We start from the raw sequence: 72,089 nt of genomic DNA, 5'->3' as shown, positions 1-72,089 counted from the left end.
CCAGATAATTAGAATAATTAATCAGTGGAAAGACTTGCTGCCAGAAGTTGTGAATGCTCCAACACTGGATGTTTTAAAGAAGAGATTGGACAACCATTTGTCTGAAATGGTGTAGGGTGTCCTACCTCAGTAGTGGGTTGGATTAGAAGACCTCCAACGTCCCTTCCAACTCTGTTATTCTATTCTGTTCTGCAAGCTTAAGCTCTCTACAAGAGTCTGAGCTATTAATGGTCAAGGGAAAGTAGGGGGAGTTAAGAAGGAATTCATATTGGGCTAGGCTTAGATCTCTTTTGAACACACAGGGGCTCATTACTAATGGCACATTTAGCCCCTTCCTTGGGCTCGGCCTGGTCATTTCCAGAAAAACTACACTTAACACCTTGGAATAATCTTCCATGTCACAGAAAATATCTCCGTAAACTGGCTTCAGCTAACTCCGTGGGCCCAGCAGTAAAACTCTTTTGAGCAAAGACTCGTACATGACTATTTTATGAACACAACTTGGTAGTTATTCCAATTTCTCAGAAGTTGTCCCATTCTAATCTAAGTCCCCAAGAAATCTTCTTCAAATCTTCTCCAAATGTTTCAGTGTACGCCTGGTGCTGTTCTTTATATGGGAGCAAGACTAAAATTGAATCCATCATATGGATTTACATCTTCATATCTTGGCTATGTCTTGTTATTTTTTCCAGTAGGTTTAGCCCCGTATATATTAGCCAACTCCTTTATCTGGCAACACAGAAAAGAATTGGAAGAGGAGCCATCATTGTGGCTTCCTTCCTCATGCACCAATGACAATGGGGTATGACTTGGCCAGGAAGAATCTGAAACAATGAATATTTCCAGCATCAACTAACCGCAGCCTAATTCCTACTAATGACTTCTTAGGTAACCAAGTTATGAGCCATAGGTTTCCTGGACATCTTATTCTGAGCACCAAATTAAAATTCCAAATGATTCTGGTATTTGAATGCTATTAATGCCCTTCAAACGTATTGGAAGATGGACTTTTCCCAATCATAGCTATTCAACCCATAGTGGGCAGACAGTGAATGTTACATTCCCCCTCTCATACCGAGGACCATCTAGCATGGGGTCAAGAAGAATGGCCTTCACTATGGTGGTCCCCTCTCTGTGAAACATCTTCCCTGTGGACATAAGATTGGCCCCTACTTTGACCCTCCTTCATAAGGCCCTGAAGATTTGATTTTGACAATGGGCTTGGGGATCCCAGAGTGGGATGGAGCCCATCAAATGGCTCATATGATGGTCATTATCAGGAGGTGAGGGGTTATTGTTTTTTTATTGTTTTGGGTTTTTTTGTTTGAAGTTTTTTATTTTGTTTTATATATATGTATCAATGCGTGAGCAGTGTGGCACCTGGGCATCATGCATTTTCATATAAATAAAACTAATAGAATTAATCATAGTTATTACCTTCAACCAACATATATTTCTAATAATAATACACATTCATATTAAGTTATAGTCTGTCATTACTTAATTATTCCGTGTTTTCTCTTCTTGTTGCTTTTATTTTATTATGTAAAAGTCTATACACAAATATCCCCCCCTCTCTTATTTCTCTCTCTTATTCTAACTTTTAATCAGGTCACCCCTTTTATTAAAAGACATTTTCTTTCTGTCCTATCTAACTTCTAATCATATCACCTACCTAAAAAGGAAAGGAAAGAGTGAGAAAAAGAAAAGCAAATCAGAACACCAAAAAAGAGAAATCTTCTATCCATTGTCTCTTGCCCGCTTCAATACTTTAATTGCTATGCTTTTTTTTGACTTGCCTCCCATATTCCTCTCTTGGATCTTGATCTCTGTCTGCATCTACTTCTTGGATATTCAATCTAAGTATTTCCCCCATTTCTACCCTCTTCCCCTGCCTAGTTTCCAAAATTTCTAGCCAAGCTCCTATCTTCCTTTCAAAAGTATCTTCCTGTATTTCCAATTCTCTTTTCAGCTCTCTTCAAATATTTTCCCCCTGGTTTAATTCGTCAATCACTGTTATTTTCATTATTAGTAGTAGTATTTTTATTGTGCTTGTATCCTTGCAAGCCACCGGGAGATAGGCAGCCACATCAATTTGAATGAATGAATGAATGAATGAATGAATGAATGAATGAATGAATGAATGTATAAATGAATGAATGAATGAATGAACGAACTGCAGCTTTAAAAGGGAGATTCCAAAAACTCTCATATAACCTTTGTTACTGTAATTCGGGAGTCATTGAAACACAGCCTGTGGGCTTTTTTTTTTTTTACTATTAATCCAATTAAGAACTGTGGCATAAATTGATCACATTTTCATTAGCTCAGTAGCTAAGTTGATCAAAGTAACGCACTCTCTTCTAATGTCACCAGGTTTTGCATAACAGACAGTAAGAATCAACAGGACCTCGCGAAGAGCACTAAGGCTTGATTAAACTTAGTTGCTCTAGTAATAAGAGTTATCTGTTAACCGTCCCATTTATAAGTTTTTAGTTAAATTTACAGATTGTTTAAAACCTCAGTATTCAAAGAGTTTTATCTAAACTCAAAAGTCTCCTGGGCTGCCTATGTTCAGCGACTCTCTTCTTTATTTGCCTTATTTCATCCCCTAGCTTATATTATTTCAGTTACTGTAAATCTTTCATATTTAATGTCAATGGTTTAAGTTGCCACTGTCCATCTCTGCGCATTCTAATATAGCCGTGATGGCCAACCTATGGCATGTGTGCCACATGTGGCATTTAGAACTCTTTCTGTTGGCACGCATGCCGTCGCCCCAGGTCAGTTCTCCACGGTGTTTCTTTCGTGAGCTTCTGTTTCCCTGCAAACGATGAAACACAGGCTCACGAAAGAAAAAGATCTTAACTCTTGCCACACTGCTGGTGTTGGGATGCCCCACCTCTCACCGGTCAGCTGGTGTTCGGGTCTCTGCCGCGTATGTATGCATGTCGCACATGTGCATGTTTGCACATGACTGTGCATGCACACCAATGTCAGCACATACATGTGTTTGCACGCACACACACCTTTCAGTTTGGGCACTCAGTGCCTAAAAGGTTCACCATCACTGTAATATAGGGTCCCCTGCTTGGGCGGGAGGTAGGACTAGATAACCTACAAGGTCGCTTCCAATTCTGTTAACCTGTAACTTGCAATTGAATATAATTAAATGGAAGGGGGAAATAAGAAATTAGTGGCAGTGTTGCAAAAATCAGCATTGGGGTGGGGGTTATCTCGCTGACCTTATGTAACATTCGGCTCCCCATCAGAAATGAGTGAGTTGGTCTTTTTGTCCTTCCCTTCCTAACCTTTCATCCTCCTAGGACTTATTTACAACAGAGCTACTGACTTCCATAAAGCTAGGATAACTTAAAAGGAGACGATTAAGGCCAGGCAGTTTTCCTTAGATGATGAAGGATTACTGTCGTCCAGCTTTTAAAATGCCAAATATTCTTCCCTGCTTATCCTGGAGGCAAAGCCGGTACTGAAGTGTGTTTCAGATTAGTGCCTTTCAGGTTAATGAAGACAACTTTAAACATCTTCAATAGATAGCAAAGGGCATGACCCTGCTGTACAAAGGAAGAAAGGGAAAAAAATGGAAGGAAAGAATCTTTCAGAAGTGAAGAAGTGGGGCCTCTCTAGTTTCCCCTGGAGCAATTTATTTGGAGAAAATGAAACGAAGCAAGTTTAAGCCTCCAAGTGCCAAAGATACCACAAAATCATGACCCAGATTGCCCATCTGTGCTATAAATGAGTATTAGTAGTTAAATGAAAAAGGTCCTGGCTATTTTTTTATTTACTTTTATTTACATCCCGCCTTCTATTTAAATAATAGAACAGAACAGAACAGAATAGAATAGAATTCTTTATTGGCCAAGTGTGATTGGACACACAAGGAATTTGTTTTTAGTGCATAAGCTCTCATTGTACATAAAAAAATAAATTCATCAAGAACAATAAGAACAACACTTAGCGATAGTCATAGGATACTAAATAAACAATCAAATCATACTAGGGAACTAAATAAAACAATATAAATTGTAAAGATGCAAGCAACAAGGTTATAGTTATAAGTGGGAGGGGATAGGTAATAGGAAGGATTCGGAGATTAATAGTAATACAGTCTTAGTAAATAGTTTGACGGTGTTGTGGGAATTAGTTATTTAGCAGAGTGATGGCATTCGGGGGGAAACTGTACGACACTCAATGAGACTCCAGGGTAGCTGATAATGATTTAAAATATTTATTTACTTACTTATTACATTTATATTGGTTGACCCATCCTTCCATCCTTCCGAGGTGGGTACAATGAGGACCCAAATTGTTGGGGGAAATATGCTGACTCCGTAAATCACTTAGAGAGGGGTATAAAGCAATGTGAAGTGGTATATAAGTCTAAGTGCTATTGCTATTGCTATATGTCATCCAGTGACGTGCGGTGAGGTTTATGACTGGTGAGGCACTGACACAGTGCTGGGTTTCAAATATTTTTAGATTTGTGGACTTCAACTCCCAGAATTCCACAGCCAGGCATGCTCAGTTCCAATTTAAAGCGACAGCATTTGTTTTTCTCCTTTGCTCCTTCTTTCTTTTTCTTTTTCTTCTCCTTCCCCTCCTTCCTCCCTCTCTCCCTTCCTCCCCCTCTCTCAAACACACACACACACACACACACACACACACACACACACACAGAAGTTGGATTGGACTATCTCTCCTACCCCTTCCCTCTCTCACTCACTCTGAAACAAACCTACACACACACAAAAGTTGGATTGGATATCTTTTCCAGTGGCTTGAAAGCAGCTCCTCTGCCATCCCCCCTCCACCCATTCCCCTGCTGCCTTTCCCAAACACCTCCACCATTGCAAATGCAGCCTGCTGTCTGGGTGGGAAATGCCTGGAACACAATAAAGCCCACCCACCACCTCCTGCTGGCAGGCTGGGGTGAGAGAGAGGCAGAGAAGCCGGAGGGGAGCCGATCCGAGCCTTCCAAAAGAAAGAGGCTGGGGGGAAGTGTGTGTACTACAGCATGGCTCTTTGCCTGGCTTCCTGCCTCCTCCTGTGGGCTCCTCAGTGCTTGCTTGTGCTCTCCCTCCCCAAGTGTAGTTTGATTGCAGGTGGAGCCACTTGGCCTTTTCAAACTTGTAATCAGTGAAGCTGGGCTAGATTTTTATATAGTTTTATCCAGCTGTGTGTGTGTGAGAGAGAAATGAATGGGGGCCTGGGGAGGAAGTCACTACACTTGGGGAGGGAGAGCACCAGTGAGGTTAAGCAGAGTCATCCACGGTGAGGCAGCAAGTAGCTCAGCTTTTTCCTTTTCCTTTTTTTTTTTCATGATGAGAGTGGTGAGGCTGTGCCTCACTTGCCTCACCTGACTGCACATCACTGATGTCATCCATCTCACCAATAAGGCCACTCTGGACCACTTACAAATGATAAAAAGATAAAGATAAAAACAGCTAAAATAAAAAAGAGTTATATAAAAATTAGGACCAAAGAGACAGGTAGCATGGTGTGTGTGTGTGTGTGTGTGTGTGTGTGTGTGTGTGTGGTCTTCTTCTTCTTCCCCTGTCAATCTCCTCCAGCAAAGAGTGTCCCCATCAGGCCCGCAAGCCAAAGGTCAAAGCCTGGTTGTGAAGTCCTTCCGGAAGGCCCAAAGGGTGGGATCAGATCTCGCCTCTGGTGGTAGGATGTTCCACAGGGCAGGGGCCACAGCAGGAAAAGCTTTTCTGAACCCCACCAGCTGAAATTCCTTAACAGATGGAGTCAGCAACGTGCTCAGCTGGAACAAATGGGGCCGGCTAATCCCATTGGGGTGAGGCGGCACCTCACATACCTGGACCTATAGCTGTCCTGTGACTGGAAAACCATTGATTTGCATAATTATAATGTATTTTAAGACCGGCTGCTAGAGATCAGCCTTGTTTGAAATCACTTCAGAAACACACATCAGTGTCAGGTTCTTGGCTTGAGGCAACTAGTCTACAATGTCCAAATGTTGACGAACAGCACAATTTTGGAGATTCAGTCCAATTTTTTTTTCCTCATGTAGTCTCAGACTCTGGACTGTTTTCCAGTCTAGTAAGATGGGAGGGATCCCGTTCATCTCCAAGGGGTTACTCCCAACTTAAGATGTTATTACTAAGGATGTATCCTGACATTTAACTTGCAAATAACCTTTATATTAGATTTTTTTTTAAAAAAAATCATACACAGTCCAGCTGGGACAACCGCACTTTCACATCCATCATGCTTTTTGCCTTCCCTCCCGGGCTGATCTCACAACTGAGGGGCCCTAAATTGTCATTCTTGATCTTCCCAATGCACAAGGCAAACATTTAGTTCTTTCTCCTAGCCCAGCTATAATAGTAGCACAAAAAACAACAGACACCATCCCACACACACACGCACACACTTCGCAAATCAAGTGGGACTCTTAAATCACATTAAGCGTTTTGGGAAGATTCAGAGCTCAGCTGATTTACCTAAGTTAACCTTTCCTGTTGTTGAATTCGTAAAACAACACAAACAACTGTTTGGCTCCAGTTTTACATTCTTCCTCTCTCCCACCCCATTATCAAGACACCATTTGGCTAATGGTGAGGGAGAGAAACAAAGGCATTTTTCATGGTGGACATACAGTAGCATTTTCTCTCACAGAAAATGGCTACTCCTCACTTCTTAATACATTTGTACTTCACAGTTTGGCCTTTTTTAACTTAAAAACTTAATAGGAAAAAAGAGTGTGTGAAACATCTAACTTGAATAGGAGATTGTATAATAATGGGGTTGTGTTGGCTTTGAAACCAGATAATAGGGCTGCAGACATTGGTTTGATATTCAGCAGGTTCTGACCAGTTCTGGAAAACCGGTAGCTGAAATTTTGAGTAGTTCGGAGAATCGGTAAATACCACCTCTGAATGGCCCCACCCAGGGGTGGGTTGCTGCCGGCGTTGCTGCTGGTTTGGTGCCTCAAACATTTTGTGCAGAAAACTGAAAAGCATGTGCACAACTGAAAAACAAGATGGCAGCCCCCGTAGGAGAACCGGTTTGGGGATGTGGCAGGCATGGGGCACTGCCGGTTCCAGTGACCCAGGCTGCCAAATTACTACCAGTTTGGCCAAACTGGTCCAAACTGGTCCAAACTGGTAGGAACCCACCTCTGGCCCCACCCCCATCTATTCTCTGCCTCCCAAGTCCCAGCTGATTAGGAGGAAATGGGGATCTTGCAGTAATCTTCCCCTGGATGGTGGAGGGAATGTGTGAAGTCCCCAGAATTACGACCGGTGCCAGGCAAGAATGTCTGGTCTGTTCTTATTGGCTGTGATGTGCCTGCTTGCAGGCATGAGAATTGCAGCCTCCGGATTGGCTGCCAGGCTGCCAGCATTCATATAAATAGCTGTAAGGCATTTCCTGACAGTTGTTGTTGTTACATGTGCTAGCAAGTTAATAAAGCATTCTATTGGAGCTGAGGCGTCTGTCTTATATTAGCTTAACCAGAATAAAGCACTGGCGACGAGGATGGTGACTTTCTCGACTGCGCGCATGTTCACTGAATTCTGCCCTGAATGGGAATCGTGGGAAGCCTTTCTTGAGCACTTTGAGTGTTTCCTTCAAGTGCGAGATTTTGTGGAACTGTCACCTGACAGAAAGAGGGGCTTCTTTCTAAGCTCGTGCCAACCAGAAATGTTCGCTACGGCTCACATTCTAGTCGCGCCTACCCCTATCCATGCTGTTCAATGGGACATTCTATTGACCAAGCTAAAAGGGCACTATGTCCCCGTGCTGTCCCACTTTGCTCAGAGACACGCTTTCTGCCAATGCACGTGGAGAGACGATCAGTCAGTCAACCAGTATGTCGCGTCTCTGAGGGCATCAGCTGAACTTTCCCTCAACCTGGCCATAGACGAAGCTCAGGCATCTGAAATGGTGGAGCGTACCACATCTCTCCTCCAGAAATATCAGCAAAACAACGCCTCATTTTCCAAACCTTCCTCCATCATCAAAATGGGGACGATGACCTAGACTCTGAGGGAGGTGATGAAATCAGTCGCCTCAGGGCGGTGGGACAGAGGCCCAATTACCCCAGCGCAGTGGGGAAGAACTGCCTCAGCTGTGGGGGAAAACACCTCAGTTCGCAATGTAAATATAAATCCGTGGTGTGCTGCTGCTGTAGGAAAAAGGGACAATTAGCCTCCATGTACATGGTGCCTCTACCATGTCCACCCCCCTCAGCGGACAAGACCGGGGCTCACCGCCGTGACAGAGTCTACAAGGGCCGCAATGACTGTTTTACTGTCTCCGATAGGGAAAGTGCCTTTGACGAGTGGTCTGTCAGCTCAGCCACGATCAATCACTGGGCCGAGTGAAAATTCACCTCACTGTCGCGATTGAAGGACAAGACTGTAGGATGGATTTGGACACCGGATCCGCCAAGTCCATCATCTCCTGGGACACGCTCCAGAGGATCATGCCTTCCTTTAAATGGTACCAGCTGCCTGCCTGCCCTTGCCGCCTGAAAGATTATCAGGGCAACCCAATCCCAATTATTGGCTATGGGCACTTTGCAATGCAGTACAGCCAGTTCAAGGGTCGTCTTCCCTTAAACGTGGTGGCTAAGCCCTTAGCCTCCCTTTGAGGGCTTGATTGGTTTCAAGCTTTAGGCTTGTCTATCGAGGGAATCCACTCTAATAACCCAGGGAATGAGTTTGATGACTTAATGCAAGATTTCGCAATGTATTCGACAGCTCTTTAGGTGAATATAAAGGCACCCCTATTTCCCCTATCTATCAGACTACGCGTGCGCGGTCTGGGAGAAAGGAGTGTCAAGTCCTCGGTGTTACGACCGGCACCAGGCAAGAATGTCCAGGTCTGTTCTTATTGGCTGCGAATTGCAGCCTCCGGATTGGCTGTCAGCCTGACAGCATTCATATAAATAACTGTCAGGCGTTCCCTGTCAGTTGTTGTTACGTGTGTTAGCAAGTTAATAAAGCATTCTATTGGAGCTGAGGCGTCTGTCTTATATTAGTATCCTTCCCCTGCCACGCCCACCAAGTCACGCCCCCCAAGCCTTAACCACAGAACCAGTAGTAAAAAAAATTGAATCCCACCACTGGTTTGATAACTAGACGGAAGCTGTCAGCCTCTGTATCGCTATTGCTTTTGGCTGCCATTGAAACGGGGGGTGGGGTGGGGGGAAGCATGGCATTTGGGAAGGGAAGTTTTAAGTACAGGAGGGAGTTTTGTTCTCACCATCTACTGTGCATGCTGGAGATAGTGGACGAGCCCACCAAAGCCAAGTGTCCTGCATACTAACCTGATGATGTTTTTTGAAGATGGATCCCACATGACACCTGAGGGATTTTCACATTGGACAAGGGATGGGGTTACCAGGGGGAGAGGGTTGGGTTATACATTGATATCAATGATTACGCACGCTTTTGCCTCAGATCTTGCTTTGCTTAGCTGCTATCTATTCATAACCAGTAAAAGTACTCTTAATTCTGAAAACATGGAGTTAAGTGTTTTCTTTCATGGTTACTGATGGAGGCTGCCATGACAGAAGCAAATGAATAATCACTTCTTCTTGCCAACTGAGCTTTGAAGCTCAGGTCTGTAACTCTACCAGATAAAGATGTTGAGGAAAGAAACTGGTGGACTCGATGTCAGAAATCTGATTCTAGATATATTTATGGAGATTCTCAGTCATCCGGGACATGATTGTCCCAAAGGTGCTTTTTTCGGGAGGCAATTGGATGTTCTTGTTTTTCTTTGAAGATGTTTCTCTTCTCATCAATGGAAGCTTCTTGGATGAGAAACGAAATGTCTTCAAAGAAAAACAAGGAAGTCCAGTTGCCTCCTGAAAAAAACACCTTTGGCTCAACCATGACCTGGATGACCGAGAATCTCCATAGACATTTAGCTATGCTCTTTGGGATGACCATCCTTTGAATGCCGCAGGAGTATGAATGGATTTCCAGAATAATTGCAGACTACGGGAACCATTTGCCCTTCAGTTTGAGATGCAGACAGCACAGATTCATCCACCCAACACCCTGCACCTGTCTTCAACAGTGAAGGGACATAGGGCAGAAAACATCTGGCAGCCAAGTAGGCTCCACACACATTTGCACTACTCCGGTGATCCTGAGGACACAGACAAAACCTCCAAGTGGCCTCAACGACCCTCTAAAAGAATGCAAATGACCAGCTGTCTCAAAGGAATATAAATCCTTCTATTCCCCACCATCCAGTCAGAGCTGAAGAAGCTTCTTGGATGAGAAGAGAAATGTCTTCAAAGAAAAACAAAAAGGTTTAGTTGCCTCCTGAAAAGAGAACCTTTGGGCCTGATTCCAGATACATATTCCATATATATTCAGCCACTTTTACTTCTCTCTTTTGATGGGATGGGCTCCATAGGCAAAGCAAATTCATTTCCCAAAGAGAAACGTTACGAATGGTGTCTGAAAAGCAAACAAGAGAGCCAGTTTGGTTTAAAGATTAAGGCATGAAGCTAGAAACTAAGAGACTGTGAGTTCTAGTCCTGCCTTAGGCACGAAGCCAACTGGGTAACATTGGGTCAATCCTGCTCTTTCAGCCCTAGGAAGAAGAAAATCAGGACAAACCACTTCAGAAATCTTGCCAATAAAACTGCAGGGATTAATTCTCGCCAGGAATCAACACTGCAGGCAAATTCTGCCCACAGCCTGGAGTTTGATCCTGACACGACTCAAGGTTGACTCAGCCTTCCATTCTTTTGAGGTTGGTAAAATGAGGCCCCAGATTGTTGTGGTCAAAATGCTGATCTTGTAAACTGTCCAGAGAGTGTTGCAAAGCCCCATGGGGCTGTCTATAAGCCTACATGCTATTGCTATTTTTGTCTCTAACTAGATCATTTTCCCTATCATTAAACTTTTTTTCTGTAGACCACATTTCCTTCTCTGAGTACAGGTTTTTTCCCATTTTTACTGGACAAAAGCAGTCACAAATTCTGTTTTTCATCTCTGAGACTCGGAAAAAACAAGTCCTTTCAAGTCTGGCCATCTGAGCCCATGAACAGTTTCAGAACAATACAAATGAGAGTTTCACAATTGGCCAAATATTCTACAAATGTGACTATTGTTAGATATTTACATAAACTGTTGTAGTCTCCACTCAGGTCCGCCACTAGGGCGGGAACAAGGGGTTGTTCTGATTGGACGGGAGATCTGCCAGCTCCCCATAAAAGGGGAGCTGCACGACCCCGTATTCAGCTGGATCACTACTACCTAACTAATAAAGAACTGTTATGTCACTATCGTCTGGAGTCTGTCCTCTCGTTGCCCGAATCTAACAACTATAACATTCTATTTCAAGCAAATAGAACTTACAGATTGTCAGTGATAGCAGCTAAAAATTAACTCTAGTTAGACAGCTAAGATAAATTCTGAGATAAAAACATCTTCTCAGTATTTACAAAATTTGTCAAATATTATTCTTAATCGGTTCCTGGCAAGCTTTATAATTCACAGTACCCAAAGAAGAAACTTTACATGTTGCTGAAGATCCCTAATTTATCAGCATCACTAGCAAATGTACCTGATCACTGAGCTTTGTCATCCTTGTCAATGGAGACATAAAAGTGTTGTTATACAGATTTCTCTGTAGTACACACTAAAGATATGTCCATCATAGTTCCTCTCTCAATCCAGCAAAGGCACCAATACTCTATGTATGGCAGGGCTCTCCAACCACTAGGCCAAATGACCGACTCCAGTCCATGGCATGTCACGCAAACAAATGAAGTCCCATTTATGGGATGCAGGCAATGAAACCAGCATTCCCATGGGATGGGATGGGATGGGATGGGATGGGATAGAATAGAGTGGAGTAGAATAGAATAGAATGGAATGGAATGGAATAGAATAGAATGGAATGGAATGGAATGGAATGGAATGGAATGGAATGGAATGGAATGGAATAGAATAGAATAGAATAGAATAGAATAGAATAGAATAGAATAGAATAGAATAGAATAGAATAGAATAGAATAGAATACAGATGGAAGGGAAATTGAATGCCAATGGCAAGCTGTTCCACTGATTAATTGTTCTCACTGTCAGGAAATTTCTCCTTAGTTCTAGTGCTTGTCTCCTTGATTAGTTTCCACCAATTGCTTCTTGTCCTGCCCTCAGTTGCTTTGGATAACAGCTTGACTCCCTCTTCTTTGTGGCAACCCCTGAGATATTGGAACACTGCTATCATGTCACCCCTAGTCCTTCTTTTATTAAACTAGACATACCCAATTCCTGCAATTCCAATTTTGGTCTCTAGTCCCCTAATCATTTCTCCTTAATTCTAAATTGCTTCTCTCCTGGATTAGTTTCCACATTGCTTCTTGTCCTGCCTTCAGGTGTAGTGATTTGCTTAACAATCCTGGCAAAAAAAGCCCATAAAGTTAGGTAGGATTCACTTAACAAACACCTTGTTTACCAGTGGAAATTCTGTCCCAATTGTGGCCATAAGTTGAGGACTACCTCAACTTACTACCTGTAACAAAAATAAAAGTTATTAAAACACCCATTACCATTATAGTACATTGAAGCTCTTTTAATATAAAACAGTTGTATTTTAAGGGTGGAGGGAAGGGAAGGCAACAAGTGAGTCAGGAAACACATAATACCTTAAATATGCGTAACCATTTTTAAAAGAAAAAAGAAAAAACGAGAGCACACTCTTAAAACTCCCCACAAGATCCAAGTAGGTCATTCTGAATCACTGATCCCTTCCCCTGCCCAAATATTTATGATTTATGGCTTATTGCAAAGTGAGAATCCAGCCAGTTGTGAATCATTCATATCATTAATAAAATGGTGGTGAATAAGAAAACTGGAGCTTAGGATGAGTCACTTTACTGCCAAAAAGACGCTTGAAAAAAAAACAACCACCACACCATTATTTCTTCTCTGTCCCCAAAAGTACTGAGCTCTTTCCAGGTTAACACACAATTTTTCTGTGTTTTATCTCCATCTGGTAACTTTACTTGTAAAATTTTTAGCTCACCCATTGGAGACAGAGCAGATTAAAAACAGGATTGCCAGCACTGAGGTTTTTTTAAAGTCCAGATCTGGGGGTTTGATCTCTTGTCTGGACTTCTAGGTTTTTTTATTTCAAAATCTTCAGCTTTTCTATATGCATGACGTTATATTGTATGTGTTTAAAAAAAACAATTTAGTTTAAGGCTCGTTTGTTATCTCGGTTTTTGCATAGAATCTGGGTTGATTTAAGTATCAAGTGTTTAAGTGGAAACTAATCAAGGAGAGAAGCAACTTAGAACTAAGGAGAAATTTCCGGACAGTTAGAACAATTAATCAGTTGAACAACTTGCAGAGGTTGTGAATGCTCCAACACTGGAAGATTTTAAGAAGAGATTGGACAACGATTGGTCTGAAATGATATATCAGAGGTGGTATTCAGCAGGTTCTGACCAGTTCTGGAGAATTGGTAGCGAAAAATTTGAGTACTTCAGAGAACTGGTAAATACCACCTCTGACTGGCTGCACCCCCATCTATTCTCTGCCTCCCGAGTCCCAGCTGATCGGGAGGAAATGGGGATTTTGCGGTATCCTTCCCTGGAGTGGGGAGGGAATGGAGATTTTATAGTATCCTTCCCCTGCCACGCCCACCAAGTCCTGCTGTGCGCACAAAGCCACACCCACAGAACTGGTAGTAAAAAAATTAGAATCCCACCACTGTAATATAGTTTTTCCTGCTTGAGCAGGAGATTGGACTAGAAGACCTCCAAGGTCCCTTCCAACTCTGTTATGCTATATTCTGTATTCTGTAATTGTTTTACAGCCACGTATTTCTCAAGACAGAGTGGTAGATAGACTCTATCCAAGCCTTCCCAGGAATCAGCTGACAAGTTGGCAGATGTGAACATGTGTGTGTAAAGCTGTGCTTTTCCACCGTGCTGATAGAAGTAAGCCCAAGTATTGTCATTGTTAATTAACAAGGCAAATAAATCCGAATGCCACCCTGCTTTAAACAACTGGGTGAGAAATCGCCTTTCCCAGGCTTTGTGTATGCCAATGAGGAGAGCTTAACGTGGGAATCAGACTGTAAGGAAAACACTCTGGCTGCTGCGGATAGTTTTTCAGGGCAGGTTCAGTGCCAAACCTGCCTGTAAAGTTAAAATCTAATTAAACAATGACAATTAGATTTATCTGCTCTCCATTTCCTTCCCCCAGGTTGTTTGCTATTTTCTAATATCAACACAGAACATGCTTGAACCACATTTCAATTAGGGAGTTTCTTCTTTTACAATTTCCTGTCAAACATCTCCTGTTTTCTTAAATTATTCCCTTTGTAGAACAAGGCACTGATTTCCCCCCCATGGCTATCACATCATTTGAATTCATCTGCTGGTAATTCCTTCCTTCCTTCCTTCCTTCCTTCCTTCCTTCCTTCCTTCCTTCCTTCCTTCCTTCTTTCCTTCCTCACTTCCTCACTTATGTACAAACCCATGCTTACCACATCATTTGAAATGATCTAATGGTAATTCCTTCTGCCCTTCCCTTTCTCCTTCTTCCTTCCCTCCTTTCTTCCACCCTCCTTCCTTCTTCTCTCCCTTCTTTCCTTTCTTTCTCTTTTTATTTTTTCTTTCTCTTCCTTCCTTCCTTTCTTATTTAATGTTTCCCTTTTTCCTCTTTCCTTCCTTCTTTTTTCTCTCTTTTTCTGTATTTCCTTTTCTTTTTTCCTTCTCTTTCTGTTTTTCTTTCTTTCTCTTTTTTATTTAATTTTTTTCCTTCCTTCTTTCTTCTTCCTTCTTTCCTTTTTTCTCTTTCTTTCTTTCTTTCTCTTTCTTTCTTTCTTATTTATTTTCCTTCCTTCTGCCCTTGCTCTCTCTCTTTTCTTTCTTTCTTTCTTTCTTTCTTTCTTTCTTTCTTTCTTTCTTTCTTTCTTTCTTTCTTTCTTTCTTTCTTTCTTCCCCAGCACACACCCTCATGGAGAAGATGCATTTCAAGACATAAAACAAGATGACCCTACCTCTGCGTGATCCTGTGGTTGAACGCTTCCATCATGAGATTCCATCAGAATATTCCTCTTTCATTATGAATGTTCTGCCAAGGAAGAAATTAAATCTTTTATAGCGAATGCGGTCACAAATGTGTCTGTATTTCAATATCGTGTATTCCAGTGTATTCCAGCCTGAGGAGACATCGAATCAATAGTTAGTACTGATTGTATGACAGTTGTCATTGCAATTTTATGTTAAAATAAGAAAAGTTGGATAACAGACAATCTGGAAGTTCCCTAAACATGACAAGCAAAGGTTTTTAAAAATATAAATGAATTCTTCTGGTTGTTCTTTCTTTTACGTTAGCACATTTCTAGGTTTTCTCTGAAAATATATAGCTACTGGCTGGTGAAATCTAAAGACACAGACATTCAGTCGGTTAAGATACTTCAAGGGTGGCAGAAGGCTGATTTATACACCTGCAGAATCTTCCTTCAAGAGAACCTGTAACAAATACCAGTATGGAAAAATCTGCAGAATTCATTATAGCAACTTAATGGATCTAAGTCTCAGCTTACTTCAGGAATCTGGTCCAAAATAAACAATATATTGTGTAACCTTATTTTCTTTATGACTTCTCTTTACTCCTCCTTCTTTCAAGCCATTCCTAGTGGCTTCTTCCATGATATTCTTCCCACATTCACACCTCCCATTACTCTTACACAACCCTGTGAGATAAACCAGGGTCATGTGAGAACCACTGTCTGAAGGTCATCCCAACAGCTTCGATGTTAAAAGGACAAGTTTATCTTGAGACTTTTTTGACCATGTTATCCGACATTCCTCATCCACATCTAAATAGATACAAACATGGGATGGGTATAGGACAACTCACCACAGCCAACTCGCTGTGATCATCTCACCATGGCTAACTCTCCATGGCAACTCACTGCAGCTAGCTCACCATGGCCAAGTTGCTTCAGGACAATTCAAAGCTGTATTGATCGTGTCATCCAGTTACTTCTATTATTGACCATGTTTTCATCAAAATTATTGTTACTCTTGTATTTCTAGATAGACTTACTTTATTTTATTATTATTGGCCACAATTGAATCAAAACTAATTTAATTTTGTCTTTGGGGAATTGCCCCACAGAGAGTTGTTCCCCGGAGAGTTGGCCTCAGTAGGTTGGCTATGGAAAGCTGGCCCTAGTAAGTTGTCCCATTCCAACTTCGGACTCGGGACCACATCTGCCTACTTCCAAAATTTTTGATAAAGTTCCATTGCAAATCAAGGTAAAGGTAAAGGTTCCCCTTGCACATATGTGCTAGTAATTCCTGACTCTAGGGGGTGGTGCTTATCTCAATTTCAAAGCCGAAGAGCCCACACTGTCTGAAGACATCTCCATGCGCATGGAACGCTGTTACCTTCCCATCAAAGGTGGTTCCTATTTTTCTACTTGCATTTTTACATGCTTTCGAACTGCTAGGTTGGCAGAAGCTGGGGCAAGTAACGGGAGCTCATTCCATTACACGGTGCTAGGGATTCAAACCGCCAAACTGCCTACCTTTCTGATTGAGAAGCTCAGAGTCTTAGCCACTGAGCCACATTTTTTAATGCATCAGAGCGAGAATGTGCTCCAAAACACACTAGTAACCATTGCAATTGTATTTAATTTTAACAACGTGAAATCAAATGCAGAGTGAACATTAGCGTCCCACTATTATTAAGTCCTTTTTGCAGAACAGCAATTATGCAACTCACAAGCCAAGTGTTGATCTGGCTGCTTATTCTTATTACTATCTAAACTGTGGTCCTTTTTTTGGCCTGTTTCTTTTTTACTAACCAGCTTCAGCCATAACAATTTGAAATTATGGTAGCCAAATTTTGTGTTTGCCATCCCAGGAGTTAAACATAAAAAGAGCACATTGTGAGCCTTGATCTCTGGGTTGACGTGACCCGGCCTACAATTTGGTAAAAGCTTACGCTTATTGAAAACAAAAGGCATTGTTTTATTTTATGTTCAAGTGTTATCTTTAGGTTAAGTAGGAATAGATTTATTCAAGCAGCAGAGCCTTCCTGAGCCTCATCTTCCTCTTCCTCACACTTCAGTCCCATTTAACATCAATCTTCTTCCTTTTTCTTCTGCAAATTGCACCAGTCCAATCGCACCAGAGGTCCAGGGCATTTTCTTCCCCTTCCCTAAAAATGATTCATTTATTGTCTGTCTCTTGGATGACACATCCTCTAATTATTTTAGCAGCAGCACTGGAAGCACTGATTAGATTTTAAAGACAAGGACCAACTTGGATTTTTCTTGTTTGCATATCAATTTTTTCCAGCTGTGTTAACAAATTGACATGAACCAGATGGTGGAGTGGAAGGGGGCTACCGAGAAAGCTCAAAGGGTCTCCAATACTTATTCAGTCATTAACACCTCCCAACCTTGTGAATACCTTCATTAAATAAACTTACACCTCTTAGTAAAGTCAGCAGGGTGTTTGGACTTCTATGGTGTTTCTACATCTATATGGGAAGTGGGTATACCCTAGCCATCTTTATGTATTTCAAGAGAACAACTATCTTAATCAGCTGCAGCAAAAAGAAGACAGATTGTGCTTATATCTCACTGTAAGCTATATAGTTTGCTGAACTATAATTTGTGGAATAAATCACAATTGGCTGAGTTTGCAAAGCACAGTTCAGCAATGGTTTAGAGTCTGCAGTTGTTGGGCTCGTACAGCACAGTTCCACGAAAACAAACAAATTATTTAAGGAATTAAACAAACAAAGTCCAAAGTATGTAGATCCTTGAAATCTGATTTTATTGTGATTTATTTCCTAGTACAAACAAATTAGTCAGTCTTTAAGATACTGAAAGAGCCATGGTGGCCCAGTGGTGAAAATATAGTACTGCAGGCTAACTCACTGCTCAATCCAGTTCGATTCTCACCAGCTCAGGGTTGACTCAGCCTTCCATCCTTCCGAGGTGGGTAAAATGAGGACCTGGATTGTTGGGGCAATATGCTAACTCTGTAAACCACTTAGAGAGGGCTGTAAAGCACTGTGAAGTAGCATATAAGTCTAAGGACTATTGCTGTTGCTAAAATATTCCTTGCTTTTTAAAAATCATCTATCTGACGTTCTATGACCTCACAATAAACAAGAACAAAACAGTGGTGAAATTCAATTTTTTTTACTACCAGTTCTGTAGTAAACTGGTACAGGCTTGGTGGGTGTGGCAGGGGAAAGATACAGCAAAATCTCCATTTCCTCACCACTCTGGAGCCAGCCAGAGGTGGTATTTACTGGTTTCCCCGAACTACTCAAAATTTATGCTACCAGTTCTCCAGAACCTGTTGAATTTCACCCCTGGAACAAAACATCAGCAATGCAAAGATAAATTCATCATATCACTGTGTAGGTTAAATAGCTGTAAGCTTCTATGTTACACTAAACCCTTCTTCAGGCAAAGCAAATATCTGAGCTCTAAGACTTTATGCCCTTATCTGCTGTAGTGAATTACAGGTCTATCTGGTTTAGTTAAATTGGAAAATCTGTGGACTTCCAAATGTTTTATTCTTCCAGATATTGTAGATTCCTGTTCTGGTCTTTTGCCTTCTGGGCGCACTGCCTGTGGGTGATAGGAAGTTAAAAATCCAGCAGTCTTTGGAGGGTGAACGTATCAGAACTTTTATTATAGGGGATTACCCAACATTTACAATCAGAGCACAAAGCCAACAGTTTCCTGCTCTAAATCACTCTTGGCATTTATTCTTCAGAAGGAGAATACACCGAACTGAACATCAGTGGTCTTTGATGTTAAACATATTGTTAGCACTCTTTATTTTTAAACACAGTGACAAAGGGATATTCGAGTGAGGAATAAATGCAGGTAGTCCTTGACTTAAAACCACATTTGGGTCCAGAATTTTTATTGCTAAGCAAGGCAGTTGTGGCTGATTTTACTCATTCAGGCTCCTTCTGGACATGTGTTTAATGTTAGAAGACCTCCAAACCAGTTTTCAAAAGCAACCTAAAAGCAGCCACCAAATTCAAGGAGTGTTGTGAAGCAGCTCTCGCCTCTATACTTCTGATCAGCTGCCATTCAGGCTGATCCAAGACTGTGTGGTATAACTTTGATTGAAGAGAACTGGATTCAAATGCTGCTTCCAAACTGAATGGCCATTGAAGACAATGACCAGAGGCAGGAGAGGAGGAGAGATGGCCACACTTGCCTAAATGGGCCAATGGATTTTGAAGTGGTGGGGTCACCAAAGTGTGGGGAGAAATATCCATCTGGTTCAGTTCCAAGCCAGAAGGAGACACTGGAAACATGGAGACTGATTGGAAAGATGGTTTAATGACACAGAGCCACCTTCTCTTGGGACTTTGAACTTGAGCTTCCAGTTCCTATGCAAGAACATGCATTCTATTGGGTGTTGTTAGACTCCCATGGGGTCATGTAGGGATCATGTTTGACTGAGCTAGTTTGGCTGAAGTTTTCTGGGTGATGCAATGTCCCCGTGTGATGAGCTCTGCTGCTAGATGGGTTAATCTTATTATATCCTGAGGGGTCATGTCTTAATCCCATCACCCTGGAGTGAAGGTCTTTTGTTTTGTAGATAGGCTGGCCCAATCTTTTTTTTCTGCTGGGGGAAAGGAGATTGAGTCTGCTTTTCTGTCTTTTAAGGGGGAAAGTTTCTTTACTTCTCACTTAGGGAAATATAATATTCTGCCTTTTTAATATTTCCTAAAATGTTTCATTCTTCTGCAAGTGGAGTGACTTCCCACAAAAGTGTACCAATGACCGAATGGTCAGAGATGTGCGTCAGGTTTCAACCACAGCACAACTCATTCTAGGATAACTAACATTGGTGCAACTAACAATGACTTAAGGCCATGTTCTGCCTTGAGCATTTTAGACTCACTCGGGCATCCAATTAACTCCACGCTTAGGAATCTTATTCAGATCAAGTTTATTATTAGGCATTCTTAATATCAAAGCTTACAGTTTAGTGTTAAGGTACTTCTGACTTTCCATAATCTGTCCCATAAACATGGTGTAAAAAAGATGATGATTTTGTTCCCATGTTGAGAGAGGAGCCGCACACGTTGCTTCCCCAATTCAAAATGACCAGCTATTGTCTGCATGCATCAGAAGTGGCCCACAGCTTTGGTCACATGTCATGGAACTACATTTCCCATAAGGCAGACTCATAAGGCATTTCCCTGGAGGTACCATATTTTTTGGAGTGTAAGACGCACCGGAGTAGAAGATGCACCAAGATTTTGAAGAGGCAAATATTTTTAAAAAAAAGGTTTTGCACTTTGCAGACCTCTCAAAAACGACCCGTTTTTCATGAAAATGGGCCAATTTTATTTTTTAAAAAAGGGCATGAATAGCCTTTAGGAGGCTTGTAGAATGCTCCTGGGGGTGGAAGTGAGCAAAAACGAGCAAAAAATAGCCAATGTTTTGTGAAAACGGGCCCGTTTTTTGTCAAAAAAGGGCATGCATAGCCTTTAGGAGCCTTGCAGAATGCTCCTGGGGGCTGGGGAGGGAAAACTGAGCAAAAAACGGCCCATTTTTCACTCATTTCTGCCCTCCCCAGCCCCCAGGAGCACTCCGGAACCTTCCTAAAGGCTATGCATGGCCATTTTGGTGAAGGAGGTGGGGTTTTGGGAGGCAAAAAATGCTGTATTCAGTGTATAAGATGCACCCAGATTTTCAGCCTCTTTTTTGAGGGAAAAGGGTGCATCTTATACTCTGAAAAATACGGTAATTTCTTAAAAGAGACAGCTCTTAATTCCTACATTATCTATATACTGCTGGGGCAGCACATGACTTCTTACAAAAGTGTACCACCGACTGAATGGTCAGAAATGTGCATCAGATTTTAACCACAGTGTTAGGGTGTGAATTCCACCGTGAATTATCGAAGTGTGGACCGTGGAATTTCCTTGTAGCATACTTTTGAAATAAGTGAAAATAAACCCGAGGCATGATCTAATAAAAAACATTTTAATATAAAAGAAAGTAAAAATACAAACTTGCTATCTAAATTAATCACATCTTGTCAGAGCTCTGTGCCTACCTTCCTTGGCAGGCGAACAAAAAATCAGAAGTGAAAGTTAAGAAAGAATATGTGACCTGCGCAGTAAATCATTGCAGATAAGAAACAGTTCAGTCTATCGTATGTCTCAGAGTTTATGCACAGCTGGCAAATAAAAAAAAACGCAGTGACACACAGCACAACTCATTCTCAGATAACTTTAACATTGGTGCCACTAACAATGACTTAAGGCCGCCTTAGGTGTGGGTGTGGGTTAGATGAAGTAATGTCACGAGGACACAAAAGGAGGAATAAAAGTAGTTGCTGGGACATATGGGTGCAGCATGAGACGAAAAGGAGGAGGAGGAAGCTCTCAATCTCTTATGCAAAAATGAGAAGAAGAGGGAGACAACTAGCATCAGGTAATCCCATCTCTCAAAATCCGAGTGTCCCGCTGACATCTTCCGTAAAGCCAGATCTCTTTCTCTTCTAAGCCTTGGTGGTCAAGCTGCTGTTCTCATTCCTTTAATTATTTCTTCAGTGGGCCACACATGCACATTGGCTTCCAGACCACTCCAGCTGTGTGAAGATCCTCATGTTGCAAAGCTGTGTGCTGCCAGGAATGAGTCCTGTAGACATCTGTAAACCTTAGTGATATTTCACAGGGTCTACTGCATTTGCTCGCAGGAGTGAAAAGTCCTCGGATGCTGGCAGAATTGAAAAGCACAGTTTGCGGCAGATATTTGGATTTCAGTCTCTCTTGCTGAGTGTGCGTGCTTGCATGGTGAGAGAAAAACCTTATTCCTTATAGACACATTCTTACACACGTAGTAGTAGTATGTAGTATCACTTACAGCAGTTCATTTAGTGGCCGTTCAAAGTTACAACAGCAATGAAAAAAGTGACTTAGGACCGTTTTTCACACTTACGACCATTGCAGTATCGTCGTAAGTCCTGCGATCAAAATTTGGATGCCCGGCAACCAACTCATACTGTATTTATGAGAGTTACAATGTCCCGGGATCATGTGTTCACTTTTTGTGACCTTCTTACAAGCAAAGTCAATTGGGAAGTCAGATTTCCTTGACAACTGTGTTACTAACTTAACAACTACAGTGATTCACTTAGCAACGGTGGCACAAAAAGTTGTAAAATGAGGCAAAAATGAACATAGCAAATGTTCACTTGGCAACAAAAATTTTGGCCCCTAGTTGTAGTTGTAAGTCAAGGATCATCCGTATGTACTTGAAGAGTTGTTACATAAGAAATAAAATAAATTGGTTTGCTGGTTTGTTTTAAAAACGATGCTGTCCTTTATTCAAGCAGATTCCAGATCCGAGTGCTGTAAGAACAATGCAAACGACACAAATCACCATGATACAAACATTAAAACTGAGCAGCATTGATATGTAAAACTGTACAAGAAGCAATTGGACATAATCTGCCTTTATGGTTACTTGGATTTCCAGTCTTGTTGTACCGTCTGTCTTATTTATTTATTTTATTTATTTTATTCAATTTATAAGTCGCTCCCTCTCCACAAAGGGACTCGGGGCGGCGTACAATCAAATATACAAGCATATGGCACGGAGGAGGTATACAGAAAAACATTTTACAATTCATAAATAATAATAATAGCCACAAAGTTAAAAAAGCAGTAACAGTAAAATTAACACCAATTAAAATACCCTAAAATTTAAAAATTTATAGTTTAAAATTGCCAGGGGGATTAGAGAGTAAAGTTCTAAATTAAGCCAGGCCGGCTAGTTGGAACAGGTGGGTCTTGAGTTTCTTGTGGAAGGAGCGGAGATCGGTAGTTGTCCTAATGTCGGGCGGGAGGTCATTCCAGAGGGCTGGGCCCATCACAGAGAAGGCCCTGCTCCTGGGCGCCGCCCTCTGGCACTGCTTAGTGGACGGCACCCGGAGGAGTCACTCTCTGTGAGAGCGAATCGGTCGCAGGGATGTATGGGGCAGGATGCGATCCCGCAGGTAGCTAGGTCTGTCTGTCTGTCTGTCTGTCTGTCTGTCTGTCTGTCTGTCTCTCTCTGTCTCTCTCTGTCTCTCTCTGTCTCTCTGTGTGCCTCTGTCTCTATCTCTGTCTCTCTGTCTCTGTCTCTCTCTCTGTGTCTCTCTGTCTCTGTCTCTCTAAGGTGAACTTTTTTACTCCTGGCCACTACACCTGGACAAATCCCTATAGCTTTCTTGGCAAGGTTTTTCAGAAGTGCTTTGCCATTGCCTCCTTTCTTGGGAATCTTGGAAAGTCAACCCAATCAGCTTTGTTCCTAAGTTGGGACTAGAACTCACAGTCTTTTTGGTTTTCAGCCTCATACCTTCATGCCATTACACCAAGAAGCTACTGTTGGAAGAAATATCCATCTGGTTCAGTTCCCATCAGGGAGAAAGACACTGGAAACATAGAGGCTGGTTGGAAAGATGGTTTATTGATGGACAGGACCACATAGGTTTGAGATCCTGGACAGCTGACCACATGGAGTTGAGAGAGGGGGATGTATTTATATCCTCTCTTGGGCTTTGCACTTGAACTTCCTGTTCCTGTGCAATAAATGTATTCTATTGGCTGTAGTGAGATTCCCATGGGGCCACGTGGGGTCATTTCTGTCTGAATCAAGTTTAGTTGAACCTTGGGCTGATGTAATGGAGGGGCTTGGTTGTGCCATGTGCTGAGCTCTGCTGCTAGATAATCCCATTATGTCCTGGAGGGTCATGTCTTCATCCCATCACCCTGGAGCTGAAAGTCTTTTGTCTTGTAGATTGGCTGGCCCAGTCCTGTTGGGGCTTTTAAGAAAGATGGGGGCTGATTTCCAAGAGCATATTTCTCCTTTAGGGAAATATAATATTCTGCCTTTTTAATATTTCTCAAAATATTGCATTCTTCTAGGAGAGGGTTGGATGCTAACTTTCTACACTACTCAGTTGCAACTTATAGCTTCTAGACCCAGGAAAAGGATTTGATCCATGGCCGCAATTGTTTCCCTCCTTTGTCTTAGCGGATAGAAGCAAAACCAAGGCTGTCTTTCAATTTTCCATAAAAATGTTTTTATCTAGTGTAGGCAGCCTCTCTCTTGAAGCTTATGTAGGAAGTTAGGTGGTACCTTGCTCAACAGTAGTAACTGTGAGTGAGATCTTGAAGTCCTAGTGGACAACCATTTAAATATGAGCCAGCCGTGTGCAGCAGCTGCCAAAAAAGCCAACACAGTTCTAGGCTGCATCAACAGAGGGATAGAATCAAGATCACGAGAAGTGTTGATACCACTTTATAAGGCCTTGGTAAGGCCACACTTGGAATACTGCATCCAGTTTTGGTCGCCACGATGTAGAAAAGATGTGGAGACTCTAGAAAGAGTGCAGAGAAGAGCAACAAAGATGATTAGGGGACTGGAGACAAAAACATATGAAGAACTGTTGCAGGAACTGGGTATGTTTAGTTTAATGAAAAGAAGGACCAGGGGAGACATGATAGTAGTGTTCCAATATTTCAGGGGTTGCCACAAAGAAGAGGGAGTAAAACTATTCTCCAAAGCACCCAAGGGTAGAACAAGAAGCAATGGGTGGAAACTAATCAAGGACGGAAGCAGCTTAGAACTGAGGAGAAATTTCCTGACAGTTAGAACAATTAATCAGTGGAACAGCTTGCCTCCAGAAGTTGTGAATGCCCCAACACTGGAAGTCTTTAAGAAGATGTTGGATAGCCGTTTGTCTGAAATGGTATAGGGTTTCCTGCCTAGGCAGGGGGTTGGACTAGAAGACCTCCAAGGTCCCTTCCAACTCTGCTACTGTATTGTATTACCCCTCTCCTAGAAGAATAAAATATTTTGAGGAATATTTTTAAAAGGCAGAATATTATGTTTCCCTGGATGAGAAAAGGAAAAACGTGTTTTTAAAGACAAAGCAGCTCCCTGCAGCTCCCTTCTCCCTTTTCAATACCAGGGTGATGGCATTAAGACATGGCCCTCAGGACATGAGAGGATTAGCCCTCTACCCATCTCACCACATGGCACCTTGCATCACCCAGCAGGGCTCAACCAAGCTTGGGACTCAGAACCGCCTACAGAGTTGCCCCTGCGTGGCCCCATAGGAGTCTGACCACCAATCAGAATGCAAGCTCAAATTCAAAAGCCCAGAGAGGGCATAAAACCAGGGCACTCTCGGCATCTCTGCCCTTTTCCCCTTAGGACCTCAAACCATGTGGTCCTGTCCACCATCAATAAACCTTCTTTCCAAGCAACTTCCATGAATCCAGTGTCTTTTCTCCCACTTGGAACTGAACCCAGAAGGATATTTCTTCCAACACTTAAGAGACAGCCCTACCTGGGAGGCGATGGTAAAACCCAGATGGAGTTGAGACTCAACCTCACTTTTTGGGCCCAGTGTGACCTCTTGTTCACAGATGCTAAGTTAGTAGGTAACCTCTCCTTTCCTTGGCTTCCTTCCAAGACTAATAATAGCTTGGGGAGAAAGCAAGCCTGTTCCTGCACACTTCTATTTTGCTTTTAACCCACCCCCCACCCCCCACCCCACTCTGCCTTCTCCCTGTTATAAAAACATCCCTGATTTCTTTTGACAGAACTGTAAACAAGGAGACCTGTATGGCCCAAGGATTCTGTAACAGGATATGTACTGAAGAGCCTTTCACCCCCCTAAGTATTGAACAGGCACGATTAGCATATGATCCATGTGCAGAGGCTTAGGACACGAAGCTGAGTTGGTGGTCTGTAGCTTCTGTGAAGTCTCAACACTGAGAAACCATCCCTACCGGGTGGGGATTAGCCCAAACGCACCCTCAGTCCGCTTAGCCATTTGCATGTAGCCAGCAGGCAGTATTTTATTTATTTATTTATCGTATTAGCCGCCTGCCTAACACAAAAATGACTCTGGGTGGCATATGGACTTAATCAAAAACCAATCAATGCATTAAAAAAAAAGTCACCGTTAAAAAAAGAACTGCGAAAAGGCACATAGAACAAGAGAAAATGGTATTCACCACAGCCATCCCGAAATATTGCGAAATTTTGTAAAATGGGTTTCATTGTGTCCATAGTGTTTCAATGCATTTGCTGGAAAGCCCCCGTTTCAAAACATGCTGAGATATTTGTGCCATACCAGACAGAGAAATTCTCCACATTAGTTTCTTTTCTTTTCTATCAGCCTGTTTTCCGTTTGACAAAGTAGAACCTTCTTTCAAAGCGACTTTTACTAAAAAAATCCCCCTCATTAAAATTGGGACATTTTGGCAAAGGGAGACAATCTTTTTTTAGCACACTGTGACCTTTCTGCCTTCCTGAATTCCCACGAATTCCCACTTAAACAACTGGACTGTTATTTCTTGTGCTATGACTTCTGGATGGCTCTCCCTCCCACAGAAGCCCAGAGTGATTTCAATGAATGAACAAACAAACAAACAAACAAACAAACAAACACATTAACAAATTTCTTGGAGTGAAAACCCAAACTCCAAATCTTAGAAATAATAAAATACAATGTCCATCAGAGTTCAGTTCCAAGTGGGGGAAAAGACACTGGAAACATGGAGGCTGCTTGGAAAGATGGTTTTAATGGTGGACAGGACCACATGGTTTGAGGTCTTGGGGAAAAAGGAGATAACATGCCTTCTGTAGGAAGTTAGCACCCACCCCCTCTCCTAGAAAAATGAAATATTTTAGGAAATATTAAAAAAGCAGATTATTATATTTCCCTGGATGAGAAAAGGAGAGACAAAGCAGCTTCCTGCAGCTCTCTGCAGCCCACCATTCAGCTCCAGGGTGATGGGATTAAAACATGGCCCTCAGGACATGGTAGGATTAGCCCTCTACCCATCGCACCACATGGCACCTGGGAAGATTACATCACCCAGCAAGGCTCAACCAAGCCTGGGAGACAGACAGCCTGCAAAGTTAGCTAAGACCCCCTCCCCCTGGGAGTCTCACCACCAATCAGAATACATTTCTTACACAGGAACAGTAAGCTCAAAGAGATGGTATAAAACTCGGGCTCTCTCAGCATCGCTTCCCCTTTTTCTTCAAGATCTGCAAGGCGTGTGATGCCCCTTTTCCCTAGGACCGTGATGGCAAACCTATGGGACACGTGCCACAAGTGGCATGCGGAGCCATTTGTCAGGGCACGCAAGGCGCTGCCCTGTTAGCTGGCCAGTGTGCATGCGCACGCTGGCCAGCTGAGTTCACCTTTTTAAAAGCTATTTTTCGCCTTCCCCAGGCTCCAGAGGCTTTATAGGAGCCTGGGGAGGGCAAAAAGAGCCTTCCCCCCCCCGGAGGCTTCAGGGACCGTCCCTGAAGCCTTCGGAATGCTTAAAACCACCCTCTGAGCAAACTGGAAGTCACTTCCGGTTTGCTCGGAGGGTGGTTTTAAGCGCTCCAAAGGCTTCAGGGAAGCCTCTGGACAGTCCCTGAAGCCTCCGGAGGGCCTCCGGGGGGTCGGGGGAGGCTCTTTTCGCCCTCCCCAGGCTCCTATAAAGCCCCTGGAGCCTGGGGAGGGCAAAAAAAAATGTAAAAATGGGGGTGGTTGCGCGTTTTGCGCGCATGCGCACTGGGGTGGTCACACGTTGCATTATGGGTGCAGCACACCTGCACTCGACCCCCCTGCACTCCCCCCACTTGTGGCACGTGAGCCAAAAAAGGTTCGCCATCACTGCCCTAGGACCTCAAGCCATGTGGTCCTGTCCACCATTAAAAACCATCTTTCCAAGCAGCCTCCATGTTCCCAGTGTCTTTTTCCCCACTTGGAACTGAACCCAGATGGACATTTCTTCCAATAACAATATTTTTTTTAAAGGTTAATTTTTTCAGAAAGACAGTCCAAAATGCGCCCACCTTCTGGGGCTAATATTATGCCACAGTTGCCTGGATCAACAGCATGGCTTCAGTTGTTATCCAAACTGTCAGCCAGACACAGGTAGAACCCAGATGCCCAAAGAGGTGCAGTACCACCAGGTAGAATCTCACCCAGGTAATGATTGAATGAGAGACTGCAAAGGAATATGTGGCTGTAGAATAGTATCAGCCCTTTAAGACAGGCCATTTCAAGACATTGACAAGGCAAAGGTACAAAAAAATGTTTTTTTTTTATTGTAATAAAGTCATATAAGAGAATCTTGAAAGTCCTGGGGTATCTGCAGAGTATAGTTTTTTTTTTTTAAAGCAAGGTGGCAATGTGATCGTGTGGTTCAGGGGTGGTTTCCTGCCACTTCTAACCTCTTCTATAGAAGAGGTTCCACAAATCTACAGTGCCGTTCAGAACCGGTTCCAGGTCCCTCCCCCCGCCCGTCCGCACATCATCAAGATGAAGAGCGAGAGGAGGAATTCTGGGAGTTGAAGTCCACAAATCTTAAAGCTGTCAAGTTTGAACACCCCTCGAGTTTTTTCCTAAAGGGTTGGGGTGCAAGGGTCTTGTAACTTGACAGCTTTAAGACTTGCATGCTTCAAATGCTAGAGTTCCTGAGCCAACATTTTGGTTGCTAAGCAAGAGCGTTGTTAAGTGAGTTTCACCACATTTTACAAGTTGGCCATGCCCACCCAGTCACATGGCCGGCAAGCCACTCCTACCCAGTCACATGGCTGGCAAGCCACTCCCACAAAGCAGGCCACACCTACAGAAGAGGTTCTAAAAAAATTTGAAACCCACCACTGGTGTGCTTACACAAAATATTGCAATGGACATTAAAAAAATAAGGAAGACCTTAGGTTGCATTGCTGTGATGGCCATCATAACACCTTTGGCCACACCTTGTGGAAACCCCTGTGAAAGGCTGTGCAAATTTCTCTTTATCTCATCAAGATGGGGTTGTTTGGAGTTTACTTCTCATGCTTCCTTCTATCTCAGGACTTTCAGCTCTGGACTTTCAGCTCTGGACTCTGCAATCCAAGTCTCCCTTGAATGGCTGCTTGTATCTGTCCCAAGACTAGTTCTAAGTTCCTTTACAGACAGACTGGAAAAAGATAACCCATCCTAAATGAAATTTTCCATAGTTTTGCTAGAAAAACTAAATAGATACCTCCATGAAGCCATCAGAAGTCAAATTTGATCTGAGGGAGACTCTACTTTACCAAACTGCAGACCTGCCATGCCAATAAATACCTGTATCCAATCTAATAAGGGAACTCCTAGGCAGAATTGGGCTCTTCTATTGAAATTGGGGGTGCATTTATATATGTGTAGAAAATCAAGCTATTAGCTGTACAATTCCATTGGGGGCGTGATGGCTCAGTGGTTAAAGATGCTGAGCTTGTCAGCTGCCCTGAGTTCAAGACCAAGCACCACACAATGGGATAAGCTCCCATTACTTGCCCCAGCTCCTGCCAACCTAGTAGCTTGAAAGCATGCAAATGCAAGTAGATAAATAGGTACCACTGCAGTGGGAAGATACAGCATTCCGTGCGCCTCAGCATATATTTATGCTGGCCACATGACCACAGAAGTATTCAGAAACAATGGGAAACCTTTACCTTTATCTTAAAGTGTAAGCACCATGGTTTCTACCAAAATTTGGACCATTGCTCTTGTACTTTATTTATCATTTATCATAGTATGTAGAGTTTATAGTTCAATGTTTACATTCCAAAATGTTTGGAAGTCAGAGTACCTACTTCCCCCCCCCAAAAAAAAACCCCCAAAGTACTGTAAATTTCCCTCCTTTATCCAGATGTTCTTCAAATACATATCTTGGGTTTTTTTTAATTTTGTTTATTACCGTATATTCTGCCATATAAGGTGACTGAGCATATAAGATGACCCCCTACTTTCAGGCACCTGCGAGCCGGCTGAAGGCCTCCGCACTGCCGTGCTTTTGTAGTTTGAGCTCAGCGCCTTCCTCCTCCAGCCCGCCAGCCAGACCTTACTAAGCCATCCCAGTGTTCATCCATCCACGTGCCTAGGCGAGGAGCGCCAAGGTTAACGATTGAAAGGCCGGTGTCTGAGCTTGTGGTGGCACAGCTTTTTGCTTGGCAGCATTGCTTTTTCTTTTCTTTTGATTTTTTGGTATACTCGGCGTATAAGACGATGCCCGATTTTTGAAATATTTTTTGGGGGGGTTAAAAAGTCATCTTACGTGCTGGAAAATACGGTACTTTTATAAATAACTTAAAGTAACAGACATACATAATGGTCCTTCCTTCTTGTATTTTCACTACAATGACACATTGTGAGGTGATTTGGGCTGAGAGCGATTGATTAGCTCAAAGTCACTCAGCTGTCCTTCATGCCTAAGGCAGGACTAGAAATCGACAACCTTAAACACCAATGTTCCCTCTAATTTTTTTTCAGTGTGAGCAGAAAAGTATAGTGTTTGAGCGGCACATTTTTATGCCTGAGCAGCACCTGAATTTTTTTCACAGGTGTCACCTAAGACAACAACAAAATCAGTATTATTTGAAACTCAAAGTTATGTTTATTCAAGGTACCCGCTTAATTAAAAGTGTTATATAGTATCACTTAACAACGCTCCTGCTTAGCAACCAAAATGTGGGTCAGAAACTCTGGCATTTGAAGCAGGCAAGTCTTAAAGCTGTCAAGTTACAAGATCCTTGCATTTTCCTAACCCTTTAGGGAAAAAAAAACCAAGGGGTCTTCAAACTTGACAGCTTTAAGACTTGTGGACTTCAACTCCCAGAATTCCTCCTCCAGTCATGCTAGCTCAGGAACTCTGGCATTTAAGCATGCAAGTCTTAAAGCTGTCAAGTTGCAAGATCCTGGCACCACTAACCCTTTAGGAAAAAAAAACCCCAGGGTCTTCAAACCTGACAGCTTGAAGACCTGTGGACTTCAACTCCCAGAATTCCTCCTCCAGTCATGTTGCGGCGACGTCATCTGCGTGGATCCATCTTCGGCTTTTTTCACAGGGGGCAGGGCTGCTGCTGAAGATTCCGATGAGCCCCTGCCGCCACCAGAATAACAGCTGCCTCCTCCTCCTCCTCAAACGGCTCCACCACATTTGGAGTGAAGCCGCCAAAGCTCCCACTGGCGGCCCCCTCCATTCGGAGCACCTGAGCTGGGCCCCGCGTTACCCCTGCTGCCTTCTCCTCCGCTGCCGTGCTTTTGAGAAGCCATGAGGCTTTTTTCCCCTGCTCCCGCCCCCTCCGCCGCCTTCCTACTGGCTCCCGCGGCCTCATGGCTCCTCAAAAGCACAGCAGAGGAGGAGGGGGCAGCAGGGTAACGCGGGGCCCAGCTCAGGTGCTCCGAACAGAGGGGGAGGTGCCGCTACCATGGGCGGGGCGCCGGCAGGAGCTTTGAAAAGGCTTTGGGGGTTTATTTTAGCTGCAGCGCCGGGCGCAAGCAGCTAGGATTGCCCACCCACAAAGGACCTCCCCGGGCTTGCTTTCCTGAACTCAGTCGCCCCGCACTCATCAAAACAAGTCCGGGGAGGTCCTTTGCGGGCGGCCAGTTCTAGCTGTCTGCAAAGGACCTCCCCAGCCTCCGGCGCCTGTGATAGTACAAAACACTGCGCGGCAGTTGGAAACTGCTGTGCGGTGTTTTCTTGCCACCTGCGCGGGCGTGGAGCCGCGCACCTTAGAGGGAACAGTGTTAAACACTCAAAGAGCCACAAAGGTCCTAACCAGAAGCCTCCCATTCAATTCTAGAGCCAACCAGAAGTCTGGTTCCCCCACCACAGAGTCTCCTCCTAGCATGGCGTCCTTTTTCCTCTGCCAACTGGAAGTCTGGTTCCCCCATCACAGAGTCTTTTCCTAGCGTTGCGTCCTTTTTCCTCTCCCTGTCCTAACCGAAAGCCCCATCAATTGTGGAGTCAACTGGTGACAGGGAGCCACAGCAGGGGGTTGAAAGAGCCACATGCAGCTCCAGAGTCACGGGTTGCCAACCCCTGGTCTGGTGCTTTAATCAGTAGACCAAACTGGCTCCAATTTTTCTTACAATTCTCAGCCAGAAACACCCCAAACCCACCAAAACTCTCTTCAATCAATCAATTTCTGCTTCTTATTTGGAGAAGAACAAAAGAAATAATATCACAACAACACCAGCGTACATAAAAGTAAACAAGAACTACAGTGTAATGTGGACATTCATAAAACTATAATTACATGAGCAACCTGAGAAACATTTGGGAATATTATTGCTGTCCCTAAACCAGCGGTCCCCAATCTTTCTGATTCCACAGATCAGCATACGTAGTGGTGGCAGCGGTGGGAGGGGAGGGGATGGTTTCACGCATGCAACCTAGTTCCTGCGTATGTGCAAATGAAGCTTCACACTGGACTTTACCAGACCAATTCTTGAATACAGCTTGTCTGCCTGGAATCCACACTGTTTATCAGACATTAATACAATTGAGTGGGTCCAGAAGTATTTCACGAGAAGAATACTCCCTTCCTCTGCTCACAATAGAATCCCTTATGCCACTAGGCTCAAAACTTTGGGCTTGGACAACCTGGAACTATGCCACCTACGGTCTGATCTAAGCATAGTATACAGAATTATCTACTACAACCTCCTACCTGTCAACAGCTACTTCAGCTTCAACCTCAATAATACATGGGCAAACAATAGATACAAATTCAAGGTAAATTGCTCCAAACTTGATTGCAGAAAGTACAACTTCAGCAACAGAGTTTTCAATTCCTGGAATGCTCTACCCGACTCTGTTGTTACATCCTCAAACCCCCACCGCTTCAACCTTAATCTGTCTACAGTGGACCTCACCCCATTCCTAAGTGGTCCGTAAAGGGGGCATGCATAAGCGCATGAACATGTCTTCGATCCCTGTCCTACTGTCCTCATTTATTTGTACTCATTTCCTTTCTTTATGTCCATGTTTATACTTATACCTATTATCTTGTACATGTTTGACAAATTAACTAAACAAACAAACAAACAAACATTCACCCACTGCTTGTGTGGCCTGGTTCCCAATGGGTTACAGACCAGTACTGCTCTGTGACCGAGGGCTTGGGGACCCCTGCCCTAAATTACTCCCCATCTATTAAACCTGACAAGCTATCTTGCTGTCTCGGTAAACCTGATATCTTTTTATTCGGCCTAGAACAAACAAGTTGTCAGCTATTTAATAAGTTTCAGGTTGGGATGGGGCACCGTGATTAAGTATTGAAAATGATTGAGACGATCGATACCCTACCTCCAAGCAATAAAACTGTGTCCACTGAAATGTAATACACTTTCAATTGGATGGTTCTCCAGACCCTCCTGTTGAGATTTCTTTGACTCCAAGGGGGCAAAAAAAATGTTAAAAAAGAGAGGAAAAAAGGTCCTTTGGCAAAGGATGAAGTGAGAAGAAAGGAACACTCAGTAATCTTCCCTCTCTTAAAGTCTTAAAAGGATCCTGGGTGGTTGAATTGATGATAAATGTTCTGTTTTCAACTTGGTCATAGGTCAACATTTACAAGTCTACCATAAACTGCTAGTCTGCAGTCCAGTTGGAGCATTTGGAGAAGAAAATAATGATATTTTTTTTAAAAAGACCTCCTCAGGAGGGGGGGTAACATGCCCCTTCGTTTAAACTCAGCTTTGAAGACTTTCCATATTTTATCTTCTGTAGAGTTTATTTTATCCTCCCGAGATGGGAGTCTTGGTCTTTCATCAAAGCTAGCCCAGGTAAAGGTTGATAAACGCTCCTCACCATTTCCTCCTTTCAAACTTGCTATTCCCGGAGAGACATCTTGACAACTTATTAAAGCCTTAGACTGTACCTAATTAGCAAATCAGAGACATATTCGGTTCAGCGAAGAGGTTAACGAATAGGGAAACCTATTCGGGATGAAAGCTCCAGCCCGAGCCCCCTTATCGGAAACACAAGGGGCCATTCTGCTCATTTTTGAAAAACTGAAAAGAGCACCATCGGCAGTTCTTTCATCTTGGCATGAAAGACAAATCCGAGAGCCCAAAGTTTGCCAGTGTGTATATTTGTGCATGGGTATCAGAATATGTCAATTAAGGCGGAAGGAAAGATGCAGGGCCATTTGTAGTAGATAATTGACTCCTTGACAAGGTGCAGCCAGAAGAAAGGAATAGCGAGATACGATATTTAAGGTTTCAACAGAACCATCTCATTCTTTTCTGCCTTCATTCCATGTTGATTGTCATTCTGATTTACTTAATGGCAAAATTAAAATGGATAGCATTCCATTTTTTCCCCTTTGTGTAACGAGCCTTCCAAAAAAAACAACCCACCCTCAAACCAAATTTTCTTCTCTGCGGTGACTAATTACAGCCAATTAAATCTCATTCTCATGTTGCCAAATGGCCAAGGCTGCAAGTTTTAATTGGTTTAATCGGCAGCTTAATCAGAGGTATCATATCAGGATTTGGTGGAGGTTGGGAGGGGCGGGGAGGGTTGGATTCCCAGGAATAGTTTCAGAAAGGCTTCCTTTGGGATAGACTCAAATTCAAACACAAAGAGAAAGCAACATTGTTCAGGGCCAATCTCTATAAACTGCATTCTGGAGAATTATAGGGGTCCCCAAAAAATCCTATTAGATATTTTTTTTTTAAAAAAAAAAGTTAATTCAGACACAGCCAGTTTTCTCAATGTTGGCAACTTTAGAATTTAGGACTCTTGATATAGAAATCTGCCAGCTTGGACTGGTCTGCTCTTCAAGGAAAGGAACATATTGTGTAGAGTAGAATGCATGTCCAATGTAGGAGCCTTAATCGTGGGTATCTGAACACACCTTTATTGGGGCACTGGGTGGTACAATTTGGAATAATGGGTAGCTTTACACTATATGCCAAGCCATAAAGCTAATGATTTGATATTTCAATATAGTGAGGGATCCAGCCAGCTGAAGTGGTTTTCCGGTGAGACCCATTTATCAGGGCAACTGGGCCTACCTATATATGGGAAGGAGCATACTGGATTCGAATCCCAGAAGGGTACGGCTAGCTGATGAGAGCTAAAATGCTTGAAATACTGTATTTTTCGGAGTATAAGATGCACTGGAGTATAAGACGCACCAAGGTTTTGAAGAAGCATTTTTTTTAAAAAAGTAGGTAGGTAGACAGAGGGATAGAGAGGGAGAGAAAGAGAGAAATACAGTAGGTAGGGAGGGAGAGAGATAGAGTAGGTAGGTAGGTAGCTAGATAAAGGGATTAAGAGAGAGAGAAATAGATAGAAGGGGGGAGAGAGTAGTTAGTTAGTTAGTTAGTTAGTTAGTTAGTTAGGTAGGTAGGTAGGTAGGTAGGTAGGTAGGTAGGTAGGTAGAGGGATAGAGAGAGAGAAATGGAAATATATATATAGAGAGAAATACAGTAGATAGGGAGAGAGAGAGTAGGTAGGTAGTAGGTAGATAAAGGAGAGAGAGAGAGATAAATATAGTAGGTAGGTAGGAAGAGAGAGAGTAGGTTTGATTGGAGAAAGCTATCCTACACAGTTTGAAATCAATATCTGCTCTAACATGAAATGAAATCTTCATGAATTTCTACCAGTGTGGCTTTGTAAAACAGACTTTTGTCATAGCATAGTTACCTACTAAAATCTGATTTCCTTCAGTGAGTAAATTGTTACTAATAGAAGAAAATATCTGTAGTTTGAGGCTCAACTGTGGAACCCTTGGGGGCTCTCTAAACTTGGTTGTTTGCTTGGAGACATTTCATTACCCAACTAGGTAACATCGTCAGTGCTGAGGGTGGGTTTGCTTGCTGTTTATATACTGTAGTTTATCCTGCCAATGTTGGTGTGGCTGTGGTTTTCCCCTTGGCAGTCCCTTAATTAAGGTGTTGCTTTTTGCTTGCTTTTGTTCTTATTACCATATTTCCATGCACCTACTAACTTTCTACATTTATATATGAAAGATGTATGGAAAAGAGAATATGCTTTTACAAACTGTGCACCAAAGGTAGGATTCTCACATCTGGGTTGCAAAAATTTGAAGAACTCCTTGATGGCAAAGAAGATTTGGTGATATCTTGCCTCTCTTGTCTGCCTTCCACTAGTCATCCTGGTTTGGACAAGCCAAAAATAAAACAATAAAAGAGATACAAACATAAAGGAGATAAAATAAGCGTTGGATGAAATGTCCATCTGGGTTCAGTTCCAAGTGGGGAGAAAGACACTGGAAACATGGAGACTGCTTGGAAAGATGGTTTTTAATGGTGGACAGGATCACATGCTTCAAGATCTTGAGTGAAGAAAAAAAGGGAAGAGATGCTGAGAGAGCTTGAGTTTTATACCAGTGTTGGGTTTCTACTGGCCAAACCAGCTGGAACCGGCAGTGACCCAGGCCTGCCATGCCCCTGAACTGGTTCTCCTACAGTGCCGCCATTTTGATTTTTGGTTCTGCCCATGTGCAGAACAATTTTCATTGCACAAGTGTAATTTCTTTTTCATTTTTTAACATTCTGCACATGCACACACCTATTTATGTGCAAATTTTTGTGCGCACTGAACGGGCAGTCATGCCGGCAGCAACACACCCCTGTTTTCTATCCTCTCTTGGGCCTCACCTTGGAGCTTCCTGCTCCTGTGTAGGAACTGTACTCTGATTGGTGGTTAGACTCCCACCAATTGGGGGTCTTAGCTAACTTTGCAGGCTCTGTCTGTCTCCCAGGCTTGGTTGAGCCTTGCTGGCTGATGTAATTTTCCCAGGTGCCATGTGGTGAGATGGGTAGAGGGCTAATCCTATCAGGTCCTGAGGGCCTTTTGCATTGCAGATGAGCTGGCTCAGGCCTTAATGGTCCATTAACAAAGGTGGGGGGCGGAGTTTCTTCCTCCCTTTTAGGGGAAATATTCTGCCCTTTTTAATATTTCCCAAAATGTTTCATTTTCCTAGGAGAGAGGTGGGTGCTTACTTCCTACAGATGATACAAAAGGAGAGTGCTTGCACTAGGAGATTTTACATCTGTGATGGCTAACGCGGGAAGTTTTACACAACAAAGAGAATTTTGCTTTAAAGAAAGATTTCTCCAAAAAATTTACATTAAATGGTATATGTTAGGGTGTTGCATATATAAGCTCCATATGTTAGGAAAATGGTGAATGAAACCAGATGCAGATAGAGATCATCTTTTCTTTAAAAAAAAAACCATAATAAAAACAATGGGTTGGAATACAGCCATATTAAAGTGGACAGTAAAACAGACAGGAGTTATTTAATACAATAATAACGCAATAGCAGAGTTGGAAGGGACCTTGGAGGTCTTCCACTCCAACCCTCTGCCTAAGCAGGAAACCCTATACCGTTTCAGACAAATAGCTATCCAACATCTTCTTAAAGACTTCCAGTGTTGGGGCATTCACAACTTTTGGAGGTAAGCTGTTCCACTGATTAATTGTTCTAACTATCAGGAAATTTCTCCTCAGTTCTAAGTTGCTTCTCTCCTTGATTAGTTTCCACACATTGCTTCTTGTTTTACCCTCAGGTGCCTTGGAGAATAGTTTGACTCCCTCTTCTTTGTGGCGACCCCTGAGATATTGGAACACTGCTATCATGTCTCCCCTAGTCCTTCTTTTCATTAAACTAGCCATGCCCAGTTCCTGCAACCGTTCTTCATATGTTTTAGTCTCCAGCCCCCTAACCATCTTTGTTGCTCTTCTCTGCATTCTTTCTAGAGTCTCCACATCTTTTCTACATCGTGGTGACCAAAACTGAATGCAGTATTCCACGTGTGGCCTTACCAAGGCCTTATAAAGTGGTATTAACACTTCTCGTGATCTTGATTCTATCCCTCTGTTGATGCAGCCTAGAACTGTGTTGGCTTTTTTGGCAGCTGCTGCACACTGCTGGCTCATATTTAAGTGGTTGTCCACTAGGACTCCAAGATCCTTCTCACAGTTATTACTATTGAGCAAGGTACCACCTATACTATACCTGGGCATTTCGTTTTTCTTCCCTAAATGTAGAACCTTACTCTTTTCATCATTGAATTTCATTCTATTAGATAGTGCCCAATGTTCAAGTTTGTCAAGATCCTTCTGTATCTTAAGCCTATCTTCTGGAGTGTTGGCTATTCCTGCCAGCTTGGTGTTATCTGCAAATTTGATGAGTTCCCCATTTATTCCCTCATCCAAATTATTGATGAAGATGTTGAAGAGTACTGGGCCCAAAACAGAGCCTTGGGGTACTCCACTGCATACTTCCCTCCATGTAGATGCAGTTCCATTGAGGACTAAACGTTGAGTACGGTTGGTCAGCCAGTTACGAATCCATCTGGTGGTGATGCTGTCCAACCCACATTCTTCTACTTTATCCAGTACTTTATCTTTATTTTGACCTTCACATCACTGCACTATTAAGAGAAATCAGATTGTTGAAAATCAGCAAGGCCTTTACCTCCAAAGCAAATTTTCCTCCATTCCAATTGTGGGAAGTCATTCTCTGCAAAGAATCTTGAAGCTATTTTCATTCCCTAGTCCTGTTTTTCAATGAAGCTTTCATTGGCTTGGTTGTTAAGCACCTGCCCTTCTTAAATTGTTTTTAAATTACAATACACCCCTTCAAGTTACATAAAATCACAAGTCAATGAACTTCTTTTACTGAATCAAATATAGAGCACACATTGTGTTTGTGTTTTTATTTTAATTATGAGTCACTCTATGAACCTGCAAGTCCCTTGGACTGCAAGGCGATCAAACCGGTCAGTCCTAGAGGAGATCAACCCTGACTGCTCTTTAGAAGGCCAGATCCTGAAGATGAAACTCAAATATTTTGGCCACCTAATGAGAAGGAAGGACTCACTGGAGAAGAGCCTAATGCGGGGAAAGATTGAGGACAAAAGAAGAAGGGGACAGCAGAGAATGATAGATGGAGTCACCGAAGCAGTAGGCATGAGCTTAAATTGACTCCAAAGGATGGTAGAGGACAGGAAGGCTTGGAGGAACGTTGTGCATGGGTTCACAATGGGTCAGACACGACTTCGCAACTAACAACAACAAAATGAACCAAAGTCTCTGGGCAACAACTTAATGATACTAAAAACAAATTAACAATTGAGAAACAAAAATTTCTATGCAAATGAATATGATTTAAATTTCTACAGTTTGCAGAAACCTTCAGGCTATGTTATTTGATCTGTTTTACATATGCTTTAAATATGGCATGTTAAACATTTTAGAGAATTTGCCTTAGACAGGAATAGATGGATCAAAATTCCCTTAAATTGGTGGGATAAATTTGTTATTAAAATGAATATTGCTTCATGATTAATTCATGCATTCAAAGTATTCCAATGTTAATCACCAATAAATATTTTCTTTGGATAAGTTAAGCTATTGAGGAAATGTATATGGAAAAATAGACCACCTAGGAATTCATTAGCCAAATTGACTAAATTGATTAGAATTTGCTTTTATTTTACCATATTTTAGCCTACTGTTGGGCTTATATCTTATCAATTACATCTATATGAAATTAACATCACATAAAACATGTATCTTTTAAGTTCTGTTGGAAAGTTTTTATTTATTTTGATTTAGAGTCTGGCAATAGCCAGGGTCAATAAACACTAAAGACGATAATTTTGTTCCCAGATTTACAAACAGTAATTTTTTAGATCCTAGACTGGTTTTGAATGTTGAGGCTGCTTATGGATGTTTTCACTTTATGGAAAAATTCTACTCTAAACATAGAGGGCACAGTGTTGGAATGGAATCTCTGGGCAAAAGGTGAAATTCACAATTTAAATAATTTGCTTTCATGTTCCTCAAACTCAAATGGAATTATTTCCTCCCTAAAAAAAGTTAGCACTCAGTTGTGTTTCTTGTTTGCACTATCTTGAAGTGTGAGAACAATTGCAGAAAAACAAGAACAGTTGTAACAAGCCTTGCCCCAGAAAGATAACAGAATAAGAATTGGAGGTCTTCCAGTCCAGCCCCCGACTCAAGTAGGAGACCCTATATCCATGATGGCGAACCTATGCCACGCTTGCCTGAAGTGGCACGCAGAGCCATCTCTCCGGGCATGCAAGCCATCACCCATTGCTCTTCCGGGTTCCGGCGCACCGTCCAACTGGTCTACATGCATGCAGGAGTGCCACAAACTGGAAGAGCAGCTGCCCAGTGCGCATGCATGCATATGCGCACTGGCCACCTGGTCTTCTGGTTTCTAGTGTGCATGCACACTCAAAAACAAGCTGGCTGATGTGGATGCATGTGCCAGAAACTGGAAGAGCAGCTGCCCAGTGCTCATGCACGTGTCGGGAAGGTGATCTTCTGGTTTCCAGCACGTGTGTGCACCTGGCCACCTGGTTTCTGGCCTGCATGCACGCATGAATACAAGCTGGCCGATGTGCATGCATGTGCCAGAAACAGGAAGAGCAGCCGCCCAGTGCACATGTGACATCAGGAAGATGATCTTCCGGTTTCTGGCTCGCGCACATGCACACCGGGCACCTGGTCTTCCAGTTTCCAGGATACATGCGTGCACGAAGACTAGTTGACCAGTGCGCTTGCATACTCCAGAAACAGGAAGGTCATCTTCCCAGCGCATCAGTGGTGGGTTACTACCGGTACGCCCTGGTACGGGCGTACCGGTGCCTGCTGGGTGTACCAGGTATCATTCCGGAGGGCCCACCTGCCTGGCCATGCTCCTTACTGGTATTTGAGCTCTTTAGCGCTTCCGGGCACACGCATGGAGCATACGGCACCTGCACGACACTGGCGAGCAGCTGGAGCATTGTGGAGGTGTCGCAGAGCATCGCAGGAGGTAAGGATGCATGCACCCATTGCACGCATGTGCGCACGTGCTGCGCACATTCATGTGGTGGACGCCCGGCCCCGTTGTAATGAACTGGTTGCACTGGGATCCGGAACTCACCACTGCGGCACATGCATGCCACTCAGTGCCGAAAAGGTTTGCCAACACTGCCCTCTACCATTTCAGGCAAATGGCTCTCCAGTCTCTTCTTCGAAACCATTTCAAAAGTGATGGAGCACCCACAACGTCTGAAGTTTCTGATTGTACAAGCTCTCTTTTATGTAGCTGCAGGGCTTGCGTAATGACACCACTGCATGCACTCAGATATTGTGACAGTATATCCTATTGCTTGCTTGCCAGCAAAAAAAAAAAAAAAAAAACAGACCAGATGGCCTAGTGACCTGTTTTTGGCTGGCAATTTACTTTTTGAAATGAGAGGAACTGAAGCTTCCTTTATTATTTTTTTTCCATCAAAGAATATTTAAGGGACCCTTTCAATTTTATTTTTGCTGCCCTCTGCTTGTGTGTCTTTTAAAAAAAGTATATTATGTGAATCAAGTTATGTCAATTAACTTCACTGGCTATATTATGAGTGAATACCCCGGCTTAGATAAGCAGAGAGGGGCTTCAAGCCAGACATTGCCTAAATGTCCTCTCTCTTTTTTGGATGTGTCTGAATATTCCTTTGTCGTGGAGTCCTACGCAGAGCTTTCTCCATTTCACAGAAGCTTCGGGGAAACTTAGCCAGTCATTTATCCTGAGGAAAAAACCCATACATCTTATCCAGTGAAGATGTGTTTAGATTTTCGCTGTGAGCTTTTGCAGGACATGCTGGCGGCCAAACAGCAGAGAAGGGAGGAGGAAGAAGAAGAGGAATAATTTCCCTGGCGATTGTTTTCTCAAAAGCGGGGAAGTTCTGTTTCTCTTAAAGTAACATATTTCTCAAAATATTGCTTGTTTGTTTCTCAAAAGCGGGGAAGTTCTGTTTCCCTTAAAGTAACATATTTCTCAAAATATTGCTTGTTTGTTTCTCAAAAGTGGGGAAGTTCTGTTTCCCTTAAAGTCACATATTTCCCTAAATATAGATCTCTCCAAAATTGCACTGCAGTCTATGTGAAAAATCACACTTTTTCCTTTGTGTGTACATGCTGGCAGCTTTTATCTTTGCAACTTTGGAAAGTGCAAATGCAATAAAGTCTGTGACTAAATCCACACTGGGAAGACTTCGCATCTATCACTGTTTAAGGATTGTCCCCTCACACAGGCAAGGAACTGCAGGAAGTTTGCACTGATCCATCTCCTAGAAAAAATGAAATATTTTAGGAAATATTAAAAAGGCAGAATATTATATTTCCCTGGATGAGAAAAGGAGAAATGTGTTTTTAAAGAAAAAGCAGCTTCCTACAGCTCCCTTTCCCCCCACTTCAGCTCCAGGGTGATGGAATTAAGACATGGCCCTCAGCATATGATAGGATTAGCCCTCTATCTATCTCACCACATGGCACCTGGGAAGATTGCATCACCCAGCAAGGCTCAACCAAGCCTGGGACCCAGGACAGCCTACATGGGAGTCTCACCTGCATGGCCTCATGGGAGTCTCACCACCAATCAGAATACAATCCCAATTTCAAAAGCCCAGAGAGGGCATAAAACAGGCACTCTCAGCATCTCTGCCATTTTCTCCCCAGGACCTCAAACCATGTGGTCCTGTCCACCATCAATAAACCTTCTTTCCAAGCAACTTCCATGAATCCAGTGTCTTTTCCCCCACTTGGAACTGAGCCCAGGTGGACATGTCTTTCAACAGAACTGTTAGATCGGGTAAAGGAAGACACAAAAGGCTAGCGATAACAGCTCTTTATTGAAGTGCATGCAAACATCTACTGAGGAGATGGTCGGCCAGCTCCCCTTTTTAAATGGGAGCTGTCCAGCCTCTTAGCCAATCGGGTGCTCCTCTGTTCCCGCCGGCAACAGAGGACCTGAGTGGAGACTTCTATTGTTTAGCCGCAATAGAGGGGGAAGTATCTAACAAGAACAATCCTCAATTCTTTGCCCACCTCAGCCAAAGATGCAATCCCTAAACTTTCTGACATTTTTAAAGCAGAAATAGAAGTTGTCCAGATGTAAGAAATATACAACTGTGTGACTTGGAGGTGGGGGGCACTGAAGAAAGAAAAATAATAAAATAGGAGGAAGTATTCATGAGGCAACTATGGTGGCTTTTTAACGCCTCATTTCTTAGCGTCTGACAGACTGATGTGTTGTGATTTCTTTTGGCAGTAATGAGGGACTTTGTATTTGCTAAACATGATGGAGCAGATCTCAGATTAGGCAACAAAAGGAAATATCCAGTTACAGCCAGGCAAACAAAGAATGCAAAAACTAAAAAGTCTGTGTGTGTGTGTGTGTGTGTGTGTTTTATAAATGATAAAACTTCACACCATTAAGAACTGAGAAGAAAATTAAATGTGTCTCTTGTTAGGCTCGAATTATTTATCTTCTGCTCTGATATGTTTCTATAGCAACAGGAGAAATCTTATGCATTAGCACACTGGGAGATTTCGGAAGAGGAGGCATTTCTAATAAGTGCAAATTAATTTAGAACACAATTCCACCCTCTAGTGGAATTCTACGGAAGGCTGCAGAGAAGGGACTACTTCGCACAATTAATTTTGCGGCGTCTGCTGTTGGATGGCTAAGTTTACCGAAGTGTTTCCTCAAAGCAATGCAGCCTGCTCTTTTACACCAAAGGCCTTGCTCTAATGGCAGTACTATAGAAATGCAGTGAAATAAAATGAAGATTTCCATGCAGATTAAATTAATATTCCTTGAAATACTCTGAATTTAGATATAGTTGTATTACACAGAGGGTCCGCCCCTGAGGACACATCGGGGGAGGTCCCCAACATAATGGATGCATCCACAGCACAAAATGCCCCAGCAACCATCCTCCAATAATAAACAGTAAACAGTAACAGAGTTGGAAGAGACCTTGGAGGTCATCTAGTCCAACCTCCTGCTCACACAGGAGAGCTGTCCTAGGGATTCAAACCGCCGAACTGCTGACCTTTCTGATTGACAAGCTCAGTGTCTTGGCCACTTTTGCTGCCTTTTAAAATGAAAACCTGGAGCTGTCAGCATTGTTCAAGATTTATCACTCCCTATCTGTAAGCTGGTTACTTCTCTAGCATACATCTATGGTATTGAGAAACTGGGGAAATCATCATCTAGTTGTAAAATTTCTTTCTTTCTTTCTTTCTTTCTTTCTTTCTTTCTTTCTTTCTTTCTTTCTTTCATTCATTCATTCATTCATTCATTCATTCATTCATTCATTCATTCATTTTATGTAGCCAGCCATCTCACCAAATCATCTCTGGGCAGAGCGATTGTTATAACAGCTTCACTTTCTTTTATGGAGTATTTAGTATAGGGTACGTCCCAGTGGTGAAATTTGAATTTTTTTTACTACCAGTTCTGTGGGCATGGCTTGGTGGGCATTGAGTGGCTTGGTAGGAGTGACAGGGGAAGGAAACTGCAAAATCTCCATTCCCTCCCTACTCTGGGGCAAGCCAGAAGTGGTATTTGCCGGTTCTCTGAACTACTCAAAATTTCCGCTACCGGTTCTCCGAACTACTCAAAATGTCCGCTACCAGTTCTCCAGAACCTATTAGAACCTGCTGGATTTCACCCCTGGTACATCTATATAAAAATATGTGCCAGTGTGAATATAGCTCTTGGCCTCCAAGCTCTGAGGTGATTTTTTCCCCAATGCTATTGTGTTTTTGCCTTCCTCCCCTCTCCTCTCCTCTCCTCTCCTCTCCCCTCCTCTCCGTCCGCCTCTCCCTCTGCCTCTTCTTTCCGTTTGAAGGGTACTTTTGCTATACTCTCCGTAGTTCTTAAACTTCAGGTCCTTCAAGGAGGATGCTAATCCCCCTTCAATAATAGTTTAAACAAAAAAGGGTGGAGTTCACAAATCTGGAGAAAGATAAGGCATCATTAACGGCCTTAAAAATGATTCAGGGGGTAAAAATGAAAGCCATGCCGAGGGCATCCATTAAGGATAATTAAACAAGTCAAGATGGTGACTGGATCCATGCAACTGAAGCATGTGATGGGCATCAGAGGACAGGGCTTCAATTGTTTTTTGGAGTTGTGGTTGCCATCTTGTCATTTCCTCATACCCCATGACAAATGGTCTGTGGAAGCATCAGCAATGATGGTAGTGAAACACCTTGGATTGATCCTCCCCTCCCTTTCCACAAACCAATATCCCCTCAACAGGTTTTCATCACAGTAATGCGGGATGCAAAAACAATTTGTCTTATTTCCTTGTTGTGTGAAGTAGACAAAGGGGATTCAGTTTATTTATTTATTTAAATTTATAAACCACTCCCTCTCCCCGAAGGGACTCGGGGCGGTGTACAGTCATAATAAAACACGATATAAATACATATAAATATAAATAGAGGAGGCGACATATAAACTGTACAATAATAATTAAAATTAAAAACAACATTAAAATCTACCCCTAAAAACTACCCCAAAATTAAAATAACTGCCAGGAGGATAAGGATAGGGCTATAAATGGGCTAGGCCAGCTAATTGGAACAGGTGGGTCTTGAGTTTCTTACGGAAGGAGCGGAGGTCAGTAGTGGTTCTGATATCGAGGGGGAGGCCATTCCAGAGGGTTGGGCCCATCACAGAGAAGGCCCTACTCCTGGGCGCCGCCCATTGGCATTGCTTAGTGGATGGTACCCGGAGGAGTCCCTCCCTGTGAGAGCGAATTGGTCGCAGGGATGTATGGGGTAGGATGCAATCCCACAGGTAACTAGTTTCTCCAAGACCAACAGCATCTTAGAAAGTAGGGCACTGGATTTTTGCATTCTCTGTTTGGTTGGCTAGAGGGTGTACAAAGTCAGCACCCACCCATCCTCCTAGAGAATGAAATATTTTGAGGAATATTAAAAAGGCAGGATGTAATATGTTCCCTAAAGGAGAAATGGAAAAGAAATCTTAAGGGAGGCAGAAAACGGCCCCAGTTTCCCTGCCCCAAGCAGAAACTGAGGAGACTAGCTTTTAGAAATGCAGATTTGATAATCCATTCAGAAAGGCTGGGCCAAACAGAAACTCCAGATAAGCAATTAGGTTGACAAGATTAACTCAGACTAACACCTAGGATTTGCATTTCCCCTTCTGCCTTTAGAGACAGTCATGACCCCATAGGAATCTGACATTAGAATATTAAAGGACATGTTCTTGCACAGGAACAGGAGGCTCAATTACAAAGCCCAAAGAAGGTATAAAAACCCACCCATTCTTGACCCCATTTTGTCAGCTGTCCCAGAACTGCACGCTGGGTATATGTTGGCTCTGTTCTTTCCAATCAGTCTCCATTTTATTCCTGGCTTGGAACTGAAACTGGATTTTACTTCCAACAAGGGAAGATGAACCAATTTGTGGTAATCTTAGTATAATCCCTGGGTTCCAGCAGACAATTATAACTGGCTTCAAAGTAATTGGGGGAGGGGGGGGAAGTTGTGGTGTGGAAGTGCACAAAGAAGACTGCACCACTTTCGCACCAGAAGGAAAACAAGCATGCACTAAACAAACTGCATCTGTATTTGCACGATGTTGCACAATTAAAGTTTAGAACAAAAATTGAGCAACAGGGCATATCAGCTGCCATATGCACGGCAAACCTATAAATATCTATCCAAACAGATGTTCCAATCATTAAATGTTTGTACAAATATAGAAATGGAGATGGGTTCATTGGACCACTGTGTAATTTCACAGAATGTGTCCTTCCAGCTTTGTTATTATCGATCTTTTTTGAGCTCATAAAAGCGTTGAATATTCATTTCTGTAGTCTTCCTGTTCATTTGCAAACATTTGATTTATGGCACAAAAGAATATGAGGATCTGCAAAACCAGTGGTGGGATTCAATTTGTTTTACTACTGGTTCTGTGGGCGTGGGTTGGTGGACATGGGTTGGCTTGGTGGGAGTGGCTTGCGGCAGGGGAAGGTTACTGCAAAATCCCCATTTCCTTCCCATCAGCTGGGACTCGGGAGGCAGAGAATAGATGGGGGCGGGGCCAGTCAGAGGTGGTACTTACCAGTTCTCCGAACTACTCAAAATTTCCGCTACCGGTTCTCCAGAACTGGTCAGAACCTGCTGAATGCCACCTCTGTACAAAACCCTCGTGATGCCCTCAAAATAAACTCAGTATGTGAAAACCTGCTGCCCAAAAAGGGTCCATTGAAAGCAGACTAACAGATCACTAGACAAGTGGTCCTCGGCTTACAACAGTTCATTTAGGGATGGTTCAAAGTTACAACAGCACTGAAAAAAAGGGACTCATCACCGTTTTTCACACTTACAATCGTTGCAGCATCCCCTTGGTCACGTGATCAAAATTCAGATGCTTGGCAACTGGTTCATATTTATGATGGTTGCTGGTTCCTGAGCTCACATGATCAGCTTTTACGACCTTCTGACAAGCAAAGTCAATGGGGAATCCAAAATTCACTTAACAAACCATGATGCTCGCTTAACAAAGGCAACGATTCACTTAACAACTGTGGCACGAAAAGTGGTAAAATGGGACACACTCACGTCACGAATGTTTCACTTAGCAACATAAATGTTGGGCTCAATTGTGGTCGTAACTCAACTCTATACCGTTTCACACAAATAGCTCTCCAGTTTCCTTTTCAAAGTCTACAGTTTACAGTGATGTCTCATACACAAGCTCTGAAGGTAAGCCGTTCCACTGGTTGATTGTTCTCACCATTAGGAATTTCCTCTTTAGTTCTAGTTCTGCTTCTTTCCTTGCTTAGTTTCCAAATATTGCTTTTTATCTTGTCTTTGAGTGCTTTGGAAAATATGTTGATCCTCCTCTTCTTTGGGGCAGCTCCTTAAATATTGGAACACTGCTATCATGTCACCTCAGTCTATCTTTTCATTAAACTACAAACCCAATTTCTGCAACCGTTCTTCATATGTTTTATCCTCCAGTCCCCTAATCATCTTGGTTGCTCTTCTCTGCACTTATTGCAGAGTCTCAATGTCTTTTTTATATTATGGTGACCAAAACTGGATGCAAAATTCCAAGTGTGGTTTTACTGAGGCCTTATAAAGCAGTACTTATTTTAGAGATCTTTTCTCAAGTTTATATCAGGTGCCATATTGTTCTTTTTCTTTCTCCCTCATTCTCTGCTTTTTATTTGATATGCTTACTTGTGGGGTCATTTGTTGTTTGTATGTTGATTGGGGTTTTTTTTAACCCCGGGGTTTTAACGCTCTTGTTGTGATTGCAATTGCTTTTAATTTGGGTTGGTTGTGCACTAGGCAGGCTGCTGAGAGTTATTTGATTGAGAAAGGGGCAGAAGTTTGATAAATAAACAAACAAACAGCATCTGCTACAAGGCACAATTACATCACACCAATAATGTTTGCAATTTGCCTTGGTGTGGTTTCATGTGTACTGTGGCGTGACTGGTCCCCTTGCCCCCTATGGACACCCATAATTGGTGGTCCACACTTCAAAAAAACTAGTTGACATCAGAAATGAATGAAGCCAAATCAAATTAAGTACACCATATGGTGTTTTTTTTTTCTCTATAGCTAACTAGCCGATAAGCGGACACTACCCGGGTATTTATTTATCCCAACTCTCCTTCCATGAATGTCACCACAATTTTTAATGTTGGATTTTTCCCCTTACCAGAGGGAGACCCCTTGTGGAGTACTGTGAAGCTATTACCATGGCAACTCCACAGCGCTGTACAGTAGAAGCCATTTTAAGGCAGTACAGTAGAATCCGTTTTAAGGCACAACAGGCTCTTCACAAAACACCCGCCCCAAGAGGTGTTAGAAGTGTCTTACCTCCCATAGTATTTGTTTTCAGAGGGTAAGTAATCTGTGTACCAAGTTTGATTGAAATTGCTCCAGGCGTTCCAGAGTTATGCTGGAACACACACAGACACACACAGCCATTTTCATATATATAGATAATCAATTTCTCTCACTGTTACATTAAAAATCTTAAGGAAAGCAATTCCAGGGGCCACACACAGACTTCAGTCTATCATTTCTGCCTTCTCTGCTAGAGACATACATAAGATGTCTCTGGCACCTTATCAAGATTGGGACAAAAACATCTCTAGCAGTTGCCATGTGCAAAAACCGTTAGATATATTCAGCCTGTGGTTTCTGTAAATATGTAATGCCAAGTCCAGTGTGATTAATCTTATGAGTTTTTCATTCATCCAAAATATTCTCCTCTCCTTGTAGTCAGACTTTTATGGGTTTTTCTTTTGTTTACAATGGCAGTTTCTAGCCAAAGATTTCAATTTCATCATCTGTCCTTTTTAGTTTAAACTCTGCAACCACAATCAAGAAAGTCTCCCTGGATCAATTTCCTACCTGAGCCATGGTGGCGCTGTGGTTAGAATGTAGTATTGCGGGCTAATTCTGCCACCTGCCAGCAGTTCTATCCTGACCGGTTCAAGGTTGATTCAGCCTTCCATCCCTCAGAGGTCACTAAAATGAGGAACCCCGTTTGTTGGGGACAAGAGGCTGACTCTGTAAACTGTGGACACCCTTGGATGACACAAATTCAGACTAGTGGTTTGGCAGCCTGGGCTGCTGGAACCGGCAGCGACCCAGGCCTGCCACGCCCCCGAACTGGTTCTCCTGGCGGTGCTGTAGTCGCCACCATCTTGTTTTTCGCTTCTGCGCATGCACAGAACAATTTTTATTGCACCTACAAGCGAATCACCAGTAGTGCCTGCCGGAAGTCACCCCTGAACTGAACAAACTACCATTTACTGAAAACCTCTATCATTTCTGGTCTCATTTCCATCCTTAATAGAGCCAAACGAAACAGAAATGGTTCCCTTTGTGTGAGATATATTTTTCTGTCAAATGTTAGAGATCACTGGGAAAAGCAATGTTTCAGGACAATACTCATGTCCAAGAAGGATTTTATGTTCATTTTTAAGTTATGTCCTTAAAATAAAAACCCTCTTGAACGTTAACACTTTTTGACATGGGCTTCCCTTGGGGATAGCAAATGTAATTATCTCATTAGTGATCCTGTAGATTGAAGGCTGAAGGTAAACAGCTTTGCTTGTATGTTCCTTTTTCTTTCCAGCATTGGTTGATGAAATGGTCTCCATCATGTAATTTGGAGAAGTTATGCCTTGTGAATGTTGTATCACACAGGGAGGCATGAATAGCAAGAGCACTTAGACTTATATACCACTTCATAGTGCTTTACAACCCTCGGTGAGCGGTTTACAGAGTCAGCATATTGTCCTCAACAATCTGGGTCCTCATTTGATTGACCTCGGAAGTATGGAAGGCTGAGTCAACCTTGAGTCTGTCAGGATCGAACTGCTGGCAGTGAGGGGAGTTAGCCTCCAATCCTGCACTCTAATCACTGAATCATCAGACCACTAACCATGGCTTCCAGGATCTCCTTTGCTTTTTTTTTTAAAGTGTAACCATGAAATGGGGAACAAAATGCAACTCAAACAAGACCTGAGTAAGAAGGCTATGTTAACATTTTAAGTGTCTTCCATTCTGCTATCTGCTCTGGAAAATAAACTTTATACCCTGGGGGGCGTTCCACCAGGTTCGCCTGGTGCGCCAATTGCGCCCCCTTCTGGACCGTGATGCCCTACGCACAGTCACTCATGCACTGGTGACGTCTCGCCTGGACTACTGTAACGCTCTCTACATGGGGCTTCCCTTGGGACGCGCCCGAAGACTGCAGCTAGTCCAGAACGCAGCCGCGCGGGTAGTCATGGGGAGTACTAGGTACTCCCACGTAACACCTCTCCTGCGCGAGCTGCACTGGCTACCTGTGGTCTTTCGGGTGCGTTTCAAGGTTTTGATCACCATCTTTAAAGCGCTCCATGGCATAGGGCCTAGTTACCTGCGGGATCGCATCCTCCCACATACATCCCTGCGGCCAATCCGCTCTCACAGGGAGGGCCTTCTCCTGGTGCCGTCCACGAGGCAATGCCAACGGGCGACTCCAAGGAGTAGGGCCTTCTCTGTGATGGGCCCAACCCTCTGGAATGACCTCCCCCCCGATATTAGAACCACTACTGACCTCCGCTCCTTCCGACAGAAACTGAAAACACACCTGTTCCGACTGGCTGGTTTGGCATAACTTTAACGTCTACCTCCTGGCATACACATTCTTCTGGTTTTTAGAGGGATATTGTTTTAAATTTAACTTGATATTTTAAACTTTTGTATTGATTTATTTATTAGCTGTACATTTTGGCATATTTTACCCTCCTCTTATACATGTATTTATATAGTTATTTCTACGTTTTAATCTGTTGTATTTTGGTACGGACTGTACACCGCCCCGAGTCCCTTTCGGGAGAGGGGGCGGTATATAAACGCTAATAATAAATAAATAAATAAATAAATAAATAAATTTATTCATGATTTGGAACATTTTCCACCGAAGGCAAATAACAGCTTACGCGACAGGTCATCTGAACATCTATAGCACAGAGGAAAGGGTTAAATCTAAATCCTTAACATTTTAATAAGTAGCCCTGAATAATCCCATCAGACATCCAGTATTCAAAAACATACGATTTGAGCGACATTCAAATTCTTCATCGTATTGTTTCTTCTCTTTTGACTTTTTCTAATTATTGCAGCTCTTTTGAACTAACAATCATAGCCTGAAAAATGACAAGTCCAAGAATGGATTATGTGCATTGACCTTACCCCTCTATTTCCTCCCAAGCATCCAGCTTTGGAACTGATATTAAGAGTTTTTGTTTGGAGAATGGCTTCCTCTTACATCTAAATTAGGAATTAATGAAACCTTCATTTAATTGGTTTAACCTTGGCTCCCTTTCCAGGGCAGAAAGCCCAGGCTATTTTTCCCCTCTCCCCCTCAAAGTCAGTGCAGTGGCTCAGCAATTAAGACTGTTGGGATCTCAGGTTTGAGACCCTGAGCTTCAGATGACAGTGTAAGCTCCTATTCCTTGTCCCAGCTCCTGCCCAACTAGCCATTCGAAAGTGTTGTGGTTCAATGACTGCCTGTGGACCTGGCAGACGAGTCAGAGGAGATAGAGGGGGAGTCTGGGTAACCATTGGGACCTGCGGAGGAGAAGGAGGTCTCAGAGCCAGATGCAGAGCAGGGGGCATCTACTCATGCTCCGGTGGAGAGACAGCAGTTTTCAGGGCCTGAGGTGAGCGAGGGGGAGGAACAGCTGTCCCAGATGCATGTATGCGCAGAGAAGTGCAGAGAGGAGAGCAACGCAGGACTGAAGGACAGCTATCCAGGAAAAGAAGGAGATGTTAACAAGCTCCTCCCTGGCTGGGATATAAGAAGTGGGGATGTGGGAGGCACTATTGCCGGAGACAACTGTTCACGCAAGCCGGCCTGGCCTGTTAATTTTATCTAATTTTTATAATGTTATTGTTATATTAATTGGGTTCGTTTTTTTGGATACTTATCTAATTTCCTTTTGTGATATGCGTTTTTTAATGTTGTACGCCGCCCTGAGTCCTTTGGGAGAAGGGCGGCATATAAATCCAATAAATCCATATCAAATCCATGCTCCAGAGGAGGTTCCTCCAGCAGATTCCTTGCCTGTATTTCCTTGCCACTACCCAAGTTGGTCAGGACTCTTTATGTTGGGATTAAAGTGCTAATTGAGGCTCCCCGTGGGGAACTCAGAGACTGCGACTGCTTGCGAATCACCTAAGGATGTGTGACCTGGAGCTTTGTCGGTGAGTGCCGTGTATTCCTGCCTTTCTAGATAAAATGGAGTTTCTCCTCACGAATAGGCTGTTGAATGGGACTCATTAAGGCTGGGTCAGAACAGAAAGCATGGAAATGTGAGTAGATAAATAGGTTCCTCTTTGGCGGAAAAGTAACAGCGCTCCATGTTGTCATGCTGGCCACCTGACCATAGAAATGTCTTCAGACGGCGCTGGCTCAATGGCCTTGAAATGAAGATGAGTACTGCCCCCTACAGTCAGCAACAAGTAGTGGAGTAAAATCCACAGGGACTCCTTTACCTTTATCTCAAGTCCACCTAATGGGCTTCCAAGATTTGGAGTTGATTTTAATTAATTTAATTAATTTAATTTATTAAACTTCTAGACCGCCCCCTCTCCCTGAAGGGACTCGGGGCGGTGTACAGGTACAAATTTAAAACCATACACTCGATAATCTACATAACTAAAATTGAATTAAATATCCCCTGTACAAATTTATAAGAATTAAAAACTTGAACCTTAAAACCAAACCATGAATTTTAGAAATACAAACTGAGGAGGGAAACTTTATTGAGTTTTGAGGCTGATCACGGATATGCAGAAATACATTCTTTTTTAAAAAAAAGGAGAAAGGCTCATTAATCTACACGGCCCTTGCTATCAGTTTGGCCAAGATACCACATCTGGCCTTTTTAATTGTTTATTTGAAAACAGCTGTTCTGCAGTTAACATGGGACGGTAAATACCAGCCAACAGATTTAATCAGCAAAGTCTTCCCCTGTCAGAAATTTCCTTCTGTGGAGAATGAATCCCCACTTCACTTCATAGTGGGGTAGAACATTTGCCCTCCACCTAATTCTACCATTCCTTGCATGTTCTGATATTTGTCAGAAGCTATTAAAACATATGTTATTTTTATAACTGTGGTATTGGAAAAGATTGCTGAGAATAACGTGGACGTCCAAGAAAACAAACTGATGGATCATTGAACAAATCAGCCTGAAATTTCCACTCATGACATAAATGACCAGGCTTAAATTATCCTTCCTTAGATATAGCCGATAGAGCCGTGGTGGCGCAGTGGTTAGAATGCAGTACTGCAGGCTACTTCTGCTGACTGCTGGCTGCCAGCAGTTCAGCAGTTCGATTCTCACTGGCTCAAGTTTGACTCAGCTTTTCATCCTTGCCAGGTCAGTAAAATGAGGACCCAGATTGTTGGGGCCAATGTACTGACTCTGTAAACCACTCAGAGAGGGCTGTAAAACACTGTGAAGTGGTATATAAGTCTAAGTGCTATTCAGGGGTGGGGTTGAAAAATGTAGCAACTGGTTCTCTGCCTGGTTGCTGGGTGGGCATGGTGGCATGGCCTAGTCGGCTTCCTGCACCATGGTGAGGGGTGTTTTCCCCCTCTCCAGGCTCCCGAGGCTTTCCTCGAGGCCATCGGGAGGCTGGAAACGGACTTCCAGGACTTCTGGTAGCCTGTTTTTTGCACTCCCAGAGCCTCTGCACAGGCCCTGCCCTTACCTGGCATCCAAAATGGGTCACATGGAGACTCCTGGGAGGGAGGAGATGGGTGGGTGGGGTCAGCCAGTCCTTTCAACTATCGGTCCCTTCCAACTCTATTAATCCATGTCTGGTCGTTAAGTGGTCCTAAATTGAAGACAGGGACATGTTGGCTCAGTGGTTAAGACGCTGAGCTTGTTGATCAGAAAGGTTGGCAGTTCAGCAGTTCAAATCCTTAGCGCCGCGTAATGGAGTGAGCTCCTGTTACTTGTTGCAGCTTTTGCCAATCTATCAGTTTGAAAGCATGTAAAAATGCAAGTAGAAAAATAGGGACCACTTGGTGGGAAGGTAACAGTGTTCCATGCGCCTTTGGCATTTAGTCAGGCCGGCCACATGACCACAAAGACATCTTCGGACAGCGCTAGCTCTTCAGCTTTGAAGTAGAAATGAGCACCGCCCTCTAGAGTCAGGAACGACTAGCACATATGTGGGAGGGGAACCCTTCCCTTACTTAAATTGAAGACTATAAGCATAGGAAACATTAACCCTCTGCTGTCACCTAATGGCCAGCTATGTTTTTGCAGCCCAGATCTGATCAATTCAGATTAATGGTGCCCCTTTTTCCTTCAAAGAGCTCCCACTGTGTCCTATAGTAAAAAAAAAAAAAAAGGTTTAACTTCCTGGCAATCCCATGGTACATTTAAGGCTGAAAGAAACAAAATGAATCAGAGTCATCTGTATGCCTAACATGAGTTGAAATTTGAATCTCTCTCCACCTCCAGCCCAAATATTCAAGTTCAACATTTAATTTACTCTTCTACACTGGAGATCATAACAGTAGAGCGAAAAAGGTTTGAAAATTTGTCAGTTTCTGTCTTCTGCCCCTAGAAATCGTTTGCCCAAATCACAGAATAAACTTTGGTTTATTTTAGATGACAGTCCTCCCTAACTCCTGATGTGGAAGTAAACCTCACGTAAGTAGTGAAATGGCCTCTGAATAAACACATATAGGATTGCTCTGTTTAGAAAGTTAGTTTACAACTTCATTTAACCCCATTTTAAATCATTTATTATGAAACACTTTGAAAATTGGATTCAGTGACCTGAGAGGTATTTCTAAACTTGACAGCTGTCACAAAGCATCACTTCATTTGCATGACAGGCTATGCTAGGTTGCAGTTAAACCTTCTTAAAATGGCATTGTGTTTGAGCTGAACCTGACCTGTTTGATTAGTTTATTGTATTTATTTATTATGAAACATATAATACACAGAATACTTATTAAATTATCAATGGATTAACTGCAGCTAGAATTGTATTTGTACAACATTGGAAAAGTGAAGAGATTCCTATTGATGAGAAGGTGATCAGGAAAATATTAGAATGTGCAGAAATTAATAGATTAACATATTTTCTACTCTTCTTTAGTCTTCTTCCCTTATTTCCAATTTCCCTTTTTTTCCTCTAACCATTTATAAAATACTTTCCATATCATATAATATTCGGTTTGTTCTTTCTCTTTAATCATAAATGTTAATCTATTCATTTCTGCACATTCAAATATTTTCTTGATCACCTTCTCATCTATAGGAATCTCTTCACTTTTCCAATGTTGGGCAAATACAATGTGGCATCCCACCATCACATGGGGACCACAGTGAGGAGTCAAAGAGGACAGCAACATCAAAGTACCACCAAAGGAAAAGACATATCCTGAAGAGCCAACTCAATGGGAAGAACAACATACCTCCAGCCATCAGAAACTCTACCAGAAGAGTGAGCTGGGCAAAGAAAGACAATGTGAAGACCTGGAAGCTCATCATAATATATTTGTCAGGGTTCCAAATAGCATCCAAAATTAAATCAGAGTCCGAGACAAAATATTGCTCAAAGTTCTACTTTATTAGAGATGTCATGTTGGCACATCTTGGAAAACCCGAATCTGAAAGCTTCACGGTTTTCCCCACCCAGTTGAAAGTTCCCCACCCAGATCCGGTCATGTGCAAAGGGTGACCTTGGCTTTCTAGAAAGAATTGTGTTATGGCTATGAAGCATCTAACTCCATACAATCCCCCCTTCCCATTTCCCCACAATAGAAAATGCATAGTAGAAAAATAGAAAGTGTGGCAGGCCAAAGATCCAAAAGAAAAGATGGCTGCAGACCTGACAATATTGAGATTTCCACCCCAGGTCCAACCCAGAGAGATGGTGTTGGAAGAAATGTCCATCTGGGTTCAGTTCCAAGTGGGGAGAAAGACACTGGAAACAATGGTGGATGTTTGGAAAGATGGTTTTAATGGTGGACAGGACCACATGGCTTGAGATCCTGGGCAAAAAAGGCACATTGGTGAGAGATAGATTTATACCCTCTGTTGGGCTTTGAATTTGAGCTTGTATTCTGATTGGTTGTCAGATTCCCATGGGCCCATGCAGAGGCAACTCTGTAGGCTGTCCTGCGTCCCAAGCTTGGTTGACTCTTGCTGGGGAATGATGTAATCTTTGAGCAATTCCTACTATGGCTCTGCCTGAAGAAGGTAGATCTTTGTTATGTAGAATAGACTGGCCCAGGCCTTAATGGCCCATTGACCAAGGTTTTTGGGGGGGGGGGGCAGGTGAGTTTCTGCCTCCCTTTTAGGATAATTATTCTGCCCTTTTAATAGTTCCTAAAATATTTCATTTTCCTAGGAGAGAGGTGTGTGCTAACTTCCTGCAATGGTAAATCAGCAGGAAAGAGAATGGGCAGGACTGGCGAGTGTCAAAGCCACTGTCCTGGATGAAACCCAGGGCATCCAGGAGTACATGGATAAGGTGGCATCTACAGGTGAGCCTCTGAGAGAATGCCTAAGACAGCAGCAGATACGGGAGGAAGATCACACAGAGGAAGCACCATGGCAAGACCAGACTTCTGCATCGACGGACAGCGGAGTGGGCAGACGCTGGGAAATCCTACCAGAGGCTGCACTAAAAGACAACACTGTTCATAGCAACACAAGTTCCCAGGCCAATGATGGTGAACCTTTTCGGCACCGAGTGCCCAAACCGGAATGTGCATTTTCAAGCTGTTTTCAAGCCATTTTCGGGCCACTTTTCAGGCCGTTTTCAGGCCGTTTTTCAGGCCAGTTTTCAGGCTGTTTTCAGGCTGTTTTCAAGCCATTTTCGGGCCAGTTTTCAGGTTGTTTTCAGGCCGTTTTCCAGGCTATTTTCAGGCCATTTTCAGACCGTTATCAGGCCATTTTCAGGCTGGTTTTCAGGCCGTTTTCAAGGCATTTTCAGGCTGTTTTTCAGGCCGTTTTCAAGCCATTTTCAGGCCAGTTTTCAGGCCTTTTTCAGGCCATTTTCGGGCCCTTTGTGGCCCCAAAATGGCCTGAAAACAGCCCAAAAACAGCCTGTTTTTAGGGCATTTTCCGGTGTTCCAGCACCTGTGAAGACCAACTGGCTGGCCCCAGAAACCAGAAGAGAAGCTGGTGACAATGTGCTTGGCCACAGAGATGGCTCTGTGTGCCACCTCTGGCACACGTGCCATAGTTTTGCCATCATGGTGCCAGGCCCTTAACACCAGAGCCATAGAAGCAGAGGCCTACCACACCCGTCAAGATCCAAGGTGCAGACTATGCTGAAGGGCCTCGGAGATAGTCCAACACATAGCGACAGTCTCAATCCTGTTGAATAGACTTCGAAGATGACACACACACACACAAAAACCCATCCTGGAAAATGTCAGATGCAAACCACTTCTGTTGAGAAAACTGTGCAGGCTTTTGCATCTGCGAAAATTGAATTAACATTGAAGGAAACTTTTGTTTTTGTTTTATTTTGTCTAAGCTATTGACATTTGTTCAGGGGGAGGAAAGAGGAGTTTGGTGTCAGCATGGGCTCTGGCGGCCGCGCATCACTGACAATATAATTGATCCAGCATCTTTTCAGTGATGTGTGTTGATGCTAGTCTTCTATCCAAAGTCTTCCGTAATTCCTCTGCATTTGAAAAGCAGTGCAGTTCGGAAGGTATGAATCATGCATATGATATGACCTAGAGGAAAACCATCTCTGTCTCCTGCAGGGGACCTTTTCTGCATAGACCTGTTTGCCAAGGAATCACTCATCATGTGTCAGAGAAAATGCGAGGCCATGTTCTCAAGGACCCCAATGGAGAGCTTATGCCAGGTTGTTTTCAGCTCATTGCAGGTTTCTCTACTCCAACTGAGGGTATTTCCATGAGCCGAAAAGTCTCGGAAACTCTTGGTCAACCCCTGGGAAATCAGTGAAGACATCTGCCTCCCGACAGGTTAGCGGTAACAACATCAACAATATGAAAACTTTCTCTCTGCCTACTCCATCACCCTGCAAGTGAAACTTTTTAAATGAGCCACCCTGGGAAGTGTCTAAAGGTCAATTTTGCCATGAATACAAATTAGCTCTTGTTTTGGAACAAATTGCTAGGGATGATATTCAAGGACACTTTGGTCATTCATTGTAACCAGGGCCTAGACCTGTGATGGCAAATCTATGGCACGCATGCCAGAAGTGGCACACAGAGCCATGTCGCCTGGCATGCACAGCATTCCCCATTCCTCTTCCGGTTACTGACACGCATGCGACGATCAGCTGGCCCTTGTGCGTGTGGCAGGGCGGAAACCGGAAGAGCTAGTCTTCCATTTTCTGGCATGAGAATGCATGCTGGCCAGTTGATTGGCATATGCCGATGTGCAGCAGTAACTGGAAGACTTGCTGGCCAGCGCACATGCATGCGCCAGAAATCAGAAGTTCATTTTCCGGCACGCGCATGCCCCCTGGGCAGCTCCTCTTCCTATTCGCAGCCTAGATGGGTATTTGCACATGCGAAGTGCTCCCTTTCTGGCACTCGGTGCTGACAAGGTTCGTCATCACTGACCTAGACTTTCTATGGATCAGGAGTAATCTTTGTCTTCAGGGAGGATCAAAAGAAGTCAGATTGGTGTGGCCACGGCTGGGTAATCAAAGGCTTGATTCTTTTTTACGTGTGTCTCAAAAGGGGAACAACAGAGTTGGAAGGGTCCTTGGAGGTCTTCTAGTCCAACCCCCTGCTCAAGCAAGAAATCTTATACCATCTTAGACAAATGGTTGTCCAATCTCTTTTTAATAATCTCTAGTGTTGGAGTACCCACAACCTCTGAAGGCAAGTTGTTCCATTAATTAATTGTTCTAACTCTCAAGAAATTTCTCCCTAGTTCTAGGTTAAATCTCTCCTTGATTCGTTTCCATCCGTTGCTTCTCATCCTGCTTTCAGGTGCTGTAAAGAATAGGTTGACCACCCCCTTCTCTGTGACAGCACCCTAGATATTGGAACACTGCTATCATATACAGTAATTCCTAGTCTTTCTTTTCCTGAAACTAGACATGCCCAGTTCCTGCAACTGTTCTTTATATGTTTTAGCCTCCAGACCCCTAATCATCTTTGCTGCTCTTCTCTGCACTTTTTCTAGAGTCTCAATCTCTTTTTTATATTGTGGCAACCAAAACTGGATGGAATATTCCAAGTGTGGTCTTGCCAAGGCATTGCAAAATGTTATTAAGGGTGGGGGTGAGGCTTTGCTCATGCAGTCAAGGTCAACATCTTGACTTCTTCTACCATATCTCCAAATGAAGCAATGGGCAACCTTTAGGCAATCAGGAACCAGACATAACCTAGAGTAAACTATGGAGCTGACATATTAGTCAAAAAGTAGTTGGCAAGCTTGTGGCTTGATGTGGGTTCCCTGCTCAGCTGGTGACTAGTCAGCTGGGAGGATATGAAATTGTGTTTTTCCAACACCAAGAGCTTTTCTACCCAGACTCCCAATACCCGGGATGTTAGATATTAGCATATATCGTAGTAAGTCTCCCCTCTGGTCCGCTGCTACAGCGGGAAACAGGTATCGTTCTGATTGGTCGAGGGGCGTGCCAGATCCCTATAAAAGGGGAACCCTCCGACCACAGAGTAAGCTGGATCACTACTATTACTAATAAAGAGCTGTTAAGTCACTTCGTGTCCGCAGTCTGTCTCTCGTTGCCCAGATCTAACATTGGCGACGAAGGTGGGATCGAGAGGCAGATAGGACGAAGAACGCTATCTCCAGAATCTCCGGATTTGATCCAGCCCAGGAATTCGGCAGAAATTCCGGCAGCCATCTCAGATCACCGCAGCGCGGCAAATTCGAACAGAGAAGATGGCGATGCATGCTCCCCCCGCTCCTTTCGACCCAGCAAACGACGAATGGGAAGCCTTCATGATTCGTTTCGAGTGTTTCCTCGAAGCGAACGAATACACGGGGATCACCGACGCGAGGAAGAAAAACATCTTCCTCGGCTACTGCGGAAAGGAAGTCTTCAATACGGCCAGAGACCTCACCGCGCCTACTCCAATACAGGCAGTATCGTGGACGGCGTTGCAACAGGCTCTGCAAACTCATTACGCGCCAAAACCTTCCCGCCATGTCTGCCGCAAGGAATTCAACACGAGGAACCAGAAGGCGGGAGAATCCATAAATCAATATGTTGCAGCCCTACGAAAAGCAGCAACTCACTGCGAGTTCAGGGATCTGGACGAGCACATCTTAGCGCAGCTCATCTGTGGGTTAAGAGACATTTCGCTACAAAAGAAGCTGTTGGCAAACTCGAATTTAACCCTACAGATAGCGCTAAATGAAGCAAGAGCGTCAGAGTCAGCGGAGAAATCATCGGTGACCATACAACGAGGGGCCAACGTAAACCAGCCAGCACCAAGACAAACCAGAGTACACTACGAGGACACAAGCCCCGACTACGAGAATCCCGAGTTCGAGGACAGTCACCTGATGCAGAGCAGTCACTTGAGGCCTGGGGGGAGACCCGGATTCCGTTTGCCGCCCTGCGCAAGCTGCGGAGGGAATCACCCCAGGTCTACTTGTAGGTTCAGGAACGTTGTCTGTTCGCATTGCAACAAACTTGGGCACATCGCACGAGTGTGCCGGAGCGGAGTCCCTGCCACATGGCAGCCACCCATGTACCGCCAACAGAAGCCCAACCCAGGGGCTTGGCGAAATCAAAAAGGGCGCCCAGAGAGAAATCCACAAGTGTTTACCCAGAGAGAAAATTTCCAAAGAGCTGAACGAGCGTATCCCCAGAGAGATTACTCACAAAGAGCTGAGCGAGCGTATCCCCAGAGAGAATACACACAAAGAGCTGAAAGAGCGTTCTATCAAGACGCTCAACGAGAGTATTTTCAGGATGTAGACGATGAGATAGAGTTGACCCAGAGAGAGGAGTTGCGAACGTATCTCACCACAATACATCAGGTCCGCCCTAAGCGGCCAAAAAGGCTGAGAGTCACAGTCCTCTTGGAGGGCTCACCCTGTGAGCTAGAAGTTGACACAGGATCGACCCTGACGATTATTTCATGGGCATCCATGAAACAGGCTATCCCTAGCCTCAGAAAGAGCCAACTACGCGCTCCAGACGTCCTGCTACGAGACTACCAGGGGAACCAAGTCCCCATCGTGGGCCAAGGCACATTCCACATCCGTTTCAAGGACATCGAAGCCCAGCTGCCCGTGACCATCGCCAGTGCGCCATTGCAGAACCTTCTGGGGCTTGATTGGTTTGAAGCCCTGGGGTTAGAAGTCACCGGAATCAACGCCGTGAGAAACAGCAGCGCTGAACAGATTTTTAAGGAGTTCGAGGATGTGTTCAGCCCCGGTCTTGGTAAGTATGTGGGTAAACCAATATCATTCAATTTAGACCCCAAAGTGGCGCCAATCCGACTTAAACCGAGACGAGTGCCTTTTGCACTCCGCCCAAAAATAGATAAGGAAATAGATAAGTTAGTGGAGCAAGGAATCCTTGAGCCGGTAGATCACGCGCGCTGGGAAACACCCATCGTGACCCCAGTCAAACCAGACGGATCAGTCCGCATCTGCGCGGACTATAAATGCACAATTAATGTCGCGCTACAACAGAGCGCATACCCTGTGCCTGTAGTACAGCACTTATTGCACTCGTTGGGGCCAGGAAAGGTATTTGCTAAGTTAGACATGGCACAAGCTTACCAGCAACTGCCAGTTGATAGTGCCACAGCGGAGGCCCAAACTATAGTGACGCATAGAGGAGCATTCAAATGCAACCGGCTACAATTCGGTGTGAGTATTGCCCCAGGATTGTTCCAGAGCGTCATGGAACGACTTTTGCAAGGGATACCGGGAGTCGTCCCCTATTTTGACGACATCTTGGTGTCCGCTGCAAACAAGGAGCAATTGAATAAAAGAGTCAGAACTGTTTTGGCCAGAATCAGAGAAAAGGGTCTCCGCCTTAAAAAGGAAAAATGCCAAATTAACGTTCCTAGCGTAGAATTCCTGGGTTATAGAATCGATGGTCAGGGAATACACCCCACTTCAAAGAAAATTAAGGCGATCCAGGACGCCCCCACACCACGAAATCAGACCGAGTTGCAGGCTTTCCTCGGACTACTTAATTTCTACAGCGTTTTTCTGAGGCAGAAAGCGACCGTTGCTGAGCCACTACACCGTCTACTCCAGAGGAACGCACCATGGAAATGGGGACGATCCGAAGCTGCAGCTTTCGCCGGGGTAAAGCGCCTGCTCACCACTGACTCACTGCTTGTCCAATACAGCCAGACCCTACCGCTGGTATTGACCTGCGACGCATCACCCTTCGGAGTTGGAGCAGTCCTCAGCCACAGGATGCCCGACGGAAAAGAAGCACCCATCGCCTTCTACTCCAGAACTCTTTCATCGGCCGAAAGGAATTACAGCCAAATGGACAGGGAAGCGCTGGCTGCTGTAGCTGGAGTAAAGCGTTTCCACGAATACCTCTACGGCTGCGATTTTGAACTAATTACAGATCACAAACCGTTGTTGGGACTTTTGGCGGGAAACCGCCCCACTCCGGTCTCCCTTTCTCCACGCATGACCAGGTGGACTGTTTTCCTGGCTGCGTACTCATACAAATTGATTCATCGACCGGGCTCCACTCTCGGACACGCAGACGCACTCAGCCGTTGCCCATTACCTGACATTCTGCCAGACCCCACTCCAGAAGTACCGGTATTGCTCATTGACTGTTTGGACTCTGGACCGGTTTCCTCATACGACGTTGCAAGGTTCTCATCTAAAGACAATGTAATAAAGCAAGTTCAAACTTGGGTTTGGAGGGGGTGGCCGAAGGGCAACGTGGGCCCGGAATTCAAAATGTTTTGGTCAAAACGGGACGAACTCTCAGTGTTACAAGGTTGTTTATTGTGGGGGGATCGAGTTGTTATTCCGTATGTTTTACGTAGGAATGTATTAGATGCTTTACATGTGGGTCATCCGGGGATTGTTAGAATGAAGGCGTTAGCAAGAAGTTACGTTTGGTGGCCAAACATGGACAAAGAAATAGAGGAGTGGGTGGCCACTTGCGACCCATGCCAGGATTCGAGACCAGCACCCCCGGAAGCGCCCGCCACAGAATGGGAGAAACCTAAAGCACCCTGGTCGCGAATACACATCGATTTCGCAGGGCCATTCCAAGGTCAGACTTTCCTTATAGTTGTGGATGCATACTCAAAATGGCTAGATGTAGTCCTAATGACTTCAACCACGGCAGAGGCAGTCATTAAGGTTCTACGGCGACTTTTCGCCACTCATGGCCTGCCCGACCTCCTAGTCTCCGATAACGGGCCCCAATTCACGGCCATGCATTTCGAAACGTTTTTAGCAGGTCAGGGAATTCGGCATGCCCTCGTCGCGCCATTCCATCCGGCATCAAACGGACAGGCGGAGAGAATGGTGCGATTCACAAAAGAGGCCCTCGCTAGGATGGGTCCAGGTGATTGGCAAACACGCATTGACCATTACCTCCTAATTCAGCATATTACCCCAAGCGCAACGACGGGTAGGAGCCCCGCTGAACTACTCATGGGCCGCCGTCTACGGTCTCACCTGGACCGTCTTCACCCAAATTACTCTGCCACAGCTCCCCCAGACTCCACAAGCAAAATTCGGTCTTTCAGCATAGGGGATTCAGTATACGCCCACAACTATGCAGGGGGAACATTGTGGATGCCGGCAAAGGTCATTGGCATCACGGGTCCACGATCGTATCTGCTGGAACTAGAAGATGGGCGGAACTGGAAAAGGCACATCGATCAACTTCGGGGTCGCCTAGCACACTCAAACCTTCGAAACGAAGACGAGATTTTCCTGCCTACAGAAAGTCAGCCACGCGAGAGCCCCATCATAGAAAACTACGACACCTGCGAACCAAGCTTGGAACAAGAAAAAGCGCACGAAGCAGAGCAAACCCCAAACAACGAAACCGAGCAGACTCCAGAACGCCCTAGCAACGAAAGCACAAAACCTCCCGAACGTGAAACAGGAAAAGCACCCGATCCTGCAACCACTTCTAACCAACCCGAACTACGACGATCCTCCCGAGCAAGACAAACACCCACATACCTAAAAGACTATGTTACCTACCGCAACGTTCCATCTAGGAGGGGAGGGGTGTTAGATATTAGCATATATCGTAGTAAGTCTCCCCTCTGGTCCGCTGCTACAGCGGGAAACAGGTATCGTTCTGATTGGTCGAGGGGCGTGCCAGATCCCTATAAAAGGGGAACCCTCCGACCACAGAGTAAGCTGGATCACTACTATTACTAATAAAGAGCTGTTAAGTCACTTCGTGTCCGCAGTCTGTCTCTCGTTGCCCAGATCTAACACGGGATTTGCTCAAAAGACCCCTTGAGATACTCAAACATAAACAGAATGAATGAATTGGGGTGGGAGGGGATATGTAGAAGAGAGAGGGATTTGATTTCACACAAAGAAGAAGAAGAAGAAGAAGAAGAAGAAGAAGAAGAAGAAGAAGAAGAAGAAGAAGAAGAAGAAGAAGAAGAAGAAGAAGAAGAAGAAGAAGAAAGGGCCCAGCCAATGATGAAATCATCTGTGTTACATTACAAACAGTCAGCTTAGTTCAGAAAGGATGTTGGACTGTGCAGTGTGGTAGACATTAGCAGACACTTAAGAGAAACCACAACCCACATGTATTTTTTCCTTGAGTCAGCCAACAACATCTGGGCTGCTCCAATTTAAGAGAGCACAAAGGAAGGCGCTCCAGTGCTCCTCCCCATTCTTCTGAACTCAAAACAGCCAGATGAGGAAAAAATCACAGCCATTGTGCGATTCAGACACCCCAATTGTTCTGGGGTGGTTGATTGGCTTATGCATTTCAACCAGGCATGGCAGCATAAAATTTTGATCTGTCCTTTGGGCAGTTGCGTTGGCATTCAATCTCAAAAGACCATGGTATCGTGCTCTGGAAAGAGGTCAAAGTTGGAGTGTCCTCTCCAGCACGAGGCCGGATAGATTAATATAGAGGATAGACTGTTACCCAAGCAGCAGATTCCCCTTCTCCACATCGCTGAAAGAGTCCAATGGAATGGCAGAGCTGATACGATTGGTTCCAGCTGCATTGCAGGAGTTACCAGAACATGGTTGTACGAACTGCTTCCGGGACTCCAACTCCGGATTTTGCCACGAGGTTGACTCCTGAAGCCTTTTCCAGTAGTGGATAGAGCCACAAGGCAATGGAGGTTTGTAATTAGAGTTTCCCTTCTCCTGGAAGATGGTTCTGCCGCTTTATCTGCCGTTGGGGCGTAGAGCTCTCTTCCGTCTTCAAAACCGTTGACTGTCTTCTCCTGTAACCCTAGAAGGGGGCCCTTACAAGGTGGTACCAGCCGGGCCATCTGGACCAAGGTTTTTTAAGGAAGTGTTACTCCTCCATCACTCACCCTTTGTCCTGGCTTGTGACAGGCAGAGCCTGGCTTCCCAAATGTTGGGCCCAGGATGGCGGGTTTGGGCAGCAGTGCCAGCATATTTTCCCCACCTCATCCCCAACCTGTGCCTTTTTGCACCTTCTTAAGCACACTACCAAACTGGAAATATTTTTCATAAACCTACATTATTTTATCAATACTTAGCTATCTGATGCATTTAGCCAGAATCAATGTGGAATAGAGAGAGAGAGAAAATATTACGCAGGAGAGCAAAGATGGAAGGATAAGACTTCACTGGAGTAAATGCGAATTATTTTGAAAGAATTGAAAAAGATCACCAGAGGTGGAGGAGAATACAATATGGGATTGTCTAGTCTACTTGAGGTGGGGGGGAGAAGACAAGAAAGAAGATTGTGGTTTCCATTAGCCATGAGGGATTGCCAGCTAAGTATAAAGAAAGCCCTTGCTTAATTCTAAGGAGAAAGGATTGAAGAATAGCTAGCTAGCTAGTTAAAAGCTTAATTTAGACATTACAATACTATTCGATCGTCTGCAGAAGTACTACATTTGCAGATAAGAAACAATCTAGTCACTGAAAAGTAGGAGCATGAAGCAATTTACTGTGTTTTCCTGCCAAATATTTTAAAGGAAGTTCGAAAGGAGATCTCACCATGTTTGCTTAAGCTAAACGCAACATATAAGTTCACCGTTTGCAGGACTGAGAGAAAAACCAACACCTTCCTATAGGTAAAGGTAAAGGTTCCCCTTGCACTTAGTGCTAGTCATTCCTGAATCTAAGGGGCGGTGCTCATCTCCGTTTCAAAGCCGAAGAGCCACCGCTGTCCGAAGACGTCTCCATGGTCATGTGGCTGGCATGACTAAACATCAAAGGTGCATGGAATGCTGTTTCCTTCTCACCAAAGACGGTTCCTATTTTTCTACTTGCATTTTTCACGTGCTTTCACACTGCTAGGTTGGCAGAAGCTGGGACAAGTAACGGGGGCTCACTCCATTATGCGGCGATTCAAACCGCCAAACTGATGACCTTTCTGATCGAAAAGCTCAGCGCCTTAGCCATTGAGCCACCCCGTCCTTATCACCTTCCTATATATGTTATAAATAAAGGGGGAAACATCACAATAAGTTTTTTTTTCATGTAGAGCTTAGATGGATTGATTCTGAAACACACACACACATTGTCTCCACAGAGCCACTCTCTCCAGTAGCCATGGTCAACCTCAGAATGGAATCCACAGCTTTTGAGCAGGTGGAAAGTATACTGGCATGGCGTTTGTTTTTATGAGGTCTCATTCCCAATTCTGTCTCATTTATGAGACTGACAAATGGGGTGTCCTTCAAGTTCCCAGGAAGGACAAGTCAAGGCAATGGATGGAGAACTTCCTTATCTCTATTTCCCCTCCCCTTAAGCATCACCTGCTAAAGTCAGGATCTGTTGTGGCCCACCAGCAGCCAGCAGAGCTGGCAGCAGATTCGGACAGTGAGAAGGCTGGGGAGGATCATGGGTGAGTCCTGGAGTCTGGGGAAGGTTCTGATGAGGGCTCTGTGTTGGAGGCAGAGAGGGGGCCAGGGCCGTCTGACAGTTATCAGCTGCCTTCAGAGTCAGACATCAGTGAGTCAGACGAACAGCTGGAGCCTGTTCCCAGTGTGCACATGCGCAGAGTGGCCAGAGGAAGGGAAGAGCTAAAGAACAGGGTCGACTTGGGAGTAAGGCCACAGGTGGACGATGAATGGCCCCTCCCATAGGGAATAAAAGAGGAGCAAAAGGGGAGTGGAGTTTGCAGGAGACAAATTGTTCACTTAATTGGTTCGTGACTCTCCGAGGCTCCTTGCCAAGTTTTGCAGATATCGGCCTGCCAGCTCTCCAAGCCAGATAAGGTCTGTGACTGTAAATCCTCCCTTGAAAGACTTTGCTGGATGTGAATGAGCAGAATTCACAGTCAATTAATAAAAGGGGTTTTTGTCGGGACCAGGAGTTTGCTTCATGCTCTTGGGGAAGCCTAGGTCAGAACAGAATCAAACACCTTCACTCCCTTTAACTTGCAGTTAAAGTGGGTGAAGGAAAATGCTTTAGCCGTCTGCCACATGGCCCAGATAGCTGGTCACAGGCAAAGATATGCTCTAGGCTACTTCCTGGTCAATAAGGCTTTTTAAAGATACAAGTCGAGTGCACTTTTGAAAGGATGCTAAACCCGTATCGAAAAACAGCTCAGCCGTCACATTATGGGTGGACTGAAGGAATTAAGAGGAGCAATCTCTCCTCTTTATCAAAAATTGTTTGAATAACATACAAATTTAATTTTAAAAATACATGCAAGTACAGAGGTTAGTGGGCATTTATTTTCTCTTTCTCAAAGGATGGCAGATATTTAAAGAAAGATTTAGCAAAAGGGGGCCTGAAAACTTTTCTGCCTGGAGAGAAACCAGAAGGGGCCTCTCGCTTTTCACCTCATCTGTCTCTCTCTGTGTAATTCTAGCCTTTGTCTCTGATGCCGCAGCATTTATGAAATGTAAGTTCATAAATGCTGAACTCATACAGCAAGACTGTATTTAGATGACAACATGGAGGGCAGATGGCATTTGGTAAATGACTTGGCAATGACACATTCCAGATTCAAGGCGCTTAAGGTGCAAGACAGACAAAATAAGATGAGCATTGGAGGAAGGTAGACTTATGGGACAGGAAGGAAAGGATGCTTGCTAGAAGCCAAAAGGACTTTCGGACTTTCAACATTTTCAACCTCTCCTTCCTTTCTTCCTTCCTGCTTCCTTCCTTCCTCCCTCCCTCCCTTCCTTCCCTCTTTCCTCCCTCCCTCCCTTCCTTCCCTCTCTCCCTCACTTCTTTCCTTCCTTCCTTCCTCCATCCCTTCCTTCCCTCTTTCCTCCCTCCCTCCCTTCATCCCTCCCTTCTCTCTTTCCTTCCTCCCTCCCTTCCCTCTTTCCTTCCTCCCTCCCTCCCTTCCATCTTTCCTTCCTCCCTCCCTTCCCTCTTTCTTTTCTCCCTCCCTTCCCTCTTTCCTTCCTCCCTCCCTCCCTTCCTCCCTCTCTCTTTTCCCTCTTTCCTTCTTCCCTCCCTCCCTCCCTTCCTCTTTCCATTCCCTCTTTCATTCCTCCCTCCCTCCCTTCCCTCTTTCCTTCCTTCCTACCTTCCTTCCTCCGTCCCTCCTTTCCTTATTTCCTTTCCCCAGGGTCATGGGACAAGAGGTATGGGACAGGAAGTAAAGGATGCTTGCTAGAACCCAAAGGGACCTTCGGTGTTTCAACATTTTCAATCTCTTCTTCCTTCCTCCTTCCTTCTCTTCCTCCCTCCCTTTCCCCAGGGTCATGAACGGAGAAACAGTGAGTTCAGATCACTGTGTGCATAACTTTACCAGTTCAATTATTCACATGGCTGGGGCCCCTCCAATTAGCGTTCCATCTACCTGCTGAACCCGAATGGAATAGGCTAGAGATCTTGTGCGGATGCCCAGTTGCTTTACAATCGACATGCTGATTAAGCATTGAGTGCAACCAGTGTCCACGACTGCTTCAACTTCCCCTTCCACCCCCATTTCGGGTACTTGGAGGTTGACTTGGAAGGCGATGGGTGCGCTCACCATTGGGTCATCTTCGGCATTTTCGTCCTCTGAGGCCTCCCCATTGGTAGGACTTTTCATCACCTTAGGTTGGGGATCCACTTCCAGAGGTTGTTGGCCAAGGTGACTCTTTACTGGTGGCATCAGGGGCCAAGTCTGTCCAGCAGGGAGATGAATAGTTGTCTGCCACACCTATTCACCTCCGCCTCCTGCCTTTTATCCCCAGAGCTGCTTTGCTAGCAGCCCTGGTTCTTCCGTCCCAGGGATTGGCCCACAGATTTCCACTGCTCTCCTCTCCTCTGCCTTCTGTGCATCCGCATGTCAGGCACTGTACCCAGCTGTTCCTCCTCTTCTTCATCAGCCACCTCCAGACCTGGGAGTTGTTGATTCTCCATCTGAGGGCTGACAGATGGCCCAGGATCCACTTCTGTCTCTCTTTCTCTCTCTCTGCAAGCTCCATTCCCTCTCCCCACCCCCCCCCCCCCGAGCTCTCAGGTTGCCTTGATGCTGACCCTGAGTCCCACACTTCCTCCTCATCTGATTCGGCTGCTGGAGGGGCTGCCGACAGGCCACAACATGCACACTCTGCTGATTTGTGCAAGGACAGAAGGTGGTTTTAAGGTTGGCCGTTGATGAGTAATGGCTCAGTCATTTTCCAGAAGAAAACAGATTTGCTTTTCCAGCATCTGAAATCCGGTACCTTATATTAAACAGACAGGTCAGCTCCTTTACTTCATGGCTGGGTTCTGTGTGATTTTCACATGAACACAACGTCACATCAGCGTTAAACTGAACAGGCCGAACCTGTGGGTCTGGCCCTGAGCCACTCAAGAGTCTCAGTCTGGAGCCCAGGGCTTCCAGTGCCTCTGGTTTCCTTCTCCTTTCTCTTTAATTTGAATAAATCTGCAAAATGGAGCACATGTCAACAATTGGAGCCTTGCAGATCTAGGTTTCCTGCCAAGTTAAGAGTGTCCCACTTCTGGTACTGAACTCCGGAGATTAGAGCTTAATTAAGAGTGAAAAGCCAAGGTTCCATAGCTTGGAGGCCAAGCATGTGAGATTTATTATCAGTCCATTTTCACATTAGGGGATGATTTCGGAGTTCTCCATGCCATGTTTTCACAGGAAGGCGTAAACACGGGGCAATCGTTGCATTACACGATCCCGTCCCTCTTCAAGATGGAAGGTTGAACTCGGTGAAGGTCCCAGGTGCAGGGTCTTCCGATTGAAGAGCTTAAAAGACTGAGTGGAAAGTGGACGGAGCAACGTCTTTGGATTGTGCAGCGTGTTGGATCTGATTTCAAAGAGGACCACGAGGGGGAGGGGGGGCTGCCTGCCCGGAGCACCTGCTGCAATTCTGGGATGTGATTGTTACCACATGATTGCCTAGAAAAGATGGGATTTGCTTTAAACGTTTCAGGTTCAGCGGTTATGTTTGTGCACCTAAGCAAGGATTAGAAAAAAGCTGAAAATCTGGACCTGCCACAGTTTATATACAAATGACCAAGGACCAGGAGTGGGATTCTACCGGTTCGGACCAGTTTGGCTGAACTGGTAGCTCCAACGATGAAGTGGGCCCGCCCGCCTGCCCTTGCACTTACCGTATTTTCAGGACTATAAGACGCACCAGAGTATAAGACACACCCAGATTTTCACCCTCTTTTTTGAGGGAAAAAAGTGTGTCTTATACTCCAAAAAATATGGTAACTCATCTATATTTTCTCAACTGAGTTCCACAGCAGAGCAGATTGCCGCACCTCAGCTGTTTTCCTCCCCAGCGGTAATGTGGAAGGTACTTTTTCCAGGGGTGGGTTCTGGAAGGCGCTAGTGTGTGCACCGCACACACACTTGATGTGCACTGTGCATGCATTTACAGTGCGGTTAAAATTGTTCTGCACATGCGCAGAACAAAAAAACAAGATGGTGGCGGCCAGAAAACCGGTTTGGCAGTGCTGCCGGTTCCAGCAACCCAGATTGCCAAAAGACTACCAGTTTGGCCGAACCGGTCCAAACCGGTAGGAACCCACCACTGACTTTTTCTCAAAGCTGCACAAGCATGCACAGCGAAGTATGAGATCACTGAACCGGTAGTTAAACCGGTAGGATACCATTCCTGCCAAGGAGGATGAATATGGGATAACAGAGTTGGAAGGGACGTTGGAGGTCTTCTAGTCCAACCCCCTGCTTAGACAGGAAACCCTACACCATTTCAGACAAAGGGTTATCCAACATCTTCTTTAACATTCCAGTGTTGGAGCATTTATATGATGAGATAATCCAATAAGGAAGAAATGCCCCTCCAATTTTATGTGTGAGAACAAGCTGCAAAATATTTTTGTTAAATACGTGGTCTTCAATTTACAACCACCGCTGAGCCCAAAATTTCTGTTAAGTAAGTTTTGCTCCAGTTTACCTTTCTTGCCACCACGGTTAAGCCTTGGTAACACCACACCTAGAACACTGCATCCAGTTTTGGTCACCACAGTGTAAAAAAGATGATGAGAATCTAGAAAAAGTGCAGAGAAGAGCAACAAGGATGATTAGGGGACTGGAGGCTGAAACATACAACAAACAGTTGCAGGAACTGGGCATGGCTAGCCTAGTGAAGAGAAGGACCAGGGGTGACATGATAGCAGTCTTCCAATATTTGAGGGTCTGCCACAGAGAGAAGGGGGTCAAGCTATTTTCCAAAGCACCTGAAGGCCAGACAAGGAATAATGGATGGAAACTAGATAGATAGATAGATAGATAGATAGATAGATAGATAGATAGATAGATAGA

The sequence above is a fragment of the Natrix helvetica genome (assembly GCF_964273705.1).
Source record: "Natrix helvetica genome assembly, chromosome: 4".
Lineage (NCBI taxonomy): Eukaryota > Metazoa > Chordata > Lepidosauria > Squamata > Natricidae > Natrix > Natrix helvetica.
Note: the sequence above shows the minus strand (reverse complement) of the source record.